Source organism: Antechinus flavipes, chromosome 1, assembly GCF_016432865.1.
Source record: "Antechinus flavipes isolate AdamAnt ecotype Samford, QLD, Australia chromosome 1, AdamAnt_v2, whole genome shotgun sequence".
Lineage (NCBI taxonomy): Eukaryota > Metazoa > Chordata > Mammalia > Dasyuromorphia > Dasyuridae > Antechinus > Antechinus flavipes.
Window position 1 is genome coordinate 60,368,505 of NC_067398.1, and position 72,089 is coordinate 60,440,593.

General features: G+C 38.4%; 1 protein-coding gene across 1 annotated transcript; it reads left to right on the forward strand.

Moving 5' to 3' along the window:
* The first annotated feature begins 9,666 nt into the window (after positions 1 to 9,666).
* On the forward strand, positions 9,667 to 52,964 carry HDAC11 (histone deacetylase 11). The gene is made up of 10 exons (XM_051983778.1): positions 9,667 to 9,774; positions 12,440 to 12,588; positions 13,851 to 13,951; positions 35,666 to 35,782; positions 38,098 to 38,140; positions 44,287 to 44,363; positions 45,161 to 45,223; positions 45,990 to 46,086; positions 47,986 to 48,164; positions 49,722 to 52,964. Coding segments are annotated over exons 1-10 (996 nt in total). The 5' UTR covers positions 9,667 to 9,772; the 3' UTR covers positions 49,890 to 52,964.
* The last annotated feature ends 19,125 nt before the right edge of the window (positions 52,965 to 72,089 follow it).

Sequence of the window (72,089 nt, forward strand, 5' to 3'; positions counted from 1 at the left end):
GGCCTTTCTGAAATCAGCCTGATGATTGTTTCTTATAGAACAAAAACATTCCATAATATTCAGATACCATAATTTATTCAGCTATTCACCAACTGGTAGGCATCCACTCAGTATTCAGTTGCCACTTCAAAAAAGACTGCTACAAACATTTGGATCCTTTCCCCTTTTTTATGATCTCTTTGGGATACAGGCCCATTTGAGATACTGCTGGATCAAAGAGTATGCTCAGTTTAATAGCCCTATGGGCATAGTTCCAAATTTTTCTCTGGAATGGTTGAATTAGTTCATAGTTCCACCAACAATGTATTAATGTGCCAGTTTTCTCACATCTCTTCCAACAGTCACCATTATCTTTTCCTGTCATTTTAGCCAATCTGAGTTACTCTTATACCTCAGAGTTATCTTAATTTCCATTTCTTTGATCAATAGTGATTTAGAGCATTTTTTCATATGACTAGAAATGGTTTTAATTTCTTCATTTGGAAATTATCTGTTCAAATCCTTTGACCATTTATCATGGAAAACAGCTTATATTCTTAAAAATTTGAGTCAATTCTCTATATTTTCTTTTGTTTTCAAAGGTGACATGAAAAAGTTGGAAAGGAGGAAAAAATAATTTTTTTGCTCAAATCCTGCCTTAATTAATAAACAAAAATACTACAATCCAGAAACAAAACTTAAATATAGAGAGGTAGTATGGTATAATGGATAAAGTGGTTGATTTGGAATTAGAGGACCTATATTCAAATTCCTTTTCAGACATTCACTAGTTACGCAACAATAGACAAGCTCTTTCATCCTCAGTTTCCTCACCTATAAAATGTGGATGATAGCTTTTACCTTCACAGTTATTGTGATGATCAAATGAGATAATACATTATGTACTATGCAAATCTTAAAATACTATAAAATATTACTAATTGGCAGCAGCAACAGCAGCATGAAGGGATTAACTGGAAATCAATTTTCTTCAAATTCTGTCTTGGCTATCAAAGGCACTCCAATTCTAAGTAGGAGGATCATTCAGAAAGAATGGGAAGGGATAAATGAAGAATAAGGAGGTGTGTACAGGTATAAGAGGCTGACACAGAATGCAGACTGTGGCCTCACACATGTGTACAGAAAGCCAAGCTAATTAAGAGGAAATGTCAGAGGACTGCTATGTTATCTCTGGGCAATGTCTTCATGTTGCTAAGGAACTCTAGCTTGCCACTGAGGCATCTGTCACAATGAACTGCCAAATCCAAGCCCAAATATTAATTTCTGAAAGGGGAGATTAGACTGCTAGACTCATAATTTTAGGGCTGAAAGATACTTCAGAGATCATTTAGTCATAATATCATAGCATTTAGAGCTGGGACTTTAAATATAATTTAGTTGATGCTTTCCCTCACTATATTGATAATGAAATTGAAGTCCAGACAGAGCCAGTAACTTATCTAATGTCATTTAGGGAGGTAGCAAGTAGTAAGTAGATTTGGATTCTGGTAAGTTCAATGCAAGAAACTTGTGGCATAATGGCTAATATGCTAGACACAGAGTCGGGAAAACCTGTCAAACTCTGTCTCTGATACTTACTAGCTATTTAAACTTGGTTAAGTCATTTAATCTCTGAAATTCAATTTCCTAACCTGTAAAATTTGGGTAACACTTATAATACCTATTTAATGTTTGTAAATTTTGAATTAATGTATGTAAATGGATAAATGCATAGTATTGTAGTACCCAGTTCCAAATATATCAGCTTATTATCTATAAGATAATAGACTCAGAAAAATAAAGACTCTGACCAAAGGCCATACAGCGAGTTAGAAGAAGTTATTACTTCTAATCATGAGTCACCACACAACGCTAATCTAGTATATCATGCTATCTCTCTTCTTCAGTGAGAACTGGAGGGTAATAGGACCATTTTGAGCTTGAGAGTCAGGTATTCAGGTGAGTACATTGAAATTATTTCATTAGTGAACTTTTCCAAGAGAAGTACAATGGAGAGCATGGACAACACCATCAGTAATTCACCTTTGGAAGTGTTTTGAGTGGGGCTAATCTTTCTCAGAGATATAGTCTTATGTGGGCACTTTTCTACATTAAATGATCTGTGGCTTTTATTTATTGTCACTGAGAAAGCTTCCCTAATTAAAGCATCTCTTCATTTTTTAAATAACTTTTTATTGACAGAATCCATGCCAGGGTAATTTTTTACATTATCTCTTGCACTCACTTCTGTTCCGATTTTTCCCCTCCTTCCCTCCCCCCCTCCCCGATGGCAAGCAGTCCTATACATATTAAATAGGTTATAGTATATCCTAGATACAATATATGTTTGCAGAACTGAACAGTTCTCTTGTTGCACAGGAAGAATTGGATTCAGAAGATATAAATAACCCAGGAAGAAAAACAAAAATGCAAGCAGTTTACATTCATTTCCCAGTGTCCTTTCTTTGGGTGTAGCTGCTTCTGTCCATCCTTGATCAACTGAAACTGAGTTAGATCTCTTTGTCGAAGAAATCTACTTCCATTAGACTACATCCTCATACAATATCGTTGTTGAAGTGTATAATGATCTCTTGGTTCTGCTCATTTCACTTAGCATCAGTTCATGTAAGTCTCACCAAGCCTCTCTGTATTCATCCTGCTGGTCATTTCTTACAGAACAATAATATTCCATAACATTCATATACCACAATTTACTAAACCATTCTCCAATTGATGGGCATCCATTCATTTTCTAGTTTCTGGCCACTACAAACAGGGCTGCCACAAACATTTTGGCACATACAGGTCCCTTTCCTTTAGTATCTCTTTGGGGTATAAGCCCAGTAGTAGCACTGCTGGATCAAAGAGTATGCACAATTTGATAGCTTTTTGAGCATAGTTCCAAATTGCTCTCCAGAATGGCTGGATGTGTTCACAATTCCACCAACAATGTATCAGTGTCCCTGTTCTCCCACATCCCCTCCAATATTCCGCATTATCTTTCCCTATCATTCTAGGCAATCTGACAGATGTGTCATCTCTTCATTTTTATGCCCTTTGTTTTTCAGTTGTTTTCATGACTATTTGTGATCCCACTTAGGATTTTCTTTGCAAAGATACTAGAATAGTTTGCCATTTCCTTCTCTGGCTCATTTTACAGTTGAGGAAACTGAAACAAATAGGATGAAGTGACTTGCCCAGCATCATATAGCTATCAAATATCTGAGATCAGATTTGAACTTAAGATGAATGAGTTTTCCTGACACCAGGCTCATTACTCTATCTACTGTACTACCTAGTACATCTGAGGGCCTAGAATTTTCACAATACTTATTAATTTTAGATAAAGCACTGTCACTGTTCCATGACCCTAAGTTAGTAGATTATTGACAACTTTCTCAAGAGTTCTTTTCATTTACCCTCTTTTCTACATCTTCAACTCATTCTTAATAACCTTCCTAGAATTATCTTCTTTATATATAGAATGAGAGGTATGAAAGACTTTAAAAATATATGGTCCCATATCCTGGTTTTATAGATGTGAAAACTGATGTTTGAGGAAATTAAGTGATTTGAAGTTAGTAAGCTCTTAGTAAATACTTATTCATTATAAGCAGTGTAGTTTAGTGGATAAAGCACTGGGATTTGAATCAGAGGGATCTGGGTTCAAATTCTGCCTTATACACTTATCAGTTGTGTCATCTTTAGGCAGTAATTATAAAAATGAGAATTTATATAGTGCTTTTAGATTTTCAAAGAATTTTACCATATTCTTACTTTATCTTCACAACTTGCTAGGATGTAGATGTTATTATCCTTATTTTATAAATTAGGAAAATAAGTCAGACAGAGGTTAAATGACTTGCCTAAAATGACACAGCTTAGTGTCAAAAACTGTATTTGAACTGTTCTTCCTGATTCAAGGTCTACCATTCTGTGCTACTAGTCACTTTCTGTGGGCTTCAGCTTCCAAGTCTGTAAAATGGGAAATTGATTTTGATCTTCCATGCATGAATCTATGTTCATAATTGCCTTGTGAGTTCACAGTCTCATTTTATTCTTCTGGTCAAAATTCATAAGTGATTCCCTATTAACACCCAGAGTAATAACCAAACTTTCAAAGCATTCCACAATCTGACACTTCACATCTCTTGAGCTTTTCTTCATTCTACTAACTCATACATATCTTATATTTCAACCAAACAAGACAACTTAGCTTTATGCTGTACCTTTGCTTATTATGTTTTCAGTACATGCCTGGATGTTATTATCCCCATGTCTCTCTGCCTATTGAATTTTTATTCATATTTTAAAGCCCTTTTATATTTCAAGTTTAAGTGTAAACTCCTTCAGGAAGTTTCCCTGATCTTTCTGGTCATTAATGACTTTGCTTTTTAGACCTCACACTACTTTACTTATGTTTTTTTTTTTGTATTATTTTTGTTTTTAGCCTTTTAATTTGCATTTCTTTTGGCATTATTTTGAATTCTAGACTTTAATTTGTAATTCTTTTGTATTCTTTTGATTTATATCTTTTTAATTTGTATTTCTTTTGTGATTTTGAATTCTAGCCTTCTCATTTGTATTTCTTTTGAATTGTTTTGATTTTCAGCCCTTTAATTTGCATTTTGAATTCTAGCTTTTTAATTTGTATTTCTTTTCATATTATTTTGAATTCTGGCTTTTTGTAACTATTGTATACTTCTACTAGGCCATAAACTCCATGAGTAGGAATTTTGTCTTATGTAATTTTGTATTTCACTCAAGTCCTAACAAAATGGTCTGCATGTGATAAGTTCTCGATACATGTTTGTTGAATGGATTTTAAAGATTGTGCTATTAAATAATTAGCAGACCTAATTTTGTTGCATGTCTAATAGAGCACTAGATGTAGAAAAAATGGGACACATGTAAGTTTTGATGTATGAAGGAAAAGAGGTTGGGGAACAATTGGAACATGGGCCTCTTGAAATATTCTAATGTTTAGATCTCTATAGATATTGATGTTCCCATACAAACACTCAAGGTATACACATACATATTACATAGAGCCTTTATTCACCCTATAGAAAATTTATCACAGCTTTCTATGCCAAAAATCCTCCAAAATCAAAACCAAATAAACCCAGAGGCATCACAGTGATGCATAAAGACTTGGTAGAATTATGAAAATATGTTTAAAAGGATTGCATATATTTAACTTATATCAGAATGATTGCTTTGAGAGAGGAGGGAGATAAGGGAAGGAGGGAGAGAGAAAAATGTGGAATGCAAAATCTTACAAAAATGAATGTTGAAAACTATCTTTACATGCATTTGGAAGAAAAAAAAAAACTTGTTACAATTCTCTTTCCTCTGCTAAATTCAATCTTCCTCATAATCCTAAATGGTTCCTCAGGTTCATAACATGATCCTTTGCATCCCTTGGAAGGGAAATGAATTTAAGATTTCTAGAAGGATAACTCTTAAAGATTCTGATGAATTTCCCTTGTACCACTAAGAGATATGCAAGCCTCCATTAATTATGGTATTATATTATTTTCCTGAGCTCTGGTATTCACATGGAAGGAAATCTAGCAATTTCTTAGGATTGCTAGAAAGGGAACTCCCCATTAGACCAGAAATATTTTAATAATTCACCCTGATGCTAAGAAAGCATTTTAAAAATGCTTACTGACTGAATGATATATACAGTAATATTGTGAAAGATAAAATCTAAGTCTTTTGTTTCCCTATGTTGTAGATCTGGTCCCTTGCTTGTTTTTCAGGTTTAAGAACTATATATAGTTTTACTTTGCTGTAATTTTATTTAAAGTATAGTCCTGCTAAAGCACCCTCTTTTTTCCCTCTACAAAATTAGATCCTGTAACTCTTAAATTTGAAATTGCAAAGTGGAAAACCTAAGAATGGTGATAGTTAGTAATTCTCTTTCTGCATAAGAAAGCTGGGTCCTAAATTCTCTATGAAATGTACATTATCTAGGAAATTCTTCCTTCTGTCTAAAATAATAGAATCCAGGAATTCTTAGCCCTATTGGGTAAGAACACATCCAATATCTATGTACCTTTAGGCTTCAGTGCTTCTAGAGGCTTTCCCCTTTTTCTTCTATCCATCCCGACTTACAGACCCAGAACAAAAAAAGACATGACTCTTATTCACAATACCCAAATAAGCCTTAAACTATGATATCCCTACTGTGAGATACCATGAAGTACATCCCAATAAATAACCCAAATCTCTAAAAAGACATATACACAGCATCCAAAAGAAATGTCATCAAAAGATCCAACTAAACGTTCACATCCTTATAACCCTATTGAACAAGTTAGAAACATACCCTGAATGCCTAAATAAGCAGCCTTCTGACACCATCTCTCTATTCTTCTGTAAATTGGTTGGCTGTCACCAAGGGACTCCTTTCTAGGAAGTAATTTCATTCTCTATGTGACCCAGGATCATGTCCCAGGACAAATTCCATCAATGTGATTGATGTCTATTTTAATTCTTTATACTTAATATACCCAGACTTCTGGTTTCAAGGAAAGATCAATGAAATTATCGTTTATTTGATATAATTTGCCAGGATGCACTATTATGAAGACCAAAAGATACCAACTTTAAGAGAAAGACAAGTAAAAGAAGCATGTCCATAAGAGGATCGATTATAAGAAGGATCCAAAGACTACGGAGATCATTTTGTTCAAGAATCCCCAGAGAATATCTAATCCAGTCCTCTCTTTTTACAGATGAGGAACTGAGTCCTGAAGAGGGTAAGTTACTCAAAATTACATAGGTGGTAAATGGTGGAATCATGGTCCTTGAATTCTAAATCTAGTTTACCCATTCTACTGCACTCTATTAGAAATTGATAGGTGGTACCATTGATAGAGTCTGGGATTGATTGCCTCAATTTTCTTCACTGTAAAATGGAATGATAGCATTTATACCCCAAGGTAGTTGTTAGGCTCAAAGGAGATAATATTTGTAAAGTGCCTGGCACTATATAAACGCTCATTTCCTTCCTCTCTAGTTTTGTTACCATTCAAATGGAGGCAAAGCAAAGACCCAGGGGATCAAGGCTTGGGCCTAATTATCACTTTACTATATTGTTCCTCTAGGTCCAAATATGAAATTCTGTCCTTATTTGATCCCTCTCCCCCTCTCCTCCCACATAGCTAACTCCTATGATCGATCTCCTTCATCTATTTTACCTCCTCTTTCCTGTTTCTGATTCTCTTCCATAACGGCCTCAAGATAGTGCCACAATCTGCAAAAGCTACTTCTTCACTCTGAGTGGTTTAACCTTCCCTCCTCCTTTCCCCTATCAGCAATCCTGCTCTCCAGCCCCCTTCTCTTCCCTCCTTCTAAAACTCAGGACCATCTACTAAGCATGAAAGAAAAGAGCTCAGATGAGGAGGGACATGGAGTTCTCCCCTTGACAGGACTCTGTGGGCACCACTGTAAAGAAGTATTGAATTGGGAGTGAGAAAACCTGAGCACCAACAATCCCTGCAGGGATCCACTACAAGTTCACTGAGTTACTGCAAAGGAGTCAAATCAGTTCACTTCCCTAATACTGATACTTAGTTTCTTCATCTTTTAAAAAAAGAAGAATAATTTATTTTTTTTTGAAAATTTAATTTTATTTAATAATAACTTTGTATTGACAGAATCCATGCCAGGATAATTTTTACACAGCATTATCCCTTGCAATCACTTATGTTTCGTTTTTTCCCCTCCCTCCCTTCCCCCCCCCCAAGATGGCAAGCAGTCCTATATATGTTAAATATGTTGCAGTATATCCTAGATACAATACATATTTGCAGAACCAAACAGTTCTCCCGCTGCACAAGGAGAATTGGATTCAGAAGGTAAAAATAACTCAGGAAGAAAATCAAAAATCAAATAGTTCACATTCATTTCCCAGTGTTCCTTCTTTGGGTGTAGCTGTTTCTGTCCATCATTTATCCAATGAAACTCAGTTAAGTCTCTTTGTCAGAGAAATCCACTTCCATTAGAATACATCCTCATACAATATCGTTGTCGAAGTGTATAATGATCTCCTGGTTCTGCTCATCTCACTTAGCATCAGTCCGTGTAGGTCTCTCCAAGCCTCTCTGTATTCATCCTGCTGGTCATTCCTTACAGAGCAATAATATTCCATAACATTCATATACCACAATTTACCCAGCCATTCTCCAATTGATGGGCATCCATTCATTTTCCAGTTTCTAGCCACTACAAACAGGGCTGCTACAAACATTTTGGCACATACAGGTCCCTTTCCCTTTTTTAGTATCTCTTTGGGGTATAAGCCCAATAGAAACACTGCTGGATCAAAGGGTATGCACAGTTTGATAACTTTTTGGGCATAATTCCAGATTGCTCTCCAGAATGGCTGGATTCGTTCACAACTCCACCAACAATGCATCAGTGTCCCTGTTTTCCCGCATCCCCTCCAACATTCATCATTATTTTTTCCTGTCATCTTAGCCAATCTGACAGGTGTGTAGTGATATCTCAGAGTTGTCTTAATTTGCATTTCTCTGATCAATAGTGATTTGGAACACTAAAAGAATAATAATTTAAAAACTTTATTTTGTATATGTGTGTGTAGTATTTTGTTTTTTGGTCCATATTTTCTTTCATAACATAAAATATGGGAATATGTTTTGCATGAATGCACATGTATAATCTATCAAATTGCTTTCCTTTTCAAGAGAAAAGAAAAGGGAAGGAGTGAAAGAAATCAGAACTCAAAATCTTAAAAAAAGAATGTTAAAATTGTTATTACATATAATTGGAAACAATAAAATATGAAATGTTTCACTTAAAAAATAAAAAGAGGGATCTAAATTAAGTTAACTCTACAGTCTGAAACAGCTCTAACATTCCGTGACTCAAGTTTTAAATTAGCAGAGTGTGTACTAGATTTGAAGTAGAAAAAACGGATTTGAATTTCTCCCTCCCTCTGCTGTCACCACTGTTCTTGTCTCTCTAGTTATTTTGGCCTCAGTTGTCTCATCTGTAGATCCAGAGGTAGATGTTTCCTCAATTCTAATCCATTTCCAGATCATTTGATCCATTTTTAGATAGAGATTTCCAAAACTTTAGAGGCTGATGCTTTTCTGGGGCCAGAAGCTGCGAACACTGAAAGGCTGTCCCACCCATCCGAGGTTGGTTTCTGCTGTGGGTGTCTTTAACCCCACCGGGAGTTTTGCCCCATCATACTTAAGACCAATTAAATCGGCTTAAAAAGGCCAAGATCTCCCATTGCATCTTGGGCCATCTTCAGTCATCCTGATCTGTGGCTGGTCACTGGACCCAGACGGCTCTGGAGGGGAAAGTGAGGCAGGCGACCTTGCACAGCCTCCCTCACTTCAATCCAGCTCTCTTGCACATCACAGCATCACCTCCCCAGATGGCATGATCGTCTTCAAAGACGAAGGAGAAACTACAGCAACAACCCCACTAAGAAACCTTCAGGCTGTGGATTTCTCGCGGTGGGCGAGGACCTCCTTGTAGTCCCTCCTCCTGGAATTGAGAAGGGGAGGAGAACTTGAGGGAGGTGGGGCCGTATCTCAGCACTGGGCGTGACTTGGGCTTTCAGCCTTCTGTGATGCAGCCTTGCGGAGGGGCCGACAGCTCTCTCAAGCCCCGGCCCCGGTGACGTAAGGGGGCGTGTCCCCCCTGCTGCCCCCGCCCGCGCTCGCCCCACCGGCCTCTGCTTGGCCCAGTGCAAAGTCCGGGCGGTGACTGCAGGTGGCGGGTCTGCCGCAGGCCCGGCGGGGGGATGTGAGTAACGTGCGAGCTGGGCCCGGGCTGGGGCACCGCGGCCCAGGGGAGCGACCCGAGGGTCTGGGGGAGCGGGGAGGCTTTTCGTCCCTTTGCCTGGCAGCTTGACCAAGTACCTGGGCGTTGTGGGCCCCGTTCCCCTTCCCCCCTAACTCCCTACCCACCAGATCGTAGTCGTGGAGCTCGGCTCCGAAAGTGGAAGCTGGATGCCCCCGCCTCCTCCTCCGGGCATGGGAGAGGTGGGGGCCACCACGTGGACTGACAGCTGGTCCAGGGGCGGGGGTCAGGAAGAAGTGACAGGCCTAGGTGACAGGTCCTGGTGTCTGGGTGGGGGCTGACGGATTGTAGATATTGCATCCTCAGGGCTGCCCTCCGCAGAGGCAGGTCTCTTCCCGCCGGCTTTTTTCTCCCTAGGCGCGAGGCTTTCTGGGGAATTAAGTGGCTCTGAGTCCCAGTCTTCTTTCCCACGCACCCCCAACTGCTCCCCTGGGAGGAAAAGCCTGACACAGGCAATAAGGGACTCTGGGAATGTAGGCTCAATCCATGCCTTTTCTGTTCTCTGGGAAGAAAGACAAAAAGGGCAAGGGAGTTGGGCTGGTGGCCCTTGCCAGAGGTTGGCACGGGGATTCTTGGGCCTTTTGCAAAATGACAGCCAGTGACTGGTTCCAAAGATGGGGCAGGAGAGGGAAGAGCAAACACCATGGCCCAGAGCGATTTTTGAGCCCAGGTTAGAGGGGAACATATGGCAGCTATGACCAAGGAGAGAAAATATGAGACTCTCAAGAAGCCTGGGTCTCTGGCTTAGGAATTTGGTAGTTTGAGATCTAGAAGAGAACTTAGGTAGCCTAGCTGAGATCCCAACTTACCTTCCAGAAGAGAAAATAAGAGGTAGATAATTTCCTCAAGGTCACATGTGGTAATAGTTGAAGCCAGAGTTTGAAATGTAGCTTTCCTCCAAATTCATCTTTTTTACTACAAAGAAAACCATCTTTAGGCTGCTTTTCCATCCCCACAGAAATACTCTGAAGCAGTCTTAAAAATCACAATATGGTGCACTGGAAAAAACAGCACCAGGGATGGCTGGCTTCTATTTCTAGCTTTCTTATGAATTTATGATCTTGGGGGAAATCACTTTCTCTTTCTGGGTTTCACTTTTCTCTTTCCTGAGATAAGAAGCTTAGATTGGATGATTTCTAAGTTCCTTCTAGAATTAATCATCTGGTGGCCCATAATAGAGATATTGCTAAGGACTTGGTAAGGATACTGAGGCATCCTTAGCAGGTGGGTTGATCATATGCATGAACCAAATGTGATAATAGAAAGGCTATGATAAATGGCTTCAATCTCTTCATTTATGTAGTTTTAATATTTTAAAGTATCGTGTTTTTTCAAATGCCTCCTTACCTATTTTATTTTCTTTATAACAACCTAATGAGGTAAATAAGGGGGAGGGGGAAGTTGTATTGTCACTATTTTATGATGGCTTTAAACAACATCCTACTCTTATCTCTCAAAGTAGTCTTGTTGAGACTGAATTTTAGAACATTTTAACAGAACAGCGTACGCTTTGGCATCGCTCACAGTGTCGAGCATAAAATCAGAAAAACTTTGGTATCAGTTCTGTCTCAGACGCATACCAACCAGCTAAAGGATTGTGGAGAAATGTCTTCACTTTGTTCAGCCCCAATTTCCTCATCTGTGAAATGGGAATAATAATTCTTGTGGTACCTTCCAGTTATGATGACCAAAAGATTATAGATTTTGTGAAGGAAGGGACTTCAGAAGAGCCCTTAAGTCCAATTCCCTTATTTTTTACAGATGAGGAAACTGAGGCTTACAGTGATCAACTGATTTGCTCACAATCATACAAGTACTAAATACCAAAGGGTGGTTATGAATCTTGGTCCTCTTGATTTCAAAGGCAGTGGACATATGGAACTTGGAAATCTTGACCTCCTTTTGGAAGATTCCAGTTTTAACAGATGCCTTTGCTAGAAAATGGTGAAGCACTTATAGGCTGCCTCTTAGGGATCAGAAGAGTTTAAGGAATTTAGGACCTGACGATATCTGAAGGACCCCTCTATACTTCCCCACTTCTCAAGATTTAGATTCCATGATTTGATAATTGTTCTATAAGAAATGATGAGTAGGATGCTTTCAGGCAAATCTGGAAAGACTTATATGAACTGATACAAAGTAAAATGAGCAGAACGAGGAGAACATGGTACACAATAAAATACATGATGATCAACTGTGGATGGCTTAATTATTCCCGGCAATACAATAATACAAGAAATTTCAAAGGACTTAGAATGAAAAATGCTATCCATCCCCAGGGTAAGATGTGATTGACTCTGAATGCAGATCAAAACATACTTTTAACATTTTTCTTTATTTTTTTGGGAAGGGAAGGGAGTATCAAATATCAAATTACTTGCCTTCTCAATGAGGAGGAAGTGGAGGGAAGCTGGGAGAGAATTTGGAACTCAAAAATTAAAAAAATGAATCTTAAAATTTCATTTCACAAGTAATTGGGGAAAGATAAAATATTAAATAAAAAATTTTAAAATATTACTATTGCTCATCAATAACAAACATAAAGATTCCATATTCTGTGTATTTTGAGTTGATATTTTTCCATTTCTCTTTTTGTCTGTGCCTCAAGGTCTCACGACACCAAGCTATACCAAGAGGTGTCAAAGACCTGCTGGCCCATTATCTACTCACCAAGATATAACATCACGTTCATGGGTTTGGAGAAGCTTCATCCTTTTGATGCTGGGAAATGGGGAAAAGTCGTCCATTTTTTGAAAGGTAAAATCAGAGACTTTCTCCTGGACCTCAAATATAGACATGTTCAGACTAATCCGAAGCAAAACTATAGGAAATTCAGGTGAATCTGTTTTCAGTGATCTCTATCTTTCTTTTCAATGTGTCTTCCTGTTTTTTTTTTTTTTTTAATTCACCCATAATTGAAGTATGATTTTTGCACAACAGGGCATTTAGGTGGTTCAGTGGATAGAATGCTGGGCCTAGAGTCAGGAAAGCTCATCTTTATGAGTTCAGATGCAGCTTCAGATACGTCCTAAATGTGTGACTTAATCTTGTTTGTCTCAGATTCCTCATCTGTAAAATGGGCTGGAGAAGGAAATGGTAAACTACTACAGGATCTTTTCCAAAAAAACCCAAATGGTGTCATAAAGAGTCAGGCAGGAATGAAAATGATGAAACAGCAAAATTTTGCAACAACAAACTTTTATGAAACACCCACTATATACAGAGCACTGCACATTTACCCATTTGCATAATTCCTTTCATCTTTGTCTTCCATCTATTCTATATGTTATTTTCTTTTTCTTTTCTTTTTTATATGTATCTTCTAATTTACAAATTGTTTCCTCCTTTGTACAGTTCCTGGCACATGATAAGTATTTGATAAATATTTATTGACTGACACTAGCCAGATTTATTGCTTAGAATAACCTTCTTTTCTCTAATCACTCATTTATACCCAACTCAAATACCATATCCTCCCCAAAGTATTCTGACCTTTTTTTTTTTTTTAATTGGTGAGAACTTTCCCCCTTAGATTCCATACAACACTTTATTTTGAAATTCTTTAGCTAGAAATTTTATATTTTCCCCAATAAAATGCTCTGCATACAATAGATATTTAAAAAAATATTTGTTGCATTGTGTTATATCACCTCTTTTGTCCCTCCTGCCCAGCACTGAGAACATCAGTGTCTTATTTTTACTTAATGTGATACTATCCTCCAGTAAAAGTAGGACTTAAGGGTAAGGGACTATTTATTTTTGTATTGTATCCTCAGTGCCTAACAAGCACTTGTAGGAGGTTCTTAATAAATACTTTGCATCAATTGAATCTGCAGCCTGTGGACCTAGTCTCTGGACTTCAATTCATGTATATATAATAATAGCTGTTTTAAACTGGGGGCTGATTTGAAGGCCTCCAGGATGTAGCCAGTGGGGTGTTAGACTGCCAAGCCAAGGGCATTTTCCTCTGAGGTTGACTCTTGAAAGAATGTAAAGGTTGTGATTTATCTTGGTTACAGAAGAAAATTTCCTTACTGATGTCATGATTGTGGAAGCTAGAGAAGCTACTGAAGAAGACCTGCGGGTGGTACACACACAAAGATACTTGAATAAGCTGAAGGTAAGGAGGAATGGAGTCCCTTTGGCCATATCTGTTTGGAATGGGTTTCCTGGCATGAATCTCACTTGCTATTTCCTATGTACTTTCTTGACTTTCTTCTCTATTTTCCCATTAGTTTCCAAGGAGATAATTTAGGAAGAAGATAGTTTGAAGGCCTGGAGCCTCTACAATTGGGCATTCCTTTCCTTGGGTATCCAATATGTTGAGACACCATGGGTAGTTACTTTGGATTGAGACCAAAGTTGAAGTGATGATTTTTTTTTTTTTTTTGTCTTTCCTGTATTTTATGCTGTCAGCTATTGTTTGAGGTCCGACTTGAGAAAAGGCAATGTTTCAGGTTCTTTCTTGAGATCTTGGAAAGACCCTAAAGAGTCACAGTGAGTCAAAATCTACTTGAAGATGGAAATGAATGAAGGACAAGGTTCATCCCAGGATGCCCATTAATGTAATCCATTGCATCATCTATTTTAAAGAGATCTCTCTTTAGAAATAACTTATAAGTCACCAAATAGCTGTCAGAGACAGAGACTTCATATTCTTTTACTTCAAGAGAGGCAACCTTCCTTGAATAAGAGCTTCCTTCCCTTTCATCCCCTATTAATTTTCTGTTTGAGCAATCAGTCACCTTTCTTTTATCACACAGAAATCTAGGAGTTCTGGCATGAAGTTTCTGTCAGCCTATTAACAAGATTCAGTTCAATACAGCAGGTTTTTGGAGCGCCTAAAAGGCATAGGTACCTCAGAACACTATCTGGTCACACTCTATAGTAGTATAGTAGTACCTTTGCCCAATAAGGTGACTAAGGACTAGTGGTAAAGGATTTCTGTTTAGGAACTAGTTCAAGATATGTTTCCAGGATATATGATATATGATGAGAGTTCATAGATATATAAGGAAGTGAGTAATTAAGAGGGATTGAGTTTCTAGACCTCCTTCCAATATATGATTTTTATCTACTATGCTAAAGATCTTCCTTCTAGGTCTTTGTACATTCCAAGGGTCCCAGGAGGGTCCTTAGGTCATTTACTATTCCTTATTTTCAACACATGACTGACTCACCTCTTTTTAGAATTATACATTTCTTAGAAGATATTCCTTATGGCACTTCTTGTCTATAAAGTCAGCTCATCATATCTTATTAAGTATTGATTACATGCAGAATCACTGTTACAAATATGCTGAGTACTTATCCCCAAAATACATCTCTTTATTATGCTTATGTCACTCTCAACTTTAGCTCTTTAAATTTTGTGGTATTCTGAATTTTGTAATCTTTGCAAGCTTGATAACCAAGAGAACAACTGTATTTAAAAGATGAGTTTTTGCACTAAAGAGCAGCTTGTGATTGTTAAAAGTACCACACTTCCCCATGTGTCATTTAGCCTGCCTACTTCCTCCTATTCAGTTCTGAAGTCAGATTTTTTATCCTTCTATAGACTTGTTTCAGATGTAGAGACTGATGGATTAACTGGAATTGTATAGATAATAATTTTTTTTATCCTTTTAATTCTTCTATATGGATTAAATCTATATCTTTTGAGTAATTATGGCTCCCAGTGAGGAATTCTCATAATGTTCTGGGACTGGATAACAATCAGGCCAATGTTATCTGCAAACAGTTGCCCTGAAGGACCTTGCTATCTCTAGGAATTTGAACCTTGAATAGGTCATCATCCTCCATGGTAGGACAGACAACCTTGATTATCATTCATTTCTCTTTTTTATGCTTCATTTGATATTTATAAGCAGAAGGCAATTGAACAGTTAGCTCTGTGGTTGGCATTTGCCAAGAACTGTTACATGATTTTAATGTATATTTGAGGACTCCTTGTTACACGAGAGCCTTTAAGTCTCTCTGTGTGTGGGTGGGTGTGCCTGTGCATGTGCTTGTAAGTTAACAAATACAAAAGATAGCAAGATACCTTGTTTTTTCTTTGCCTTTTAGAGAACTGGGTAAGTGTAAAGTTATGAGCTATGTTTTGTAGTATATTACTACTTCTAAAAGTCTGCTGATTCCTTTCTTATATTTTCATAAAGATTATCCTTTATGTATGTATGATGTTTATATGTTTGTAGATTATTCTCCTAGTGATTTTTATAAAGAGAATGTAGTCATATGAGTTGTTAGTTGTCAGGGTTACTTTGACAGCTTCTTTTGGATAGTCAAAGTGTTCACTAATTTTTCCATTGTTTTGATTTTCTTTCCCTCTCTGAAATATCTTGTCAAATGATCCTTGAGGATTTCAAAGTTTTGTTTCTTCTAACATGTCTTAAATGCCATTTCAACTTCCTTGTGTAGTTAAGGACTGAGGGGTTAGGATTTAAATGGAGTCACTGATGATAAAAATAGATCATTATGGAAACATTGGAAGTTTTGTTCCATTTTTTTCCTGTTCATTATTACTCAGCCAGTTTTACCCCTAAGTGCTCTCAGGTTGGTGTGGTTCAGTTGCGGCTCATGCCAAATTTTTGAAGACTTGCTTTTGCTTCTAAGAGGTCATAAATACTAGTTATTTTCCATTACCTTCCTTCCTTGTTTTACAAATGAGTTTATATTCTAACTTCTTGTTACCCTTGGCTTCCATAAGCCCTTTGGCAAAGGCACATATGTTTGCTAACTACATATGTTTAGCAGTTTCTGGGTACCTTTGGCCTCTTCACTTTGGCAACTACTTTACAATTTATAAGCTTTTGTAGAAAATGGTAATAATTAGAGTCAAAATCTTTGTTTTTCTTCATTTACCATTTTTGACTCCATCTTATTTGTAGAGGTCAGGCAATATGTTCTCAAGGCTATCTTCTCATCTTTATCCTTTCTCTTAATTGAATGCTGCTTATCAGTGTCTGAATGTAGATTCAAGATAAAAATTAGACAATCTCACCTCCTGAAATAGCTTTTGAAAATCCAGGGTCATCAGGATGATATAGTAAGGAATCAGAAAAGGATTTTGTAGAAGGAAAAGCCTCCTTTTCTTTGTGTCTGAAAATGAAGCTTGCATTTTCCTGGTACAGATAGAAAAAAACTTTTTGAAAAGAGCCTCCTAGTCCCAACTGATAGTTTCAGGTCAGGCAATGAAATGGAAATTGTGATGATATATGATAGGTAGGTGACTTTGACTTTTCTGAGAGAATCACTCACCTTAACTTGTTAGATTCAGTAGAAGAGAATGTTTGGCAACATTCGTGAAAGTCATCAATTTAATCAACAGAGGGTAACTAGAACCTGGAAAACAGGTATTATTTAATAAAAAAACAATACCTGTTTTCCAGGTTCTAGTTACCCTCTGTTCACTAGAAACACTTTGCATATGTTATTTATTTATTTGTTCATGTTTTGCTTCTTTCCCAATAGAATGTAAAGTTATTTAATGTGCACACTGTCTAATTTTTGACTTGCACCAGCGGTATCTAGCACAGTACCTGGCATATAGTAGGTAGTTTATAAAGGCTTACTGAATGAATGAATGAATGTTCACACCTCTGTGGTGTGGGGGAGGCAGTGGTAGAGGGGTCTTTGTCCTAATATAATTCTGTTTGGGAACTTGGGATCAGTCCTTTCTCTCTCCCACAATAATTTGAGGACAATGGATGACAGAGTATTAGCTGCTAATGAAAGAGAAGAAGGCTGAGGAGGAGGAGAGAAGTGAGAAAGACATGCAAAGGGATTCTTATTCCTTGGCCAATTAATAAAATCTGACCTTTTTGGGCAGCTAGGTGGCGCAGTGGATAGAGCACCAGCCCTGAAATCAGGAGAACCTGAGTTCAAATCTAATCTCAGACACTTAATATTTCTTAGCTGTTTGATCCTGGGCAAGTCACTTAACCCCAATTACCTCAGCAAAAAATAAATAAATTAAAAAAAATAAAATTTGACTTTCTAACATTCTCTTTCTTTTAGTGTTTTCACTACCTTCTTCTTCCTCGAAGATCTTTCCTTTATTTCCCTTCTGTATAGATTACTTAGCTAGGTACTATCTAAAGCTCCAGATCTTTGAAACCTCTAATCAAAACTCCTGGCCTTGTATCCAATCCTCTTAGTTTCCTTATTTCTCTTAAGATTAATCTGATAAGTTTTTCTGTTTCCAAAGTACGACTACTTTATACAAAGTTGCTAATAATAACTTACTGATAATATTTAAGACAAAGTTGCTAATAAAACCTTATGGTACATTATCCTTAATATATGTGTTTAACATGCAGTTTTGCTGCCATAACTCAAAGATGGAAATTTTATTAGTTGGGTTTGGAGAGATATCTCTGGAAGATGAGAAGTAGGGATGCATTTAGGTCTTCTCATCAATCAGTAACATGTATTGGGTCCTGTTTTGTGCCAGGCACTGTGCTAGGTGCTGGAAATACAAATACAAAGGATGAAGCATTTCCTATTCTCGAGGAATTTAACATTCCATTGGAGGAAAATATATGCAGAATAAGTATAAAGAGAAAAAGGTCTGTATAAATACATAAATGCATATATATGTGTATGTGTATATATATATATATATATATATATGTATATACATACATACATATACACCTATATTCGTTTGGAAGGAAGGGAATTTAAGTTGAAGTTGAAAGGCTTCGTGTAGAAACTGGTGTTCAAATTGTACCTTGAAAGAAGAGAGGGATTCATTGGGGCAGAGGTGAAGGAGATGTGCATTCAAACCATGGAGGTAGGATTGGGAGCTACATAAGAGGATCAGCAAGATTGTCAGTTTATTGGATCCTAGAGTTTTATTGTTGAGTTCTTATAGTTGTGTTCAATTCTTCATGCCTCAATTTGGGGTTTTCTTGTCAAGAAACTGGAGTGTTTGACATTTTCTTCTCCAGTTTATTTTATTGATGAGCTGAGGCAAACAGGATTAAGTGACTTGTCTAGGGTCACACAGCTAGTAAGGGTCTGAGGCCAGATTTGAACTTAGAAAGAAAAATTCTTGTCCCAGTATTCTGTCCACTGTCCACTGTGCCCTCTAAATGTCTGTGCTAAAGTTTAAATAAGGAGAAATAAGCAGTGAAACTAAAAATATAGTTAGGTCCAGATCGTAAAAGGCTTTAAAAATTAAACAGAAGAATTTGTGTTATATTCTAGAGTCAATAGAAAGTCATTGGTTTTTATTGATTAGGGGAGTTAAGTGGTTAGATCTTCATTTAAAGAAGCTATGGCATCTATGGGTATGAAAGAGGAGAAACTTGAATCAGAGAGAAAAATAAGGAAATCTTTGCATTAATATAGCTGAGAAGCAATGAGGATCTACTTAAACTCTTGTGCCTTAGTTTCCTCCCCTGTATAATGAAGCAACATTAGTACTTCCTTATCAAGGTTGGGAAGAAAAAAGCGATAATATTTGTAAAGTGATTTGGTGAAGCTTAAATTACCAAAAATGCTAGTTATTTTGTTGTTGCTGCTGCTGCTGTCATTATAGTGGTGGCTGTGTGACCACAAAAGAGATCATATGTGACATATTTTGGAGGTAGAAATGATAAAGTTTGGCAGTTGGTTGAATCTGGAGGGTGAGGGAGAGTGAGGATAATGTCAGTGTTGTAAATCTGAGAAACTGGATGAAAGATGGGGATTAGAGGGAAGATAATGAGTTGCATTTCTTTCATGTTGAGAATGATATGCTTCTGGAAAATCCAGCTTGAAATTGTCCAAAAGACAGTTGGTGACACTGGATAGCAGTTCAAGCACAAAAAATTACTCTAGTTGTATAGATCTGTGAATTATCTGAACAAAAAATGATAATTAAACCCATGGAAGCTATAGATATTATCAGGAGAGAGAAGAAATGAGAACTCTATTGTCATTGAAGTTTTTTGAGTAAGGTAGTAACCTGATGATAATGTAGAAAAAAAGAAAAAAATATGATGTTTAGGAAAGATTTCTCTGGTAGTAATATCTAGAGTAGATTGGAGGAAAGATGAGGGAGATAAGGATCCTAAGAGGCTATGGAATTAAGAAAAATGTGACAGATGGGAGAGACATTCTGCAGAAGTAAAATCAGAGTGGTACAATAAGAAGTTGAATTTGTCCTTTTAGTGGTTTTCAGAAAATGGTTTACCAAGTTATGGTTGGGAGGAGATGATGCAGAAAAAATCTAGAGTAGAGGAAAAAGAGATCTCATATCCTGTCCAGGAGTACTGTTATCATTTATTCTTTATAATGTCCTGGACAATTCCAATAGACTTGTGATAAAGAGAGCCACCCAGATAGCATCCAAAGAGAGGACTATGGGGACTGACTGTGGATCACAAAATAGCATTTTCATATTTTTTGTTTTTATTTGCTTGCTTTTATCTTTTTCTTTTTTTCATTTTTGATCTGATTTTTCATGTGCAGCATGATAGATGTGAAAATATGTTTATAAGAATTGTACATGTTTGACCTATATTGGAATTCTTGCTGTTGAGGGGAAGGGGAAGGTGAGGAAGGAGGTAGAAAAATTTGGAACACAAGGTTTTGCAAGGGTGAATATTGAAAACTATTTTTGTACGTATTTTTTAAGTTAAAAAGCTATTATTTAAAAATAATGTTCTGGCCAGCCTTGACTAATGCTTCTATTAGAGCTTCCAAAAGAGGTTAAGCCCCGTATATTCCCTTGGTAGCCTGATCCTGGAGTGGGAATGGAGTTTTTCCTTTAACAAGAAAAATATTTAAACTTGAATTCTGAATTATCTGTGGCTCAGTTTACAAAAGGGCCAATTTCTCCAATGAGACCAACTGGTACATAGATACGTGGAACTGTAATTCTGTTCCTAGGAGAAGAACTAGGAAGTGCAAGAACTCAGTCTCTCTCTCTCTCTCTCTCTCTCTCTCTCTCTCTCTCTCTCTCTCTCTCTCTCTCTCTTTCACAGTACTTTTGATGACTTTCTATTTCACATAAAATGAAAGGCTTCGGGATAACAAATATAATATATTGGTCAGAGTTGGGATACTGGAGTTCAGTCAAAAGAAATATGATGTGGAATATTTAGAAATATTTATAGCATTCCCAGCTCTATGTCAGGTTTCTGTTGTCTAGTTTCCTGGTGGCAGCAACTAGTTTCCTTTGTTGGCCAGTAGCTGTGAGAATTCTAGATGGGCCAACTACAGTGAAAACTCATTAAAAATGAAAGAGAAGAGACTAAAGCTTAGTTCTTGAAAAAGACCTGCAACTCTTTGGCTGGCAGCCTGGTATTTGGCTGAAATGGCACATGACAAGAATTCCATGTGCAGAGAAAGAAGGCAGGCTAGGAAAACCTGCCAGGTTAATGAAAACCAATGTGCACATGTGGAGAGAATTTAACTTATAATATTACTGGGAATACAAAGGCAGAAAGTGCAGTGACACTCAAAAGAATGACTCCCATTTCTGTGTGTCTCAGCAAGGTGTCATAATATCTGATCTCCTTAATTAAATAATTGTCAATTTAGAACATGATATTTTTACCTTTTCCAGATTTTTGAATGTCTTTTTCTTTTACTTTTTTCTCTCCTTTGGTGGAACTCATAACTCTATCCTGAGAGTTCTCTGGAAGTACCCCCATGATTGAAATTGTCTCTATTCTGTACATCCTCTTCCCTTTGGGGAATACAAATTAAGCTGCTGTCACAATCCCATGCAGGCCACTGAGCTCTCTCTCTCTCTCTCTCTCTCTCTCTCTCTCTCTCTCTGTCTCTCTCTCTCTCTGTCTGTCTCTCTGTCTCTCTCCCCCCAACTCTTTTTGTCTCTCTCTCTGTCTCTCTGTCTTTGTCTTTGTGTGTGTGTGTGTGTGTGTGTGTGTGTGTGTGTGAGAGAGAGAGACAGAGACAGAGACAGAGACAGAGACAGAGATAGACAGACAGACTGAGAGATAGACAGAGAGAGAGAGAGAGAGAGAGAGACAGAGAGAGAGACAGAGAGAGAGACAGAGAAAAAGACAGAGAGAGAGACAGAGAGAGACAGAGATAGAGAGAGACAGAGAGTCAGAGAGAGAGAGAGAAGAGAGAGAGAGACAGAGAGAGAGACAGAGAGAGAGACAGAGAAAAAGACAGAGAGAGAGAGACAGAGAGAGACAGAGAGAGAGACAGAGAGTCAGAGAGAGAGAGAGAGAGAGTGTGTGTGTTAGAGAGAGTTGGCTGTTCTTCATCTCGTGAGTCTCTCAGCTTGGTAGCAGTTAGCTCCCCTGGGTTTTTCCCTGCATGGCTGTTTTGTTTGTGATGTGAATTGGTGTTGTATTCAGAGCTTAAATAACAATCATAATAGAAGAATTAATAAAAGCCTAGTTGATAGTGGAATTTGCCTGTGAGAAGGCAATCCTACAGTGCTAATTTGATTTGGATATTGGTTGATAAGTAAAGTTTAATATATTTACTGCTATGGGTGATTACATGCAGTTTGGGGGAAAAGGAACTTGAATTTGGTGTTATTAAATCCGGGAAAGAGAGGGTAAAAACTTGAGGGAAGGTGAGAGGAAGGGGGCTCATTGTAATGAGTCCAGTGCTCTCACCTGGACCAAGGTTTTTTTTGTTTTTTTTTAAAGTTTCTTTTGATTCCAAGTCCTGGTGAAGATAGGTTTCCTTGATATAAAGATTTAGATGCTATAACAATGATTTCCACCAAATCACTACCTATATTCTTTAGTGGGACTGTAATATAATGGAATAAGCTATGGCTTGTGATATAAGTTGGGGCTGGGCAATGTTTAGGTAACCTAGAATCTGGTATTCTTTTAGACTTTTGAACTTTTCTAGGGTGATTATAGAGAAAGGGTGTTGATAGATATTGGCGCAACCACACTTAAATAGTGCCTTTTTCAGAGTTAGTTTGAAAAATCCCAGCAGAACCACAGAATTTCAAAATATTTGAAACAGATCCCAGTAGACATCTAACCTAACTTAGCTTATATCCAAATTTTAAAAAAAATGCTATTGTTTACTTGACAAGTAAATCATCCAACCTTTGCTTAAAGAACTTCACTGAGGAGAAACTTCCTTCTACAACATACCTCAAAATGGCCATCCATCTTTTACCCTGAAGCACTCCAATCTCTTCTCCCCTCCTCTCTGCTTCCTAGGACAGCTCATTCCACTTTTCGGTACCACTGGTCAGGAAATTTTACCTTATATTAAGCCTAATTTTTTTCTTTTTGTAATTTCTATCCTGTACTTTTTGTAATTCTCTTTGGAGCCAAGTCAACCACGTGACAGCTTTTCAAGGATTTGAAGACTTAGAAAGTCCAGAGAGTTTTGTTGGTTGAAGAAGTCCTGACTCTAAATTCACAGCTTCCCAAAGGCTTTTTCAGCCTCAGGCATTTAGTTTTACTTCTGTCCAAGAATAGCAATCACTATCACCTAAGCATATGTAGGACAAAAACAAAGAATCCAAGTGTTGGGACTAGGAAGACAGAAAATTCTGGACCTAAAAGAAGAGATTTTAGGGGTAAAATTCAGGAGGATAAATGCTGTTAGACTCAGACTTGGAGGTATGTTCTGCATTTCTTTAAGATTCTGGTTCAATGGAAAGAGCATTGGTTTTAGAGTTAGAGGACATGGATTCAAATTTTGCCTCTGGTGATATTACCTGTGTGTCCTTGGAACTATCCTTTTTTGAAGTCTCAGTTTCCTCATTTGTAATATGAGGAGAGGTGTTAAACTAAGTAGTTCCTGAGGCTTCTTTCAGCCAAGGTCCAAGATCCCATCTCCCATCAGAACAAGAACAATTTGTTCTAATTTCTTTTATCCTCCTACTCCCATTTATTACCTCCTAAAACTGTACCCATGGCAGTTTGTCCATTATTTCTATTTCTGTCTATTCCTAACTGTGTACACACATGTACACTCAAACATAAAATGGATGCCAGGTGGATTATGGTGTGCTGGTTTTTCATATCTCTTCACCATTATATTTAATAGAAATCCTACTACCTCAGCACCTGTGAATTAAGAACAATCAAACAAACTCTGGAATGAAACTTTATCAACTACTTGATACTGAGGATATGGCCCTTCTCTATGTTTGCTTTTTAGATTTGTGACAGAATAGAAACATGTTTGATGGTTGAATCCTAATCTCCTAACGCTTTGGACTATACATAGCCTTATCTCCCCAGGTGTCTAAATTTTTTGGAAAAATATTCAGAAGGCTGATGGGTAGCTTACTTAAGGTTTTAGGGGGATGCCTTAGGAAGGAAGGTGACATAAAAGATGAAGGGATCAGATGAATATATCAAAGAAAATCCCAGTAATCATCTCTCTTTCCTGTCCCTGTCAATTAATCAACAAGCCTATTTTGAGTAGGCTCAATCTAGTATAGTTAAGAGAATATATATATATATATCTATATGTGTAGAGATATATATATATATATATGTGTGTGTGTGTGTGTGTGTAGATATATATATATATATATACAGATATATATATATATACATATATATAGATAGATAGATAGATATAGATATAGTATAGTTAAGATCTGGGAATTTTCCACAGTAGAGTTCATCCACTGATACATTTGGAGGTTTGGCTAGGAGCTTTTGAATGTTAAGGTCATAATTGTTAAAAGGTCCACCTGAGGTCATATCCAGCATTCTGAAAAATCTGTCCACAGATGAACTCATAAAATCCCAGAGAATCAAATATAGCAAAGTGATATGACCTACCCAAGATCCCATAAGGATCAAATTTGAATTCCATACCTGTAATTCCAACCTGATTTCCATTTTGCTAATTGTCTTTGTTTTGTTTTATTCAGAATATTTCTATTCTGTCATCTTCCTTTTCTAACATTCCTGAAATAGTGTTATATGCTTAATGTTTATTCATTTAAACTTAATTTCTGGAATCCATTTATTCTTTTGCCAAGGATGTATTGGGAAAATTTGACTTTTCTCCTTAATGTCTAGTTTAGAAGTTAGAGATATTTCCTCAAATATCCAGTTCTCTCTTCCCTGTGCTGATGCATCTTCTTATCACTCATGACTTTATTTCAACCCTTTTTGAAGCTATAACTAACCTCTTGGAGGTAATGTATTCTCTAAATATTCCCATTCTGCATTGTATTTCCTTTTACTGTAAATCTTTAAGGAGATGTTATAATCATTGATGTGGGCGTTCCATCCATAACTGTGGGTCACAATTCCACCTTAACTTAAACAGCTAGTCTTGGAGAGTCACTATTGGAAGAAGAGACGAGAAGAAAGGTAAGATCATTGCAACGAAACCTTGTTGTTGATAAACCTTTGCTAACATAGTTTAAGAAAACAGGCCATCATTGGATTTCCTGCTCTCAGTAGAACTTTCCAGAACTTATACTCCACAGGCATAGCTTTTGAGAGTCCAGACTGGAAATAGAAATTGATAGAAGATTATTTCCTTCTGTTTATTCTAAAACTACTTCCCACTTCCTCTCCAGTAGGGGCCTTCTAGTTTGAATATTCCCTAAATTCACTTCCTATCTATCCCACCTTAGTCATGTTCCTCTCTTAGGATATAAAATATTATCAAGAAAGTTTAGTACCTCTGGTGTAAGGGCTGCTGAGTGCTTTTCAGAGATACTTTCCACCTTTGGTGTCTACCTGATCCACTTCTATCCTGTGACTCCAAGAAGCTGTAGCAAGGCAGCAGTCATACCCCAACATACTATTTCAGCAGATAGACTAAAACAGGTTGAAGGTAACTGAGAGGTTTCAAGATCATCAGTGAGTTAGGGAAGTTTCTACCTCAAACATGTACTTCCCCTAGTGGAATAGGCAGATGAGAAGAATTTGTTCCAGTAGCCATGAAGGCAGCTGAAATAGGTACAGCAGAGCTCTATATGCTTCATTATTCATCATAGATCCCAAGGTCATTCTCTGCATTTTGAGCTATCACTATTTACCTTGACTCTGTCCTGCCACTGATTATGATGCTGAAAAAGAGAGTTGAGATTGATGACTTCATGTAATCCTGCCTCACTTATATTCAATTAATACATGAATCAAAAGATATCACTTATACCACTTTACCATTTTTACCTGTCTCAACATCCTGTGGTAACAGGAAAGTGATGAAACAGCAGCTATGGATACACTGGGAGTTGTATTCACAATTCTTCACTCAGGTGACCCAGATCATGGGGTCATCTTCTCACTGCAAGCAACAGTAGGATTTGGCGGCCTTTCATGTGCCTGAGCACTTTTTAAAGGACTGCACTGCTCACTTCCTGGCATGAGGAAGGAGCTAGAAAAGTTGCCCTAAAATTGTCTGGTTAACCAACTTTGGCCTGTTTATCATAGCAGGCAGGGAATTCCACCCTGTGGTTGAAATACTCCAAAAAAATACCAAGACTTCTGCAAAGAAGTACATGTATATAGGTACACGTAATGTGTCTATACTTACAAGCAACATAAAGTCCAGTATAATTGAAAAGTGAACAGCTTTTGTGAGAGAAATTATCAAAAAATGCATTCAAATAGTAGACAGCCCTGAGTAAAACAAGGCTGATAGATGAAGTCCAGCTTACTGAAGTCAGAGCTGGACACATATTTTTCTTGAGTGGCTACAGTGAAGTGGAGTACCATGAAGCTGCTACAGGTTTTGCAATCAAAACTAATTTAGTCAACAAGCTTGTATGCTTGTCAAAAGGAATGAATGATAGGCTTATGACAATGTGAGTACCACTTCCAGGAAAACAGCATTCTCCCACTGTCAGTGCCTCTGATCCCACCATGACAAACCTTGATGAATTCAAAGAAAAATTATATGAAGACCTAGGGATCCTCATCATCAATATTCTAAAAGAGGACAAACTTATAATTCTGGGTGACTTTAATGCTGGAGTAGGCACAGACTATTAAACATGTCAGGAAATCCTTGGGAGGAATGGAATCAGAAACAACAAAATCAGTGCTCACTCACTATCTAAGACTTGTGTATCTCATGACCTTCGCTATTACCAACACTAGCTTCCATTTACCTAAATGCAATAAAACTTTGCGTTTTATCCTTGCGGCAAACATAAGTATTTAATAAACTATGTGATTATAAGGAGAAGAGACAGACAAGATATGAGAGTGACACAGACAATGTATGGCACAGAGTGCTGGACTGATCATAGATTTATCCTCTGTAAGCTAAATATTCATTTTCAACAAAAGCAGTGACTACAAAGCAAAATAATTACCAGTAGACTCAATGTCAATAGATTAGAACTTCTCTGCTAACTTGAAGGGAAGGTTGTGGAAACAGTGGAGCAGAAAAGGAATGAGAAGCTTTCCACAGATTTGGTGTATGGTGCTGCATTTGTTTATCTGGATCAGAACACTGGCAAACATCAAGACTGGTTTGACGAAAATGATGAAATTCAGAAGCTGCTTAATGAAAAATGAGAATTCCAAAGAAATTACCAGCAGAATAGTTCATCCGTTTCTAAGAAGGCAGTTTTTATCTTTTGTCAAAAGTAAAGTACAAGTGAGACTTAGAAAGATGCGGGATTCTTGGCTCAGTAAGAAGGCAGATGAAATTCAGTTTTATGCTGATAATAACAATCCAAAGTACTTTATGATGCCCTGCAGCCTATTTATGGGTCAAAGATATACAACACATCACAACTATTCAGTGCTGATGGAGCCACATTGATTAATGATAAGGACATGAACTTGGGAAATGGGTTGACACTTCCTTAATGCTCTTAACCAGACCATAATTAAATCAATGCTGAAGCTATTGACCATTCACCTCAGACTGAAGTCAATCTCTCAACAAATTTCCAACTGCAGAAGAAATTTTGAATGCCATTAGGCTCTTCTCCAGTGACAAAGCACCTGGTGATGCTGTTCCAGCTGAGATTTATGAGGATGGCTCATATAAAAGATACTAAAATCTTCTGGGTTATATGGCAAGAGGTTATCCCCAGTGAGCTCAAAGGTGCCTCCACTTTACATCTCTATAAAAGGTAAAAAATAGATTGTCCTATGACAGTCACAAATGGGTCTTTCTCTCAGTCACTGTTGGCAAGATTCTTCCTAGAGTACTCTTTAATAGGCTGATCCTTTAACTGGAAGATGGTTAACTATCTGAGAGCCAGTGAAGCTTCAGAAATGATTAAAGAATGGTCAATACCATGTTTGTTGGCTGACAATTCTAGGAGAAATGCCAGAAGCAAATCATACACAATGTTTGTAGATCTGACAAATGCCCTTGATACTATCAGTCATGAGGGCTTATGGAAAATTGTGACAAAATTTTATTGTTCAAAGAAGTTCATCAGTATTGTGCATTAATTTTCATGATGCTGTGCTTGCCCAGATTGTAGATAATGGATTATATTCTTGCACTTCCCCAGTCACCAAATGGAGTGCTTGCTTTTAGCTTGGCAGCCATATGTCAAACACTTTCAGGGAGAATGAACAGGGCATCATGGTCAGCTATCACACTGGTGGTAAATCATTCAACTTGGAGAAGCTACAAGCCAAGACTAAAGTGAAGGGAGTCTTGATAAATGATTTCTTTGTTTGCAAATGATTGTGCACTTAATGCAGATTCTGAAGCTGAGATGCAACAAAATATGGATTGATTTTTTGCTACTTGTACTAATTTTGACCCAACAATTAACACCAAGAAAACACAGGTGCTCCCCATCAGTTAGCATCACACCTTCCATACGTGGATCCATTGGTGACAGTAAATGGAGAAGTTTTGAATGCTGGATAAGTTTTCCTTGGTAATATACTTTCCGGGAGGAGGGTGTTGCATATTAATAATGAAGTTCATACTTGCACTCTCAAAGCTAGTTCAGTGTTTGAGAAGCTCCAAAGGAATTTTTTTTTTTTTTTTGCTGAGGCAGTTGGGGTTAAGTGACTTGCCCAGGGTCATGATAACCAGGACATGTTAAATGTCTGAGACCAAATTTAAAACTCAGGTCTTCCTGACTGCAGGGCTGGTGCTCTCTCCACTGTGCCACCTAGCTGCCCCTCTGAAGGAAAATGTGAGAGAAAAAAGGTATTAGACTGACTGCTATCTGAAGGTCTTTAGAGATAATGTGTTGACTTCATCGCTGGATGCCTGTGAAATCTGGACCATACACCAGGAAACTGATTTGCTTCCTTTTGAATTATCAGGAAGCTTCTGAAGATGACCTGGCAGGATAAGGCACCAGCTACTGAGGACCTTTCTCAAACTAAACTGCCAAGTATCTAAACTCTTGTAGAGTATAACTCTGATGGGCTGACCATGCTGTTTGGATGCCAAATTTATGTTTGCTTAAAAGACTGTTTTCCTAAAACTCACATGAGACAAGCACTCACATTGTGGTCAGGAAAAAAAAAAGTGATGGACACTCTCCAGGTCTCTCTTAAGAACTCTGGAATAGATTGCATGACATGGGAGACACTGACGCCCAGCATAGCATGCCTTCAATGGACAAGGTGCTATACTCTAGCAACAAAGCAGAATTGAAAAGGCTTCAAAGAAATGCAAGATGTGTAAATTTAGGAAGTTCACCTCAAATGTCCACATGGACTATTTGTGAACCTGTGGTAGAGCATTCTGAGCTTATATTGATCTATCAGCCACAGGCAGACCCACTGTAACTTGATTCTAATATAGTGATTGATGTCATTTTGGTCTTCTTCAAGAATGAAGGATGGCAACCAACATTCACTGTCAGAAATGCTTTCCATTCACAATTTAGGGTATCACTTATGTACTGCTGGTTCCCAAATGTGCAGCATGTTACAAAAGGCTGTAATTGAGCTATTAAAGCTTAAAATGTCAACAAAACTTTTAAGACACCCTATGTATCTATGGCCCTTAATTAAGCTCCCATATTTTATATATCTACAATACTTGTATATTTGGATATCTCACTATTATTTGAAATTTTTAATTCATTTTCCTCCAAACCTTTCACTTTCTCCTTGGTTATCAGTTGTACCACTCCAGTCCCAATCTTTCAAAATGGTAATTACAGGCATTGTTGACTCTTCTCTCTCTTATTCCTATCTAGTCATTCAACTGTGATTTGTGCTTTACTCTCTAGCTCTTTCCACTGTCACTAACCTCTAGATCAAGCCTGAATTGCCCCACAGCTTCTTATGTGGTCACAAAGTAGATTGATACAGTATTTCTATTTAGTGTCCAAGTATCAGATTCTTATCCTGGCTTTGTCACATGCTGTGTGTTCTTGTCCTAGTCCCTTAACTTTTCTGGGACGACTCAGTCCTCAATCTCTCAGTTAAATAGAGGGATTGAGATTAAATGACCATTAAGATAAAAATCTATGATCTTTGCAATTTTTATTTATCCTTTTTTCCCCCTGACTCTAAATAACTACTAGATTAATCCTTTCTAAAATATCAATTTTGTCAATTTTTTTTCTGATCAAGAATCTATAATGGATCCCTATTCTTGCCACATTAAATTCAAGCTCCTTTTATCTGGACATACATGACTTTCATCTCACACAACCTTATGTGTTGTTGTTTTTGAGTCATTTTAAGAAATGTTCAACTCTTCCTGACTCCATTTGAGGTTTTCTTGGCAGAGATACAGGATTGGGTTTTGCCATTTCCTTCTCCAGATGATTTTACAGATGAGGAAACTAAGGCAAACAGAGTTAAGTAACTTCCCCAGGGTCATACAGCTACTAAGTGTCTGAAGCCAGATTTGAATTTAGGAAGATGTCTTCCTCACTTCAGACCTGACATGTTATCCATTGTATTTTTACTTTCTAATATGGACCTTCTGCTGTGGCTAAGACAATTTCTTTTCTCTCTTGAACACACTAAGTTCATGTTACCTCTGTACTTTTGCTCATGCTGTTCCTTCTGCCCATAAAGCCTTCCCTTTCCCCCTAATAATTCAGGTATTTTGCATCTCCTCAATCCTACCTATTCCCATGAAATCTTTGCAAACTTAATTAATCCCCAACCCATAGCAATGTTTCCTCTTATATTGGATTCCTTCCACATTTAGGTATCATATTTATGTAGTTTCTCTTATGATTAAGATGCCTTAAATTTGTTTTCCAACTATTCCATCATCTGAACTTGATGTCTATATATGTGGACTTTAGGGCCACATAGAAATTTGAAGGTGGGCAATGTATCTTTTTTCTACTGCTTTTATACCCTCCTTGTATGGTAGTATAAGCAGTTGATACCAAATGATTTCTTTTGTAAGTTGAAACCACATGATTCAGTAGAAAGAGGGCCAAGAGAAGGGGGACCTACTACAGGCTCCTCCACTATGCAGCCTAAGTTATTTAGGCAAAGTTATTTAATTTCTCTGACCTTCACTTTCCTATTCAATCCTAGGGTCTATTTTAATTCTGCCATTACATGATTTTTAAGTTCATCTTTATACTCCAGGTGTGTGTTGGAGGATTGGCAAGACTTCAATCATGCTCTCTCTTCATAGCTCAAAGAGCTCTGGATAGTGGTTATGGGAGGGAGAGGACTTAGAATAGAATCCTGGATCTGAGCTGTGTCACCTGAGGCTGGTGTTTAACCTCTTTGGACCTCCATCTCATCTTTACACGAGGAAGATTTCTTTAGTCCTTTTCTAGCTCAAATCCTGTGATCTCTTGAGTAAAACATATCTCTTTTATCCATTATCAAATGAAACTCTCCTCTTCCTGTTTCATTAATGATTGGGACTACAAGTGTCCATACCTTAGGAGCCTAGATTTAGAACCGGAGGGTGCCTTAGAACGGATATTGTCTAAACTTGTTATCCTAGAGAAGAGGAAGTTGAGATATGGAGAAGGGAGATGACTATTTCTGAAATATTCCAGGCTTTTCTGCTCCAGTCTTCCTCCTGGTACTTTGTCTTGACATAAAGATGACCTTGAACTTTAGAAGGATATGCTGTCATAAAGAATGCTCTGGTAGGTCCACTACATTGGAAAGTTCAGAGGGCAGCTCTGGTGATCAACTGTGTTGATGGGATCAGCCTACTGCAATGCTGAGAGGCTCATCACCAGAAGATCCACCACCATGATGATTTGTTTTTGACCATAGCAATTCCCGAAGTCTGTCTTATAGCATATGGAATAATTGCACTTTGTGTCAGTGTAAGGAGTGCTCACTGTGATGATGTCCAGGTCTTTCTGAAGGGTTAAAGTAATTATAGATCCTTACCTCTTCCTTTCTATAAATTCTTCATGATAATGTGGACAGGATGGGGGATCCTAAATTGGGCACCCAGGACTGGCTATGTTCATCTTTCTCTTGATTTTCTTGGATAATAACCTATGGCGGTGTCTATGCTAGATCTGAATCCTGATCTTTCTGATTCTAGGCCCAGTGCTGACTCACTTAACCGTTACCTCAAAGGTTATCTGATATCCAGCAACCTCATTTTATACAGGAAACACACCCAGGGACTTCAGTGACTTTCCTGAGGCCATGCAGGTGGAAGTGTAGGTAGTGAGAGTCAAACTCAGGTGTTATGATCCAGTACTCTATTGTGCCACATTAGGTACCAGAGATGATGGAGTGTGGATGGCACTTATGTAGCACAAAATTTAGAGCTGAAAGGGGTTCTAGAAATCATTTATGTCAAACTACCCATCTTATAGATCAAAACTTCTTAAACTATAGGTCACAACCCCAGGTGGAATTGTGTGAATAGAGGGGTCATAAAATTATTGTTTTTATCAGCAAATATTTGATTGGTATAACTATTTTATATACTTATATATCTGGGGTCTTGTAAAACTTTGTAAAAATGATTGAGAGTAGAAAAAGTTTAAGAAGCCCTGGTATAGGTAACACTGAGACTTTTATCTGAAACCTTCCCACTTGTTAGGCCCTTTATCTTCTCTCAACATTATCCCCTTCACTCTCACTTTTGTAGTATGCTGATCTGTACTGTTCTTGGTAAAACTTTGAGGGCTGGAAATTTCTCTACTTTGTTTTTGTATTCCTAAAGTCTTAAATAGTACCTTGCACTAAGTAAATGTGTTTGTTAAATCTGATGAGGTAGGAGGGTTGTACAAAAATGCTGAACCCCAAAATTTATTGGGGTTCTTTGATTTTCCCCATACAGTCCACCAAATGTTGGGGAGCAAGGATTTGAACACACAAAACATATTGGGATTTCAGGCCAATATCATGAGGTGTCTCAAAAGAATTTGTAGGCTTAGACCATTTCCAAATCAAGAGGCAAAGATATTATCTCATTGCTGACAACAAGCTAATTTCCAAAAAAGGAAGTTTTGGAGAGCACAAAGGGAAAGACACAATAGCAAGGTGGAAGATGGTATAACAAGGGGGAAGATGCCATTGAGACAGCTAAATACTAATGAACTCTACCTATAACAAGAGAAGGGACACCATAAGGCAGGTAAAGTTCCTAGAGAATTTGCTGCCAGAACATGGGCAGTTCCTAATGTGCCTGAGATTGTGATGCTTAGTGGTAAGAAAAGCGAGGTACCTATAGGTTCTTTTATAGAAGGAAAATAATCTTAGAGGTTGATATCATAACTTGGCCTTCTGATTGGATAGAGTAACTGTGGGATCATGATAATTTTGTCAATGCCAGGAATTACAAGATAATCCCATCAGTGCTCTTTCCTACTTGCCTTAGGGAATAGCTGTGAGAATTCAGCTAAGTAAGGCCCCCCTGCAACAGAGGTTTATTTAAATTCCATTTAAATTCAAGAAATGCCTTCTCCTATCAGTGTGCTTCTCTAGACACTACCTAGATTCTGGGGTGCTAGCAGAAACATGGCTTTTTGCTGGGGTCTTATTGACCCCATCAAATTCAACTGAATAGATCAGAGGAGAAAGAAGCAAAAGCTTCATGGAGGAGATGGTGTTTGAGCTGGACACACACACACAGATATAGGGGTAAAGTAGACTGGGAGAAGGAAATAGCAGGAGAAAAGATAAGAAAATTAATGCTGCAGTCAGCACATGGTGAGGAGTCCAGTGTGGTAGGAACATGGCGTATCTGTGGGCAACAGTGAGTGATGAGGTTTAAATGTTCAGTTACAGCCAAGCTGGGAAGTATGAGCTTGATTCTTACAGATAATGGGGAGGCATAGAATATATTTGTACAGGAGAGTGACATGATCAAAATGTCACTCCATGTTAAAATGAACTTAGCAACAGGTTTAGAATACATTGGAAAGGAAGAGATTGGAATAGGGAAAACAAGATTAGGAAGTTACTGTAGTTATCTAAGTGAGAACTAATGACAACTTGAACTGAGATGGGAGCAGGGAACAAGGGATGTTGTGAAAATGTAATTTTTAGCATTTGGCCACGATTAGATTAGAGTCAAGAATAAAAGATAATTCCCAGAGTCTGAGGCTGGAAAGTTAGAGATCCCATCTAGAAAAATAGGAAAGTCAGGAAGAAAAACAGATTTGAGGGAGAACATGAAGAGCCTGGTTTTGGATCTGATGAATCTGAAGTACAAGTGGTACTCCTCAGTGAAGATCCCTAGCAGGCATTTAGAAGCGTGGGACTGGATCCTAGGAGAGAATGTATGGCTTCTCTTATAGAACCTGTCCCAGAAGTTCTGTAATGAGGCAGTGAGGTTTGCTAACAATTAATATTTTTAAAGGATCTGGGCCTTTTGTTTTTGTTTGTCTGTTTTGCAGTTAAGCTAATCGAGTCTAATATCAGCTTTGGGGTGTGTGTATGTGTGTGTGTATATCTTGAACATATCATCAGCTCTAATGCCCTTGAGTAACCTAAACAATCTACTTATTCTTGAGTCTGATCAACCCCTGACAACCCCATCCAATCCAACACCTGGAAAAAATGAATTGTGCCTTTCTGGGTCATTGTTATTTGAATGGGGAGAGAATATACTCCCTTCCCACTCCCCAAAGACCCACTTTCCTCCTCGGTGAAATGAGGGACTTGAATTCAATGACTCCTGAAGATCCATATGCACTCTAAATCTTCCGCTTTAAAAATCTATATAAATTCTGTAGCATCAGAAGAGTAGAGTCTTCTCATCTCAGAGCAAAGCCTTGGCCAGATCCAGGCACCCAGAGGTCATTTGGTGAATATTGGAGATGCATTTCTACATGGAAATAGTTGATCTATCAACTCCTTTCCCTCATAATGGGCAATCCTCTTACCTCATATCCTGCTATTTCCTAGGAGGACAATTTGCAAGGAAAAACATTCTTTTGGGATGAGGGAGATGAATTTGGAAGAGAGTCAAGTTTGAATGCTGGTTCTGATATGTGCTATCTCTGTGATCCTGAAATTCTTAGGGTCTCAGTTTTTTCATTTGTCAAATGAGGGGGTTAGGTTCAATGATCTTTGAAGGACACATCTAGCTCTGTAATCATGATCCTATTTCATGGAAGTGAGGCCATTTGGAAAATTTTTGTAACTCTTCCAGAACCTTAGGGGTACATCTAGATGGAACCTCAGAGCCTGAGGAGTGTGGGTAGACCTCACTTTAGAGAATTCTGCCATGTCAAATCAGCAGTTACAAATCAGGTAAATTGAAGGGAGGGAAGGCAATATTTTTATCCCCAAAGGAACCATCCAACTTGCTAAGTAAACATTCTGGATGTGACATCTTTACATAGCCAGTTCTTCCAAAGCATTCGGAGTATAGTTCATTTTATAAAAATTCAATTTACATTTATGCCCATGTGGAGCACTGCTGTTGTAAACCATCCCTTGGCAGTCAGCAGAACTCCTTCCTCACTAGCCTGAATCTGGGGAGAAATTAGCTCACAGTCTATAAGCATTCATCAGGCACTGAGCATGCTCCTTGTTTCTGTCTCTTTCTCCAGTGGTCCTTTGTAGTGGCAACCATCACGGAGATTCCACCTGTCATCTGTCTTCCTAATTTCCTGGTGCAGAGACATGTTCTTAGGCCGCTAAGGACCCAGACAGGAGGAACCATTATGGTAAGATCAATCTGTGCCCTCTCTGCCTTCTCATAGGTGGTAGTGGTGTTGGCTAGGGGCCCAATGATGAGGAGGAAGATGGTGCTGGAAAGAAGAGGCAGATGTCACTTGAACTTTCCTTTTATTTTCAGCTCTTGGGCTACTTGGGACCAAAGCACAGATCCCTTGTTTCCCCAATGTCTGGTATGAAGTCTTGAACCATTTGTCCATGAGGCATGAAGGCAAGCAGATGAGTTCCTGCTGTTCTGTATCAGCAGGTCTGAGCAACTGTGTGAGATCATTTTTGGCCCATTGAGAAGAAAGATAGATACCCAACAGGAAACAACTAGAATTTCGAAAGTATTAGAACCTGGAAACTCCTTAAGGAGTAAATGACCATACTGATCATCTTTTTGAGTGTAAGAGGAGAGCCAAAAGCCCATTGTCAATTATACTAAAGTTGAATGGGCTTCTTCAGAAGGTAATGAGTTCCTTGTCTCTGGAAATCTCTTCAACAGTAGGCTGAAGAACAAACTGTGAGGGATATGATAGGAATTCCTGCTGTAGGTTTGGATTGGATTAGATGACCAGCGGTGGTACACTGGAAAGTCTCTATAGTCAGAGAACCTAGAATCATATCTCCCCTCTGGCACTTGTGAGTCACCTCTGTGAATCTGGACAAATCTCTGAACCTCTTAGTCTCAGTTTTCTCACCTATAACAGAAATAAAACCAAATGATCTTTGAGGTCCTTTCCAGTCTATATCTGTGAGCCTATAAGTCTTTTTGGTCTAGATCCTAACTTTTTAAATAGGGGGCCAATTCACTGTCCCTCAGACTGTTGGAGAGCCCTACTATAATAAAAACAAAAACAAAAATTTTGTTTTGTGGGCCTTTAAATAAAGAAACTTCATAGTCCTGGGTGAGGGGATAATCATCCTCAGCTGCTGCATCTGACCCATGGGCAGTAGTTTGAGGACCCCTGGTCTAGAGATTCTAGAATTGTGAGATTCTGGATATGGGTTCTTGGCTCTCTCTGAATTTGTGGCCATCTCAGAAAGTATTTTGGATACCTGAAAAAGTATGTCTTCCTTTTGGGACAGACAGATTTGTCAAGCACTTGTTGAACACCTACTCCCTCCTCAGCCTTATGTTCATGGGAAGACACATTGCTTATTCTCAAAAAACTTAGAGGGGAGATAAAGTAAATCTATAAGAAATACTTAGGGAATACAAGTTAAACATGCTTATATAGCACAAACTGATTACTCAGGATAATTATAATACTAACAATTTCCTTAAAAGGAAAGCTAATTCTTTTCATTTATATGATCTCATATAACCTTCCCTATAACCCTGTCGGGTAAGTTGTAGGATCATAGATTTTTGAGTTGGGAAGACCTTTGAGTTCATCTGGTCCAACCCCCTTCTATTACACATCCTCAGAGAAGTCACATTATTTCCTCAAGTTCATACATGAAATAAGTGTTAGAGCCAGGATGTGAGTGCAGGGTCTATATTCTTCCACTGATCCACACAGCCTCCCATGAATTAGGTATTCTCATTTTTCATGAGAGCCATAGATGGGATAGCATAATTTCCAAAGGTTCACCCAGTTGGTTCATCAAAGATAAAAGGTGCCTTATCTCTCCCTACTAGTCTGCAAGCCCTGTTTGGGTTAGGACTATGTTTTATATAGCCTTTTGTCTCTTGTGGTATCTGGCCTAGTACTTGTACTAATAGGTTTTCAATTACTATCAATTTAATTGAATCAGAAAAGGGTAATATAGTTTTCAGGATTAAGTAAATTCAGTAGATTTATCCTAAGGAAAGTGGGGAACAAGGTAGTGCCAATAGAGGCAGATACTAATGAGTAGTCATTTCTCTCTCTTTGAAGGATTTGGAATGAACAATGGTGGCTCCTTTCTTTAGATGGTCTTCTGTTCCTTCCCTCCCTCTCCTCCTTAAAATATTATAATAATTTACCATCATGTTAGGGGTTTGTGGCTTTCAAAGAACTTTCTTCACAGTAATCCTATAAGGAAGGCAATACAAGACAAAGAAAGGAGGCTAATAAGACCAAAACTGATTTGCCCCCAACTCATAGCTAATCAGTAGGAGAGTGAGGTTTGAAAACTAGCTGTTATGATACCTAATCCAGAGCCGCTTCTAGATCTCTTCTTCCTGAACCATTGCTCTCTGCCCAATGGGCCAAGAATGTTTCCCAGGAGGCTTAGAGTATTGCCATTTCTGGATTGTTGGGTAAAGGAGGAGAGGAGCCTGCAGACATAGTAAAATGTCTTGATATTCATTCTTTTTCTGTGCTTCTTCCTAAAGGCTGGGAAACTGGCTATTGAACGAGGCTGGGCCATCAATATAGGTAAGTACAACAGGGAATTCATTGTGGGACTGTGTGTGTGTGTGTGTGTGTGTGTGTGTGTGTGTGTGTGTGTGTGAGAGAGAGAGAGAGAGAGAGAGAGAGAGAGAGAGACAGAGAGAGAGAGAGAAACACACAGAGACAGAGAGACAGAGACACAGAAAAGAGACACAGAGAGACAGAGACAGAGAGAGAGAGGAAGAGAGAGAGAGAGAGAGGAAAAGAGAGAGAGAGAGAGGAAGAGAGAGGAAGAGGAGAAGGAGATGGAGGAGGAGGAGGAGAGAGAGAGGAAGAGAGAGGGAGAGAAAGAGAGAGAGAGAGAGAGAGAGAGAGAGAGAGAGAGAGAGAGAGAGAGAGAGAGAGAATATGTATGAATCTGTCTCTCCTTCAGTCAGTTGACTTTTAGGACTCTAGAGAGGTTACAATTTGGAGCTTTTGGAGTTGTCCCTTTGCAAAAATCCACAGAATCCCAGTACTAGGGGAGGTCTGATCTAACCTGTTCATTTTATAGTTTACAGATCCAGAGAGGTAGGGTCACACAGACCCAGAAATCAGACTGGGGCCCTTTGATTCCAGCCAGGCTTCTTTCCCATAAATAGTATTGTTTCCCAAATGCTCATGGATGACTCTTGTCACTGGGCTTGGCTTCATGAGCCACCACCTAGGTACAATTTGTGGGGCCCAGCAAGATCCCTGTGCCCAAGGTCTCTTCCCCCATTAGTTTGTCATGAAATCTAAAATGCCTCCTCTTACTGTCATTTCTTAAAAGTTTCTGGAGCTAGGATCCTCCCAAAGTTATGCATTCTATTAGGCAGGAGGACACACACACACACACAAGCCATGGCCACACAACCAGGTGGAGAAGGATGAAACGCTCCCTTTCTTAGATTTGAAACCACAATATTCTCCAGTGTGCTGAAGCCCCTCCTGTTCTATCAAGGGTCCTCAATACCATCCTCTTCTCCCTTACACTCAGCTCACATAGCTCATCATTTCCACCCTCACAACATCTCACAACATCGCCTTCTCGTCAGCTCCAGAGCCACCACCCTGCTGCAGGCCCTCACTCTCTCCTGGCTGACCCCTTGTAATAGTTACAGCAGCCTGCTGCTTGCTCTCTCTGCTTGAAGTCTGGTTTGACCATGTTATCTTTTCTCTGTTCCCTTTCAATAAACTCATGTGGTTCCCTACTACTTCTAGATTCAAATATAATATGTATAATTAAATTTGACTTTTAAACCTCTTTACAACCTGGACCCCTCCTATTCTTCAGTCTTCTCATACCTTCCTCTCCACATACTGAATAGTTCAGCAATATTGAGCTGATATAGGTATGACCCCATGCCTTTTCATTGGCTGCCCCCCATGCCTAGAATGCACCCCTTCCTCACCTCCAGTTCCTCACTTCATTCAAAACTCATCTCATTTTGTAGGAGCCTTTCCCAGCCTTCATCTCTTCCCTCTAACATGACCTTCCAACTTATACAATATATCTAGTATATAAATAGTTATTTTCATGTCTCTACAATGCTTGTTAATATGTTGCCTGGCATATTAAGTAACCACTTAAATACTTAATAATTGTCTGACTTGTGGAAGAGTAGCAGAGACGTTAGGGATGCAGGGAAGGCACACCAACTCCAGAGGGGCAAATGATGCAGGTGGTTGCCAAGGATGCACACATACGTGAGTGCTCTTGGTAGCAGCTGTCACGGAGGCTGCCCTTATTATCAGCTATAGTCTCTCTCCAATGAAGGTCATCATTCCAGCTTGCAGAACCAGCAGCAGCTCTGATGATCTGGTCTGGAGCTTGGGCTGGCCTCTTGTTTTAAGGTCAGTTCTTCGCCACAGGGAAGCTGTACTCATCTGTTGTCACTGACTTATTTGAACTTTCCTTCTTAAGGAGGCTGAAACTCCTGTTTCTTTCTTATTTGGACATTCAGGTTGATCTGTGGCTCTGGCAAGAATTCATCAGGTTGCATAAGCAGGCAGAGAAGATGAATTGTGGGGTCAGGCTAAGCAAACTAATTAATATTGTATCTTGAGAGTGTGTCCTTTAGAGTTCTCTTATCTTTATTTCTCATCAACTGGAACTATATTTGGGGAAGACTCTGTTGTCATCAGTAGGAAACAAGACCTTGGAGAAGATTAAATCCTAACCACATTTCTGGGTTGTTTCTTGAGCTCCCTGCAAAGCTGGGAGGATTTCCCCATATAATCACTGTTATCAACTTCTCTCTGTCTTTGTTTATGTCAGGAGAGATACCTCCTTTTTGTTGCTGTTTTTTTAAGTAGTATTTTATTGTTCCAAAATACAAAGATAGTTTTCAACATTCACCTTTGCAAAATTTTGTGTCCCAAATTTTTCTCCCTCCCTTCCCCATCCCCCCCCCCCCAGTCCCCTCTCCAAGACAGCAAGCATTCTGATATAGGTTAAGCATGTTTAATTCTTCTCAACATTTCCATATTTGTCATTTTGGGCAAAAAAAAAAAATCAAATCAAAGGGGGGAAGACTGAGAAAGAAAAGAAAAAACCAAGTAAACAAACACAAAGGTGAAAATCATATGCTTTGATCCACTTTTGATCTTCATAGTTCTCTTTTTGGATATGGATGGCACTTTCCATGCCAAAACTATTGGCATCTTCTCTTTAGCCTATCTTGAGTCAGTCACTAGAAACAACACATTTTAGGGTAATAAAGAACTTTTTACTATACTCATTTTGAACAAATGAGAAAACTACAGTATTTAAAAAAAAAGTATAGAGTTTAGAGCTAACTTTAATGTGGTAGCACTGCAATAGAATATGAGATTATTAATATAATAAAAATAGCATTTATATAACATTTTAAGGATTGAAAAGTACTTTACATATTTTCTTGTTTGATTCATTATCCCTAATATATATATATATATATAGTCACTGAACCCCGAGAAAAGTTAAGTGACTTTCCCAAAATTGCTATAGCTAATAAGTGAGGCAGGTTTGGAACTTAGGGCTTCTTGAGTCCAAATTCAACACTCTATCTACTAAACCAGTTCCCCAATGTCTGGCTTTGTACTTTGTTTAGGATATGGAGTTTAGATTTGGATCTTAGATAGCAACATCCCCTCATTTACAGATTTTGAAGCTAGGATCTAGAGAGACGGATGTTTCATCTCTTAGCCAAGGGTCATGCAGGAAGCACATAGAAGATAATGAATTGCATTTCACATTTCTGATTTCCACTCAGTGTCTTTTCTACATTTACACTTCACACAGTAATACTAAGTGCTCAAGGAATGCCTTCTTGTGAAATATTCATATAAGCCTTTTCCCCCTTCCCTTTCACCACCCCCACATTGGTACTTTTAAAAATCTGGCTTCAGATACTTACTAGCTCTATGACTGGATAAGTCATTTAATCCTGTTTGCCGCAATTTCCTCATCTGTAAAATGAACTGAAGAAGGAAATGGCAAACCTCTTCAGTTATCTATGCCAAGAAAACCCAAATGGAATCACAGAGTGTCATTCATAGCAATATTTTAAAATCTTGGCAGGTTGACTGGATATATTTTTGCTATTCCCCTCAAGGTGTGTGTAGGGGGATTTCTGTTGATGATTCATCCCATTATTCAGTAATTAAAATGAGGACCCAATGAGTTATCTTTTGTTATCTTTAATATTACTACTACTACGACTACGACTACTACTACTACTACTACTACTACTACTATACTACTACTCTACTATTATTACCTACTACTACTACTACTACTATGACTACTACTACTACTACTACTACTACCACTACTACTACTACTATTAAGCTCAATTTATGTAGCTGTTTACAGGAGTTTTTCCAGTACATGCACTGAACTTACAGTACTTCTATGGAGTTTCTATAGAACACTCCTGTGAGGTAGATGATGCAGATATTACCATTTTACAGGTGCAGAAACCGAGGTTTAGAGAGAGGTGAATGTTTCCACAATGTTTGAGTCTTCACCGACTACTCTTTGTAAATGTGAAGCACCATATAAAAATTATTATTGTTGTTATCATTTGAACTGGGCAAAAGGGAGATGAGGAGGAATGGAGATTTTGGTTGGTTTGATTCTTTTATTCTTGCCTTGGTCAGAAAGTTAGGAAGTGAAGGTGACTCTGGTCTCCTGTGCATGCACAAGCTCCCTTCTAAACTAAATGGTTTGCCATGCTGCTGTAGATTAGTGAGACCACCAGAGGGTGCACTTTGTCTGCCCATTATTGACCTGATTAGGTACTGAGAGCTTGGGCTGCAAACTTGAAATCTGGGATTCACAGCAGCAGTGCTTGAGTGAGAATTCTTCTCCTCCATCCTTGTCACAGTGATTGGGTGGAGGATTTCAGACATGAGGAAATCCCTCTACCTCCAGATGCCAAGATGTCCCCTGGCCCTTCTACTCCAATTATATCAGGGATTGGGCTATCTGCCTCATTAGCTACTCACCCAACAACATTTCTTAAGTACCTACTATATGCTGGATATTGTGTTAGATAATGTGGATCTAAGAATCCAAAGGCAAGGATAAGACAGCCCCTTTTCTTACAGAACTTACAATCAATAGCCTTTATATATATATATAGGCACAAACAAAAATAGATAAAAGGAAAATTTGGAGAAGAAGGCACCAAAAAATGGTGGGATAAAGAAAGGTTTCATTTAGGATATCTTATATTGAATCTTGGAATTCATTTGGAAACTAGAGATTCCAAGAGGTGTTGACGAGGTAGAAGGACATTTTAGGTTTGTAGGAAAGCTAATGCAAAGGCAAGGACATGGGAGTGGGGACTTGATGGTAGCAGGAGTGTCCCGTTTGAGTATCATCAGCAAGGACAATTTGCCCAGATTGTAGGATGTGTAAAGGAGCTCAGTCATAGAAAGAATGATATTTAAGCAAGTGTTTTTGGAGCACTTGCTGGATAGTCAACCTTTTGTTCACCTGTATCATGGGGGATGGAGAAGCCATAAAAACCCTGCCTTTGAAGAGCTTGTCTGTCAGACAGATGAGATCCATAGACAATGCTAGGGCTGGATCACAAGCTATAGGCTATGAATGCGATGGGAAGTAAAGGAAGAGAGAGCTCAGTGGGTACTGGAGTAGTCAGAAAATGCTTGTTGCAGAAAGCACTACTTGAGCTAGGCTTTGAAGAATGGAAGCATGTGAATGACTATGTGACCTTGGTGGGGCACCATCCTTTATCAAGTTACTTATTTGTAATGGGAAGAGTTTGGAATAGATAGTTTCTAAAGCTCCTTCTAGCTTTTAATAAATTCTCCTGTGCCTGCCAGCCCTAACTCTTTATTATATGTGAAATTAGAAATAAGAAATGTTATGAATAGTCACTTGGGGAAAGGGCAAGTGAGGAATAGTGTGCAAAAGGGCGAGAGGTAGAAAAGATGGCATAAGGCGAAAGGCTGGCCTGGATGGGGTAGTCTGCAGTGGAGAACAGCCAGGAGTGACAATTCCCCCCATCCCTAGCCACTGCTTAATGCCTTTTCTTCCTTTGACGTTCCTTTCCATTTGCCCTGTGCATACATACACACACACACACACACACACACACACACACACACACACATATACATGTACACATATGCATATACTCATAATCCATGTCTATTTATATCTCTGTATCTTGCTTGCACATAGTGCATAGTACATAGTTTTGCATTTATCTCACCCCACTTTGAATGTGAACTCCTTGAGAGCTTTTCTTTTGCTTTTCTTTGTGACCTCAATGCTCGCCAGAGTGTTTAGAACACAGCAGGTGCCTAATCAATGCTTATTGACTGACTATTGAGATAACTTAGGGAAACCAGGTTATGAAAGGTCTATTTGTCATGACCTTATTCGAGTTTTCTTCTTCATGGATCATTCATTTCATGAAAGATCGGTCAAGGGAACTTGTCAGTGCCATTTAGAGAACAGAGGATCTTGGAAAGGGGTGAGCATACTGTAAGAGTGTAACTAGAAGAGCCTTTACTCCTTTCCTAGGACCCTTATCTGGAGCTGAGATACTAGGGAGTCAGAGCTGGTAGGAAAGGGAGGGGTGCTTTCTGGCAGCAGGGGACAAGGGCACCAAAGAGAACCATCAATTAAATAGTGTGTTTTTTTTTTCCTGCAGGTGGTGGGTTCCATCACTGCTCCAGTGACAGGGGAGGGGGATTCTGTGCCTATGCTGATATTTCACTTTCTATCAAGGTAAGGCCTGTGGAGACACAATGCCTTTCAATGAAAGCTACAGGGAAGAGGACTATCTGGATTGGAAGATTTAGAACTAAAAGGGACCTAAGCATCTAATCCAACAGTAATTGAAATAGGCCTAGAGGTCATAGTAATTGAGCCAGCATCCAGTTCTCTGACGTATCAGAAGTCAGGCCTTGAGAAATGATGGGCATAAACTGGCTTAGAGGAGATTGGAGCACATTCTCAAGAAGAGATAAAAATACAGGAAAGAGGCTATAAGGAAAATCTGATCTCCCCCCCCAAAAAAAAAGTCTAGAAAGAATGGACTCCTCTTAATTCTTTGAAACTCTGAATTTGATCATAACTTGTGAGATAGAGAACATACCTTTGGGTAAAAAATACTCTCACTGTTATGCTGGGTATAGCTGGAAGCTAATGGGAGCCAAAATTTAGGATCTGAGTCTTCACTAGGTTCTGGGCTAGAGAGGAAAATAATAATAATAGCTGGTATGTATAAAGCACCTGCTATGAACACAAGGCTTTGAAACATTCAACTTTGAATTGTCAGTGAACTATTAGTAAAGGTCTTTCCTCCAAATGCCCTCTCACAGCCTCCAAAGGAAAGCTACTGGCAGATTGAACATTTCACTGAAATTCGATTCTTAGGTAAGAACCTTATAAGGTCAAGGATGTAATGTCCAGAGCGTTCCCTAAACTATTGGGGATTTTAAACGATCATCTACTCAGTTATTTGCCTGGTGAGTGTTTTATTTCTCTGCTTACCCTTTCTCTCCCTCCTCTGTCCTGGGCAGTTTCTATTTGAACGAGTGGAAGCAGTATCGAAAGCCACAATTATTGACCTGGATGCACACCAGGTGGGTCCCCTCTCTCATGTGGGTATCAGTGTCCTGTCTCCACAGTTCATGCTTTCCCATGATCCTTTCTCCCCATCAACATGCACTATCAGGAGAGTATAACTTCCACACAAACACACTCCTATCTACACACCCACACAGTATCAGGAAGCATCAGGTTGGTTATCCAGGGATAAGATATTGCTGAATGTCATAGGGAGAGCTGGAGAAAGGCTTGGGGTCACCATCTTTGGTCACCATCTACATCCAAGGATGGCGTTCACTTCTGACAACAGTCAAGGTCAATGTTGGGTTGAAAGTACCTGTTCATGCCCTATGCCAGGGCTTCTTAACTTTTCTACTCGCAACCCTTTTTCATCCAAGAAATCTTTCAGTCCCAAGTATATAAAATGGGTATATAAGTTAAACATTTACAAATAATAAATCATAATTTCACAACCCCCCCATTCAGTTATATGACTCCACATTAGGTAGTGACCACGGTTTAAGAAATTTTGTCCTATGCCTGTGAAATTGCAGCCCCAATCCCTATACATAATAATAACGATACGATAACAATGATGGTGATAGCTGCTCCTCTTTGAACAGAACTTTAGCATTTGTGAGGTACTTTATACCCATTTTTTCATCTGATTCTCACAACAAACCTAGAATGTTGACACAGTGTACATTTTGGTATTCTTCATTTTGGTCTTGCATTGCTGATTTGTTGACATGGAATTGCTGGCTTCCAGAAGAAGCTCACTAGTGGTGTGTTTTCCCCTAGGGGAATGGCCACGAGAGGGATTTCATGGATGACAGTCGGGTGTACATCATGGATATATATAATCGCAACATTTATCCAGGAGATAGTTTTGCTAAACGTAAGTCCGCTAAATTGTTGAACTAGTGGTCCTGGAGTATCGTGATTTCTTTGTGGATGAGGTGCTGCGGCACTGGCATAAGGTAGCAATATCAAAATGGACTTGGGGAAAAAAGACCAATGTATATTTTTTAAATTCATAAAAACGAATGTACAGGGACCCTTTCCCCTATGCTCCCACAACACATGTACCCAGCTGGGTTGGGTTATGAAAGGTCATTTATAGGCCAGTTGTTTGCAACTTTGAATTCATTTTCCCATGGGAATAATGATGGAGGGGCTATTCAGGTCCCACCTGGTCCCCTAGGGACATTTAGTCCCCACTATAAATGAAATACTTGACTGTTGCTATTAGAACTTCTCATTGTTTCTGTGGGAGAATATATCTTAAGTCCCATTTGGGCATTTGGGAGGCAGGAAGTGTACTTGCCCCCCTCCATTGTAGCTACATCTCAGAAGAAAATCTTTTTCCCATCCCCTGCTCTGGATCATTCCCTTTTCATTTACATGTGAGCATATTGTAGAGAAGCAGTATTTATAAAATAGGTATTTACCTCTTAGGAATGGTCTGTATGTATTATCCAGCCTTAGTTTTTGGATCTTTTATGGCATTTCCCAACTCCCTGATGGGAAAAGGTACTATCACCTCCCCTCCTCCTCATGCTGTGCAGGACATTCTTTTGGGACAGTGAACTGGGAGCAATTCCAGCTGATACAGCTCATATTGGTAGTGCTGGCTGGGCCTGACTTTATAGGTTTACCATCCATGAGGGATATAGGATCTGGAGTTGGGAAGAACCATAGAAATCCTTTAGTTCATTCTCCTCACTTTATAGATGTGCCCGGAGGGAGAAGAGACTTGCCCAGTATCACATGGTAGTAAATAGTAAAGCTGGTATTGGAACCTGGGTCCTCTGATTTAAAATCCAGTGTTCTTTCTGGCACATTTCAACTACATATATTATTGATCTTTATAGCAGCTCTCTGAGGTACGTGCTCTGATTAGCTTCATTTTACATATGAGGAACCTGAGGCAAAAAGGTTAAGTGCCTTGTGCAGGACCACAATAAGTGAGGAAGGATTTGAAGCCAAATTTCCTGACTCCCAAATGTACTTTATCCATTATACTAAGCTGCCTCTCCCCCTTGCTTAGGCAGCTGATGGCATAGTAGTTAGAATGCTGTGCCTGGAGTCAGGAATACCTGACTTCAAATCTTCAGACACTTCTCAATTGTATGACACTTATCCTCTACTTGTCTAAGTTTATTCAACTGTAAAATGGGGATTACAATAGCACTTATCTCCCCAGGATTGTTGGGAAGATCAAATGAGAGCAAATTTGTAAAAAGTGTTTTGCACAGAACCTGGCACAAAATAGGTGCTATATAAATGCTTATTTCCTTCTTATTTTCCCTGTGGCTTTTGACACACAGTATATATCAGGTCTAGGAGAAACCTTAGAGATTATTCAGTCCTTCATTTTAAAGAGAAGGAAAATGAGGCCCTGAAAAGTGCTTAAATGGCCAACCTGAGTCCCCACCTTTAGATACAAATCCAGTTCTGTTTGTACTGTACTAATCCTTCTGACTTCTTGGTGCCTCTTTGGGGCACCCCCTTGCTTCCTTTCCTCTATCAGAAGACAGAGCCCCATGGGAATGGGGGATCAGACAGGTAAGTTTTGCTAAGTGGAAGTGCAAGAAAAGGAAGCATGGGCACCTGGAGTTGAGGTGGGAGGGAAAAAGTGCCAGAGGCACATCTTTCCTACTTGACATTTTGCTGCCAGTGGGATGAAACTGGTCAAGCCCCTGGTTTATTGTGTCTCTGCTAGGAGTCCACCTTGTGGAGATGACTGTGGTCCTGGCCTCTGCTAAAGCTTCTCTTAGCTGTCCTTGATTTTTAGGTGCCATCAAACGGAAGATTGAGCTGGACTGGGGAACAGGGGACAGAGAGTACCTGCAGAAAGTGACTCAACATGTAGAAGAGGCGCTGAAAGAGCACAGGCCTGATGTGGTGATCTACAATGCCGGCACAGACGTCCTGGAGGGTGACCCTCTGGGAGGACTCTCAGTTTCTGCCAGGGTGAGTCCCAGCTCTCAGGGCTTATTCCAGAAGATTTCAGAGGTCTTTGAAAAGCAGTCATATTTCCTCTGAGGATTAGGAGGAAATAACTGACTTAATGCGGCATTCTGGGTTAATTTTAAAGAAGACTTTATTGATAAGGAGAGAGGAATGAATGAATGAATGAATGAAGCATTTGTGAAACACTTAATGTGCTGTTCATTGTACTGAATGATGAGAATACAAGTACAAAAGTAAAAACACTCACTTCCTCAGAGAACTCATGTCCTTCTACATGGTCTGTCCTCTCCTCCATTCAGCTGCCAAAGAGATTGTCCTCAGTCAACTCTAGTGACTTCCTGTTCCTTGCAGGATGAAATTTAAAATCTGTTTGGCTCCAAAAACCCCACTTTTTGAACTTCTTACACATCGCTTCCCTCCAAATTCTTGGCAGTCCAGCTGCCCTGTTCTATTTGCTCTTCCTTGCCAGTGATACGCCATATATTTTCACTTGTGCCCCATAGTAGAATGTTTTCTCTCTTTTCCTCTGACTAATAGCTTTTCCCTGACTCTTTTTCAAGAGCTAGTTCAAATCTTACCTATCCTAAGCAAGCCTTCACCTCTCTAAGACAACTTCCATCCCAGTACTTTCTCTCTGAAAGGACTTTCCCTTTATACTGTATACATATTGTAGATACATAGTTATTTACATGTTGTTTTCTCCTACTTGTTTCCCAGAGAGCAGGAACTATCTTTCACCTCTTTTTGTATCCCTCACACTTAACACAATGTCCAGCACATAGTAGGTGCTTAATAAATGTTGATTGATTGCCTGATTATTGACTGACTGACATTCTTATGGGGGAGACAGCACTATAAGGTCAGGAGAGGTATTTTACTTGGAAAGTTATTGGGGTGGTGAATGAAGCCTGGGAAGAAGTAAATTGACTTTCCGTAAGGGTAACGATAGAGTTGATTTGTATGTGGTTTCAGAATTAGAAAGAGGTGGGGGTAGAGAACATAGTGGCTGGTAAAGAGATGGCCATCTAGTGAAATGTGACTGGATCCAGACCTAGATGGAGTGGGTGACAGAGGCAACCACTAATCAGTATAGGAGACTCCAGAGCAGGAATCCCTAAGGTAAGAGACTTTGACTACTGACAAGGAGATCACTGGGAAGTGAAGGGATATTTATTTCATGCTGGAAAGGGTAGTGTCCTTGGCCCTGAAGGCACTTGGAATGGAGGGTGTATTCTTAGGGAGCCTGTGGCAGTGGAGGCTTTGCCTATATGACTGTAAATCTTAGAACTTCAAAGAAATTTCAGTACCATCTCATCCAACTGCTACCTTTTGCACAAGAAAAATAAACCCAGAGTTAAACAAATGAGACCTCAAAAGAATATTTTGAGGGTCTTTGGTGGGAAAGAAAGGGCAGAGTTCACGATTCTCCTTAGTTGCAATCCAGCTATTTCCAGAATAAGTATTCTCTATCTATCTAATCTTTCTGATCTTTCTCCTAAGTCAAGAGTCCCCTCTCTCAAATAATGTCAGACTTTTCTCCTACCCATCCCCTTCCAGGGCATCGTGAAGAGGGATGAACTGGTGTTCCAGGCTGCCCGAAAGCACAATATCCCTATCCTCATGGTGACCTCAGGAGGCTACCAGAAAGAGTCAGCACGGATCATAGCTGACTCCATCCTCAACCTGTTCAACTTGGGCCTCATTGACCATACTGATGCAGACTGAAAAGCCCAGTGCACTGTGTAAATGACTGTGACCATCTAACAGGCAGCCTTTGCCATCCCTCTCCCGGAAAATTTTTGTTTTCTAAAAATCAGATGCAACAGGCAACACTTTAACCGAGACTGGTGTCAGGGTCAGCTGCAATACAACAGATCTGAAGCCAGGACCCTGTAAGATTCATTTATTTTTTTTTACCACTTTCAAAGACAACAGAAGGGGAAGGACCTGTTCTTGCTGATCTGTTTCCATGTAGATCTCCATCTTGTTCTGGAGAATAGCTTGAGTCTCTGGGGGAGGGACAGGGGAACTCCCAACTTTCTCTTGGCCTGTGGCAAAATCCCTGAGTGATTGCTGCATGAGCTGATTGTGGAGAGAGGGAGGAGATTGTGAGGAGAGGGAAAGTGGAGAGGATAAGACAAAGAGAGCAGGGGCTTTGCCAGAGAATCCTTAAATGGATAATGACAGTGGGGTAAGCTCCCATTTTAGATTTTTGGAAACTACATGAGGGAATAAAGGAAAGGTATGTAGAGGGAACAGTCCAAGATCAGGCTTGCAGATGAATCATGGGTAAGTAGTGAGGAAAGATGTGGAGGTCATGAAGGGCAGGGGCAAAGTGAGATATAGTGAAGTCTGATTGATAACCAAGAATTAGGAGACCACTGGTAGTGGGGAAAAGACCCCCTTCTATCAGTGATCTCCTTCCCTCTCTTCTTTCTGTCTTCCTCCAATCTGCACTTCCTTTTTATTTCTCCTACCTTTTTCTTCCCTCATTTCCTACTTTTTCCTTCTTTGGTTGTCCTTATTTCTTTTTTTCCTTTTCCTTCTCCCAATCCCCATTTTTTGTCTTATCAACTCTTCTGATGAAAGAAGAGAATTAGGGTTTTGTTTTCTTTTGTTTTTCTTTTTTGAGGAAGGAAGGGGTAAAACTGGGGTATTTCCCAATGTAGAGAAGAAGCCAGAAGGTCTCAGTCTCTCCTGTTTTGGATAAGCCTCCCTTCCGTGATTGCAGACATTAGAGAAGGCAAATTGAAGTTATGGGGTCTGGAAACAATCTCAGAACCCCTGGATTTTATGTCCTTTTTTCAGGACTAACATGAGGTTCTAACTGTCCATTGGATACCTGTTTGGGCTGGGACTTTGTTCTTGAATCAAGAGATAGTTGTGAAGACATTGGGCTACCCCCTCCACACCCCCCCCCCCTCTCCTCCCCCCCCCGCAAAGTGAGCCAAAGAGAAGGTTGAAATGTGACTCCTACAAACTTCCTGTTAAATCTTAGGCAAAGCTCAAGGTAAAAACACTCTACAGCCTCATGTATTTAGCTATAGCAGAGATGAAAGAGAAAGAGGACAGAGAGAGAAAGAGAGAGAGAATGTAAAGGCATTACTCTCCAATATACTCTCACCTATCCAAGGTGAGAGGAATGTTTTGTTTTTTTTTTTTTTTTGGGGGGGGGGAAGAATGTGCATTATAGGGTTTGTACCATGGCTAAAAATCTTCTTTCTAAAGACCTGAAAAAGTGGTTCTAGGATAGGGTCTTATCTTTGGGTGTTCTCTGGATGAGAAAGAAGCTCAAGATTAAGGCAACCCTGGACCTCTGATTTCTTACGAGAGTACCAGAGACACATTTATTGGCTATTAAGAAGGGAAAAGGCTCACTGATAGAGAAGTGTTTCCTTTGAAAGGGTCTTGGAAAATGGCTCCTTTCCAATGTGATCATAGGGCATGTACCTATGTACATAGTACATAGGGACTTCATCAAAAACCTTAGAAAGTTTGGGATAGAGGAGAACTTAGAATATAGAATGTCAGAACTAGAAGGGACCTTGGAGATCATCCAGTTGAGTAATCATTTTATATATGGGGAAACTGAGATCCAGAAAAAGGACCCATAGGAGTCCAAAGTCCCATAATCTGTTGTCTTTGATGGGTATTTACTTGAGGAGAATGTAAAAGCTGTTACACTGAGGCAACTAGAAAAGATGAAACTGAACAAACCATGCTGCTTTCCAGGGCCTCAGTTTCCTCAACTGCCAAATGCCAGATGATCACTGAGATTCATTCAAGTTTTAGATTTGTGATACTGTGACCTTCCCTCAACATAAATGAGGGCATTTGAAGACAGATTGGTTATGAAGGGATACTCTAAGTTATCTCCTTATCACCATTCACTGGGGAATTCCCTGAGGCTTTGATTTTGGCAGCTTTTAAGTATGACTTTACCCAGTGAATGGCTGTTGTTTAAATGGAGAGCACATGCTTTGATTTGAGAGACTGCCCATCCTGGGGTAAGGAATACATGGTAGTGGAAATCCAGAGATCTGAGCTCCAGCCCTAACTTGGTCACTGTAGGACTAAATGATCTTGGAAGAGTCATTTCTACTCCCATGACCTCTTCCGTAAAAAGAGAGGGTTGCACTAGTTCTTAAATAAGATTCTGGTGTTGCTGCCTGTTAAGAAATTTGGAAATCTCTGCCACTAATTCACCATGTAACCTTGGGTAATGTACTTAATTCTATTTGAGCCTCAGTTTCCTCATCTGTCAAATGAGGATAATAATACCTGCTCTACTTACTTTATAGGGGTGTCTCAAGAAGCAAATTAAATAGTAATAATATTTAAGAAGCACTTTGAAAAACAAGAAAGCACTATTTAAATGTAAGGTATTATTTTTAATAATATTAATAATAGGGTTACTTAGTTTTTTCTGCTTGTGATGATAGGATCCCTTGTGGACAGCTGGCCAGAAGTGCACCAGGTTCCAGAGACTCCTGCTCCCATCATGCAGGAGGGACTTTGGGCACCACCTGGTACCTGCCCACTCCCTGCTTCCTCACTTCCTCACTCCCCACTTTGGCCACATACAATGCACTTTGAAACCTGTTAACTTGTTTTCTAGATTTGTCAGATTCGTGGTACTTGATGAGTTTTTGTTATTTTTTATAAGATTATTTATATAAAGCTAAAATGCATTGCTAGCACCATCTTGTCTTTCATAGGTGGGGTGGGGACAGTGGGAATTGTCTTTGTGGTTAACTTGTTTCTGTCACTTTTGGAAATCACTAAAACTATTTCAACTGATCCTGGCTGCTTTGTATTATTCTGGGAGGTGGGGTGGAATGATGTTTTGCCTTTTCCTTCCAGATGCCTAATCCTTTCGACATGTCGTCCCCAGATCCCTGCTATTCCATAGAAGTCTAGTATCTGGCACGTAGCTTGTAGACCTTTAGCACCTCTGGCTGGGGAGAAAGGCCATTGGAAGGAATGGGAAGGAGGTAGCAGTTGTGCCCAATTTTTGGTCCTTGGTCCTGTTCTTGGGAATAGTTACCTTATTAGCGTTATTCTTTTCAGCTCCAAAAATCTACCTTCTCAGTGCCAGACATGACTGCTGGGTCCCTTAGGTGAGGTCTAACTTCACCTAAAATTGCAGAGTCAACAAACCGCAGAGATGGGGGGAGTAAAGGGAGGTGTCCCATTTGAGCACACCCTTGCTATTACCTGGAAATTGCCCTTAGTGTTAATCTACATAGCACCATATTTGAGCCAGATGGTCCTATATCTAGTAAAGAGTAAGCTCTTTGAGGGCTGAGACAATGTCACTTCTGTATTTGCATCTCCGGTACCTTTAAGGCATTGAGGTATAGTTTAATAAATGTTTGCTGATTAATTGCTGTGTTCCACATTTAATCTGCATCATGAAATCATTAGATTGGATTCTAGAAAACGGGAAGAACTTTAGAGATACTCTGTAAAGTAATTTTAATGCACCTCTTGCTTCACTAAGTCATTGTAGGGAGAAGGCTTTATAAACTTAGGAATATGAATTATTACTGTCAGGTTCAGGCCTCTCATTTTGTAGAAGAAACCATTGATCCATATCTAAACTATGTGGATCCTATGATCCATGGGGAGCTTGTATCTCAGTCATGTCAGATTCAAATATAAAAGGGTGAGTCACATATTGACTTAGAATACCACAAATTGACATCTATTTTATATTGTATTTTCATTGTATGTTAAATATTTCCTAATTACATTTTAATCTTGTTTGGGCAACACTTGGCCAGCTTGGGCCACTTAGCCATAAGTTTGATAACCTTTGCTGCATTTTATCCATATTAATAGGTGTTATCCCTTGTTATTATTATTACTATTTGATGAGGCAGTTGGAGTTATGTGACTTGCGTATTAGTATAAAGTGTCTGAATCCAAATTTGGACTCAGGTCCTCCTTACTTCAGGGCTAGCATTCTATTCATTGTGCCATCCAACTGCCCCCCCCCCATTTTTCAAATGGGAAAACTGAAGGTCAAAATTTAAATGACTTGATTATGATCTCCTGGGTGGGATTTGAACCTACATTTTCTCACTCAAGTTTCAGTTCACTATTCAAACTCATAGCTGAAAAGGAATGGAAATAGAAATTCTGATTCAAAGATGACTCCACCATTTTTCCTGTAAAGACTTTCAAAGATCCTCTTTACAAAGAGAGATCTGGACAGGATTAAATAGATTTTTTCTTCACATTCACCTTACTCTCTATTCATCCAAATCATGGGATAACCTTCTATCTTCAGGTCTCAACTATAAAGCCAATTCCAGGGTTTCACTGAGCATGCCGTATTGGACTTTCTGGCCCACGGTTGTGAAGTGGTTAGAGAGATGATGTCTGGATCTCAAGAAGATCAGACTGTAGGGGACATGGTATGTTCTGTGCTTTCCCAAAGTTGGTGCTCTTGGCTGAAAGATGTAGCCGGATATGGGAGGAAACAATTCTTGACAAAGGCTGTCTGTGAGAATAATGGCCAGATTTAGGATGGGAGTCCATGGAGGGGAGAGACATTCTTGGTTTGTCTCCAGTGATAAATTTTCTGCAAACGCTATTCTGCGTGATTCACTATTGTCAGCCATGAGTCACTATGGTGGGAAGATGAGTTCAGTAACCTGGGAGTTCATGCATACACAACTCGTCCAGCTGGCCCCCGCTTCAAAGGGAAGGATAGAACTCCCCTGTGCTGACAGAACCATTTCCCAGAGTTTTGTGGTGCTGCCCGTGGTATCTGTGCAAGGACATGTGAAAGGAGTGAAAAGGATGGACTAAAGCCAAGTTATAAAGAGCCTTGAACACTAGATTAAGGAGTGTGGGATTTTCTTCTGTGAGATGAAGAGCACTTGAATATTTTTGAGAAAGGGAGTAACATGACAAGAGTTTTGTTTTATGAAGGCATCTGGAAGGGTGTGTAGGATGAAATAGAAGAAACAAATCATATTTCAAGCTACAACATATGCACACGTGCACACACACATTATAGAGGAGCAAACTGAATTACTAGAAAGCCCAAACAACATGTCCAAGATCATGTCCAAGAAGTTGAACCAGGATTTCAACCCAAATCTTCTGACTACAAGTCCAGTGATATTTTTATAATATACTAGTGGCAGCAAAGTGGTTCAGTGGACAGAGCTCAGTGGTACTTGGAGTTCAAGTCTAGCTCTGGCATTTATTCTTAGCTGTGTGATGTTGGGTAAGTTACTTTGCCTTTGCCTCACTACCTTCACAAAATGGGAATAATAATAGCATCTACCTCCTAGAGTTGCTGTAAGTATAAAATGAGATGGGTAATATTTTTAAAAGACTTTGAAGATCCCAAAGTACTCTATAAATGCTGGTTTTGTTGATATTACATTTGGAAAAGAAAGATGACATCGAAAGTAAGGAGATCAGTTGGAAGCTAGTCACAATAATCTAAGAAGAGGTAAGAAGGGCCTGATTGAGAGCTCTGGCAAAGGGAATGGAAAATATGGAATGGGCGTCAGAGACATTGGAGTGGTAGAATCATCTGGATTGGCCGTGGGATGTGAGGGAAAGAAAACAGCCAAACTATGGTTTTGGCTCTTGAAGAGTGACTGGGTCATTAACAAAAATGAGAAGTCAGAAGGAGGGATTGTTTGACCTGATAAGAGTAGTATAAGTTCATTTGGGACAATGGGTCATCCAAAGCAATGTTTTCTTTTAATTTTTTTCCTTTTTTTGAGGATCTAGCATAATAATTGATTTTTAGTGTTTTAAAGTTTTAAAAAAAACCTTCATATATGTCATCTCCCTTGATCCACACAACAATCCTTACACAATATATTTCAGAAATCTGGTCCTATACTTTTATTACCATGGGGAACTACCTGTGTGGAAATTTTCTCTGTCCATGCAGAAACTTACAATTACAAATTGTCTGTAACTTCCTGTCTAAGAAAACTGACTGGGGGTATTGAGAAGTCAAATGACTTATTCATGTGTCAGAGACTAAATTTGAATCCAAGTCTTTTTGACTCCAAGACTGCCTTTCCATTAGGGATGCAATGTAAATATTTAATCAGCTCTTGAGGTGGGGGGAAACCAAAAGTAGCCACAACATACTTTTAAATTAAATCTGCATTATTAACATTTTATTCATCACTTCCTTAGTCTAGACAATCAACAAAACTAAAAATCAAACCCTTAATTATAATTAAGTATAATAATAAATTAAGTATAATTAAGTAGATAGTATACTATCTACTGATTTCCATGGTGTAGATGCTTACATTGAAAATTTAGCAATTATTTCTTCTTACAGATGGTTCCAATATGCTACAACACTTCCAACTACTGTACACACTGTCTCTCACATGCCATTATTATCCCATTTTATAGATGAGGAAACTCAAGCTCAAGAAAATTTGGTTACTGGATCATAGTCACACAAAGAAAGCATCAGAGATAGGATTTGATCCCCTGTTCAAGACTTTTTCAGTCATGAGTGTGATATGAAAAAAAAATCCAAAATCTTTTGTGCCATAAAAGGGGCTGCCCCTAATCCTGGGGGCAAGGAAAATATCCAAACATCCCAGCTTTTGAGAACTGCAAGAAATGGTCAATATACTTTTAGTACTATTTACAGATATAAAGTCACTTTGTTAGGCTGGAAACATAAAAGTAGATTACTTGTACTTTCTTTTGTTCAGACATGATTATGTTGGCTATAGATCGAAGATGGTAATTATAATTTTATCCATTAAGTGTGCTTGTGAATGTTTTTCATTTGTTGCAAATGGAGCTCAGAGTTCCTCCCCACAAAGGATCAAGACTCTAAGTGTTTGCCAGTTGCTGTGGCATAGCAAAAAACTCAAGATCAGAAGAAGTCATTAGCAGTAAAGGAAAATTATTGAATTCTTTACATCTGGGGGGGGTTTCCACAGTGTCAAATAAATATAGAAATTATTTATTTTCAGAAAAGGAGCTGGAGAAAATGGAAGGGCCTGGAACCCAAGTTCAAGTATCACAGCTTTTGCCACATGGGATCTTTATCTAATCGGGATTCTTACTATCAGCACTTTCTGCTTCTCCAATTCACATTTTTAATCACTTTTTTAAGCTCCTGAAAACTGAAGGTTTTCTGGGATAGACGAGTTTCTCTCAACTTTTCATTTGTTAGTTTATTTCTGGTTTTGGTGTGCTTGATTCCAAACAGAGCTCCAATTTCTTTGATGTGGGCTAGGGACCAACAGTACTAAAATAGCCAGGAAATGAAGAGCCAGAGTCTGACAGAGAGCTCTGTAACCCCAGCACTCAGTACAGTGCCTGACGCATAGTAGGTGCTTAGTAAATATTTATTGACTGGCTGCAGAATAACAAACTGCATAGCTGGATGCCATTTTGGATCTTGCCATTGTGGATCAGTATTCTCATTTTGGATGTGCACTTTTCTATGTTGTTTCAACATGAGAAGTGACAGAATAGAGAAAAGAGGGTAGGACTTGTCATAAGAAGACTCATATTTGAATGCTGGTTCTGCCCCTTACTGGCTATATGATCTTTAGCAATTCGTTTTATGTCCTATGAGTTTGGTTTGTTCATTTTTTCTCTCTCTGAACAATTGGATAATAATATTTGATTTGTCTACTTCAACAGGCCCAAAGTATGAGAAAGTGCTTTCTAATCTTTTAAAGTTATCTATGGATTTGAAAAAGTCTGATGAGTTACTAATCAAATAATTATTCACATGAACATGGGCAGTAGGTCCATTAGCCTGATAAACATTTATAGAATTCTTTTCTATTATTTTCCCCTGACAGAGTAATGAAAGTAGAATTATATATGTATCCTCAAGGAAACTTGAATATAAAGAATAAAGAAATAATATATATTTTTGAGGCAATTGAGGTTAAGTGATTTGCCCAGAATTACACTGAGGACAGCTTCGAATTCAGCCTTCCTGACTTCAGGACAACTGCTCTACCCACTTCACCATCTAGCTGACCCCAAAGAATATAATTTCAAATGAATTTGATCTAACAAAAAAGACATCAGTAAAATTTCTTAAAGTAAACTTTATAAAGGAAATAATGAATTTATTAGTATTGGCAAAGAAGTAATTCATTTACTAGATGGAAATAGGAGTTTCCAAATTAAAAAAAAAAAGAATGTTCATAGTAGAATAAATCATGTGTTACATGGTGGTTGCTGGTGACACTTTCTGATATGTGATTTATCACATCTATTAGATAGCTAATAGATGTGATAAATCCCCAAGCAAGGCAAGAAAAATGAAAAGAAAAGCTCTTGGAGCTATGGCTAAAGAGTTGGAGAATCTTAAGAATTCTTAGTCTGAAGAGAGGTTGGAGAGAGACTCCAACATTCAGAAGACTTAAAGAAAGTTTACACTTAAGTTATTTCAATCCTGTCTTGTTACTTGTGACCCCATTGATGTTTTCTTGGCAGAAACCCTGAAGTGGTTTGCCATTTCCTTTTCCAGCTTATTTTAGAGATTAAGAAACTGAGGCAAACAAGATTAAGTGATTTGCCCAGGATCCCGCAGCTAGTAAATGTCTATGGCCAGATTTGAACTTAGGAAGATGAATTTTCCCTGTTCCAAAACCAGTACTCTACCCACTGCAAAACACCTATTACTATGAAACAAGAATGAACTGTTTGGTGGGGACTATAACTTACAATAGGTGTGGTATTCTATGAATTAATTTTCTTCAGCTGTGAAATCTTCATGGAAAAATGGTTCAGGACAATCCCGTCTTAATGGCTTAAAGATAATTTATCTTTTTTTTTTTTTTAAAGAAATGTTTTATGAGATAGATTTCTACTTATATTTCCTTGGCTTAATTCTGGCACAACAGGGCTGAGCTGACAAGGCCAGTTTAACCATAGAAGTCTATTGATTTTCCCACCTTCCTTTGCTACAGAGTCAGCATAAGAGATCCCTAACCACAGCGGGCACTTGGCTGCTGGTGTTTAGTCATTTGGTGTTGGGTCACAGCAGGTTTGAATTGAACCAAAAGACATTCAAATGGAAAACATTTTTAAACAACTAGTCCCTAAGACCTCCAGATGTAAAACTTTTGGGGTTGGAAATAATGTTAGAAAGAAATAAGACCTTGTTTGGGAAAAATAAATGTGTAATATGGGGAATGATCCCTGACAGCCTGCCAGAAGGGACGATCAAAGGCATATTTTTTTTTCAACTGCTGACTTGTAATGGCTGATTAATAAAGATTAATAAAGATGCCTACATCTCTGCATCTTGGGGATATCAGTGCAAATAGTAACTCAATTGGTGGAAAGTTTTCTTGGTTTAAAGGTTTGTAGTCAGTGATGTTCTGAGGCTGCTGTTTTGTAGATTCTAAAATAGGACTTTTCAGAGACCACTTTTCTCAAGGCTTAATTAAAGTCATTTCTTCCATAAAACTCCTAAGTGTTTGGTCCAAAATCAAATCTCCTATTCTTAGCTCCATGGAACAAGTGTTGCCCAAGGTGCTAATGATAATGGTGATAATTATAGTGGTAACAGCTATGGTAATGATGACAGTGATAATGACAGAAGAAACAGTGATGGCAACAATATGGCAAAATTAATGACATTAATGATGGTAGAGAATTATGGAGAAGATAGTGATAAAATTGGTAGTGACAGTGAAGGTGACCACAGCCAAGGACATTTTTCTGATGAGTATTAACTATGATCAGAGCTAGTCTCATGTGTAAGTGAAATAGTCACCAGCATGGAAACAAAACTATGTGTCCTATAAAATTATCCAAATGTGTGATATTCCCATCATTCAAGATTTCTTCCTTTTAGTTAAAGCATCATGTTTTATGGGACTGGAGTATAGAATGTAGTTCAATGAATGATTATATAACTTCCATTTATTTCAGGTCATTAACAGTTAACACTCAAGTATGAATTAGTTTATAAGGTAGCTTTTTATTTTATTTTATTTTAATAGTATTTCATTTTCTTCCCAGTTCCAAGTTAGAAAAAAATTTTAACATTCATTTTTATCAGATCTTGAGTTTCAGTTTTTCATCTCTCTCCTTTTTCTCCCCTCTTCTGAAGATGTAGACACTTGAATATAGTTTGTATATATCCTATCAAGTAAAACATATTTTCCGTATTAATCACAGTTGTGAAGAAAAAACAGATCAAAAGGGGAAAAAATGAGCAAGAATAAAGTAGGAAAAAAGATATGCTTCAATCTCTATTCAGAGTGAGTCTATCCTTTTTCTGGTTATGGATAACATTTTCCTCTGTGAGTCTTTTATACTTGCCTTGGATCATTGTGTTGTTGAGAAGAGCTGAGTCATCACAATTGATCATCACACAGTATTGCATTATCAAGTAACTGTGTATAATGTTTACCTGGTTCTGCTCCTTTTACTTCGTATTAGTTCATACAAGTCTTTCCAGGTTTTTCTGAAATCTGCCTATACATAATTTCTTATTGCACAATAGCATTCTATTATATTCATATGCCACAGCTTATTCAGTCATTCCTCAATTGATGAATATCCCTCTAATTTCCAATATTTGTCCCATCACAGAAAGGATTGATCTCTTTGGGATACAGACCTATTATTAATATTGTGGGTCAGAGAGTATGCACAGTTTAATTGCCCTTTGGGCATAGTCCCAAATTGCTCTCCAGAATGGTTGGATCATTTCACAACTTCACCACTGCATCAGTGTTCCAATTTTCCCACATCTGCTCCAACATTTATCACTTTCTTTTTTTTTTTGTCAAATTGGACAATCTGTTAGATATGAGATGGAGTTATTTTAATTTGTATTTCCCTGATGAAAAGTATTTTATATTTAGATATAGAACACTTCTATAAGATAGCTTTTTAAAGAAGAAATTAACTGAGAAGCTGACTCACAGGAAAACACACACAGAATTTTGAGATCAAAAAGAACCTCAAAGGCAATCACATCCAACCTTTATTTGAAGAAGAATTCCATCCTTCCTTAACCTCTTTATTAAGGGATCATCCACTTCAAAGCCTGCAGTGAAAGAGAGACCACTATATCTCTGGAAAATTTCTTCCATTTTGGGGTATCAGTAATTGTTAGGAAGTTTTTAGTTTTAGGGTTTTTTTTCTCCTGACATACTCAGGATCTATTTGGAAATATGTTTATATCTATATGGAAATATGTTTCTATACCAGATGTTTTACTCTTCTGCCCTCTGGGGTCAGACAGAACAAATCTTATCCACTTTCCACAAAAAAGCCATGCAACTATTTACAGACACCCTTCACTCTTCTGTTCTCCAAGCTAAACATCAGTTGCTTTGACCAAATCCATATAAGACATATTTCTAGGATTCTCACCATCCTGGCTGTCCTCCAAAACAAAAAAAAAAGCTTCCTAAAATATAGTCACCAGAATTGAACACAATAATCTGAAAATGTTCTTACCATAATAGGTGATGGTGAACCTCTCTTATTCTGGATAGTATGGTTCCCAATGCAAACTAGGACATTCACTTTGTTGAATTCCATGTCATACTGTTGATTCATATTGAGCTCACAGCCCAGGAAAATCCACAGACCTTTTTCTCAGATGAAATATGATCAAAGGACACTACCATCATCTGGTACTTGTGCAATAGCCACTTTTGAAACATAGAGTTTCATGTCATTCTCATTAAATTTTCTCCTTTTAAATTCAATCGGTTGTACTTGCTTGTTGAGCTCCTATTGGATCCTGCCTCCGTCACCCAACTTATTACCTCAAGATTTTGTCCTTTGCATAATTTACAGAACAGGTGAGGTTTTATTGAAAAAGGAAAAAAAGACCTAGTTCAGGTTCCCACCAAAGATGACTCTGGGTGGTCTTTGGGCATTCTTTCTTAGATTCTCTGGTGAGTGTTGGGCAGGACTGGAAGAGAAAATCCTTGCATTATCAAGTAATCATTCCAACCCTTTCAAGCTATTATCCCATATGTTTCACTGACAGACTCCTTGAATCATCTACATTCACTGTCTATCTCCTCACTACCCACTTATTTCCCACTGCTTGCAATCTGGCTCTTGAACCCACTGATCACTGGAAACTTCTGTGGTTCAGTAGAAAGAATTCCAACTTTCCCCACAAGTTTGGCCCCTGGTTCTGTATTGTGGTCTTGGTTTCTTTATCTTAAAAAAATTAGGACATTGGACTAAAAGACTCTTGAAGTCCCAATTTAAAATCTGGCATCCCAAAGCTACCAACCATCTCTTAACTGCTCAACAGCATAGACTTTTCTCATCGTACTTGACTTCTCTGAAAATTCTGATGTTGTTTGTCACTTCCTGGATAGACTCTCCTTTTCTGAATTATTATAATTCTTTTATCCACTTATCAGTGTTTCCCAGAGATTTGTCCTAGCTCTTCTGCCCTTCTCTCCATACACTCTTGAGGATCTCATCAACTCTTGAGTTCTCAATTATCATCTCTATGGATCTAACTCCCTCATCTGTATCTTCAGTTCCAATCTCATTGCAAAACTATTCATGCATTGTGAAATTCCTGCCAGATGTTTCTTCTTTTAGGTCCCGGGAATCTCAAGCTCAGCAATTCCAAAATAGAATGATTATCTTCTACCATAAATCTATCCTTCTTGTCAATTTCACTATTTCTTTTGAGAGTACCACCACCTTTCACTTGGCTACCAAAGTAATTTTCCTTAAGTACAGATCATGGCACTCTCCTATTCAACAATCTGCAATGGTTCGCCATCATTACCAGGATCAAATAGAAAAGCCTTTGTTAAGTGTCCTGTTCTCTCCCACCAACTTCTTTTTTTTATTAAAGCTTTTTATTTTCAAAACATATACATGTATAATTTTCCAACATTGACTTTTACAAAACCGTGTGTTCCAAATTTTGCCCCCTTCCTCCTACCTTCTCCCCTAGATGGCAAGTAATCCAATAAATGCAATTCTTCTCTATATATTTCTACAATTATCGAGCTGCACAGAAAAAATCAGATCAAAAAGGAAAAAATAAGAAATAAATCAAAATGCAAGCAAGCAACAACAAAAAGAGTAAAAATACTATGTTGTGGTCCACATTCAGTTCCCACGATCCTCTCTCTGGGTGTGGATGGGTCTCTCTTCATTACAATTCCATTGCAACTAGCCGGAATCATCTCATTGTTGAAAAGAGCCACATCGATCATCTTATAATCTTGTTGTTGCTGTGTACAATGATCTCCTTCACTTACCTTTAGTTTGCCCCCACCAACTTCTTACATCTTACTTATTTCCACATACGCTGAGATCCAGTGACATCTATGGTCTCACTGCTGTTCCTTACACAAGACACTCCATCTCCCAATTCTGAGCATTTTCTTTATTGCCTCCCATCTGTGGAATGCTCTCCATCTCCATCTCTATCTCCTGGCTTTACTTGTTTCCTTCAAGTTCCAGCTAAAATCTCATCTTCTACAAGAAACCCTTCCCAATTTCCCCTACTGCTAACTCTGTTCCTTTATTAATCTCCAATTTATCCTGTAGAGATCTTATTTGTACGCAATTGTCTGCATATTTTCCCCCTCACTACACTATGAGCCCATTAAGACTAGGGACTCTTGTTTGCCTTTGAATTTCCAGAACGTAGCACATTGCCTTCCTTGCTTATCATCATCATTATCATCATGACTAACATTTAGAAGTGCTTCCTATGTGCCAGGAACTTTCTAAATATTTTATAATTATTATCTCATGTTATTCTCACAACAACACTAAAAGTAGGTGCTATTATTGAAACCATTACCACTCATATGAAAGAGTGTTCCAAATCATCATTGATCAGAGAAATGCAAATTAAGACAACTCTGAGATACCACTACACTAAGATTGGCTAAGATGACAGGAAAAAATGATGAATGTTGGAGGGGATGCGGGAAAACTGGGACACTGATGCATTGTTGGTGGAGTTGTGAACGAATCCAACCATTCTGGAGAGCAATCTGGAATTATGCCCCAAAAGTTATCAAATTGTGTATACCCTTTGATCCAGCAGTGTTTCTATTGGGCTTATATCCCAAAGAAATACTAAAGAAGGGAAAGGGACCTGTATGTGCCAAAATGTTTGTAGCAGCCCTGTTTGTAGTGGCTAGAAACTGGAAATTGAATGGATGCCCATCCATTGGAGAATGGCTGGGTAAATTGTGGTATATGAATGTTATGGAATATTATTGTTCTGTAAGAAATGACCAGCAGGATGAATACAGAGAGTACTGGTGAGACTTACATGAACTGATGCTAAGGGAAATGAGCAGAACCAGGAGATCATTATATACTTCAACAACGATATTGTATGAGGATGTATTCTGATGGAAGTGGATTTCTTTGACAAAGAGACCTAACTGAGTTTCAATGGATAAATGATGGACAAAAGCAGCTACACCCAAAGAAAGAACACTGGGAAACGAATGTGAACTATCTGCATCTTTGTTTTTCTTCCCAGGTTATTTTTACCTTCTGAATCTAATTCTCCCTGTGCAACAAGAGAACTGTTCGGTTCTGCAAACATATATTGTCTCTAGGATATACTGCAACATATCTAACATATATAGGACTGCTTGCCATCTAGGGGAGGGGGTGGAAGGAGGGTGGGGAAAAATCGGAACAGAAATGAGTGCAAGGGATAATGTTGTAAAAAAAATTACCCTGGCATGGATTCTGTCCATATAAAGTTATTATTAAATAAAATTTAAAAAAAAGTAGGTGCTATTATTAGCCTCATTTTAGAGATGGGGAAACTGAGTCAAACATAAGTTAAATGACTTAGTCATGGTTACTTAATTAGTAGGTATCACATAGTGAGTAAACTAGTAAGAGGTCTGCTTTGAACTGAGGTCTTCTTGATTTTAGGCCCAGCACTTTATCAATTGATGCATCTTGACATTGTAGATGTGTATTATATTGTTTTGTTATCTGTCAGTCATGCCCAAGTCTTCATGATCTCATTTTAGTTTTTTTATGGCAGAGAAACTAGAATATTTGCAATTTTCTTCTCCCACCCATTTTACAGGTAAGGCAATTGAGGCAAATAGGGTTAAATGACTTTCTCAGGGTCACACAGTTAGTATGTGTCTGAGACCAGATGTAAACTCAGGATGATGAGTCTTCCTGATTTCAGGCCTGGTACTCTTCATTGACCACTGAACTACTCTTGACTCTTTGTTCTTTTTCATCTTCAGTTCATAACCAAATAATAACTAAATAACTATTGCTTCTACTCTCACAACTGCTCTAGCTTCACTCCACCCCCCTTTCTCCCATCACAGCCTCCAGCTGTGCAGTGAATAGAGCCAAGGTCCTGAGTCAGGAGGACCTGTTTTTACATCCCACTTTAGACACTAGCTGTGTGACTGGAAAGTCACTTTACCTCTGTTTACTTCAGTGTTCTCAACTGTAAATTACAGACAATAACCTCTATCCCTCATGGCATTGTTGTGAGAATTAAAGGAACAAATTTTTGTAAAGCACTTAGCACAGTACCTGGCATATAGTTGTTGTTTGTCCTTCATCTAGAAAAGGACCATGACATCAGGAAGGTGATGCTGTAAAGTGCAAGTAAGTTGGGTTTAAGTGAGGGAGAGGAAGGTGATGCTGTAAAGTGCAAGTAAGTTGGGTTTAAGTGAGGGAGAGCTGTGAAAAGTCACCTGCCTCACTTTTCCCTCCAGAGCCATCTGGGTCCAGTGGCCAGATATAGATCAGGATGACTAGAGATGGCCACAAATGCCTTGGCATTTTTAAGCTAAAATTTTTTATTTGTTTTTTTTTCTTAATAGTATTTTATTTTTCTAAATACATATAAAGACAATTTTCAACATTCACTTTTGTAAAACTTTGTGTTCCAAATTTTCTCTCTCTCTTTCATACCTCCCCTTCCTAAAGACAGAAAACAATCTGATAAATTAACTATATGCTATCTTTTAAAACATAAATGTTTGTCATGTTGTGCAAGAAAAATCAGACCAAAAGCAAAAAAAAAAGAGAGAAAGAAAAAATGGAAAATACCATGCTTTAATCCACATTCAGTCTCCATAATTCTGTCTGGATGTGATTGGCATTTTCAGTCCCAATCTACTGGAATTGTCTTGAATCACCACAATGTTGAGAAGAGCAAAGCCCATCACAGTTGGTCATCACATAATTTTGTTACTGTATACAATGTTTTCCAGCTTCTGCTCACTTCCCTCATTAAGCTAAGGTTTTTAACAAGTCTTAGTTTTTCTGAGGTAATGTTCAATCAGTGATTAAGGCTAAATAAGAAATGAGGAGGAGATTTTTTTCCTGATTGTGGTTTATTATTTTTTATCAAAGTTTTTTTTTTTATTTAGAAAACATATGCATACGTAATTTTTCAACAATTACCTTTGCAAAACCCTGTATTGCAAATTTTCCCTCCTTTCCTCCTACTCCCTCCCCTAGATGGTAAGTAATCTAATACATGTTAAATATGTTTTAAAATATGTTAAATCCACTATATGTATACATATTTATACAGTTATCTTGCTGCACAAGAAAAATTGGATCAATAAAAACTGAGAAAGAAAACAAAATGCAAGTAAACAACAACAGAAAGAATAAAAATGCTATGTTATGGTCCACACTCAGTTCCCACACTCCTCTCTCTGGGTGTAGATGGCTCTCTTCATCACAAGATTATTGGAGAAGCAGAGATTTAAAAAAAATCAATCAAACAAATCAATCAATCTGAGAAGGGAAGACCCTCAAGGTTTCTGGGCACCATAGAAACATTTGCTATTTGTATTTACTCTAAACCAATTGGGGTCTAAACAATACCAAATAGGGCTTGACCTGAAATCTATTGTTGACCAATCAAAGAGAGCCTGATTTGAATTTAGGGCCTGGTCTTAGCCCATAAGCCCTAAGATATCTTGTGAGGTTTCAACAATCAAAATTTATATTCCTTTGGATAGAGCATCTGCAAGTAAGAGTATACTATGTGAACAGAAGGAAAGGATGGGAAGGGAAAGAAGAAAGAAAAGAAGAGAAGAAAAGAGAAGAGAATAGGAAAAAAGAAGAGAAAGGAAAAGAAGAGAGGAGAAGAGAGAAGAGAGAAGAGAATAGGAAAAAGAACAGAAGAACAAAGAAGAAAGGAAAGGAGAGAAAAGAAAGAAGAGAAAAAAGAAGAGAAAAGAAGAATTCCAACTGGGTCTTCAGTGGGGCAGCTCCTGCATCTACTCACTGATGTTGTTTGTCCTTCATTCTCATAGAGAACCATGACATGAGGGAGGTAATGCTATGACATGCAAAAGAAGCTGTTTTCAAAGTTTCCATTTAAGAAAGGGGGTTGGACGATTTCTCCATCTCTCACATGTCTCCAAGTTGTTAGGACTTTATCATACCTTTATTCTTTCAACTATCTTTTTGTGTGTTGTTTTCTCTCATGGGATTGCAAGTTTCTTGAGGGCAGGGACTGTCTTTGCTTTTTGCATAAGTATCCCAGCACTTCAAATAACATGTGGGCATATAAAAGTCTCCATGTTAATTGGCTGGTGATTAAATAGCTCCTAGGATCCCTTCTAACCCTGAATTTTTGGTTCTATAATCCTATATCACCGATTAAATGTTATGCATACAAATCATAGAAGGGAACAACATTAAACTATCCCCCCCCCAAATAAACTACATAAATGTCTAACTTAACATCCAGTTACATAATAATTTTTATTTTATAGCTCAGAACACCTGCCTAAACCAAGCTGAACAAACTTCTCCCACTCACCTTGGGGAGCAGATTTCCAAACAAGTACAGACATTTGTGGGAGTATGGTGTTCTCTAGTGCGTCCACTTCCAGATTCATACTACTAAACCTCACTCCCAATGGTTTTGGGTTTCTTACCCCTTCTCTGGTAGCCAATGACAGCCAAAATTAAAATCCCAAGAGGGAAGTGGATGTCAAAGACCGCTCTTAAAGCAAGTTTCATCAATACCAACTGCTATCTCCAATGACAGGTTCCCACATTAATCAGAAGACTCTGTTGAGTAGAGCCAGGCTTCTTTTGTATTGAAAACATTTGAAGCTGAAAACAATCCATTAATTCCTAGGGATAAGTTGGCATATGTGCCAGGACTGTTAATGGTGGCTTGGGATTCAGAGAAAATATTTTTGTAAAATATTCTTGATCTCCTCTATGCTTCCTTTCCACTTCCAAGTTCAGAGGTGAGCCTATGACAGTGGGATGGTTTTTAGAGTACATGCCCCATATATTCACTTTGATATCTTTGCAAAAACTAGGTTGGGGAGAAGTCAAAACTGGAGGTAAAAAACATTAGTTATTATGTAATAAGTAATAAGTAATAAGTAAAAATAACAGGCAAGAAATGATGGAATCCTGAACTGGGGTGGTAAGCTTCTGAATAGAAGAGATCTGAAATGAGAGAGATTATGGAGGTAGAAATGAGATTTGACAGCTGATTGAATATATGCAGTAAGGGAGAACAAGGAGTTCAGGAAAACATCAAAACTATAAACTTATGTTATTGGAAGGATGGATGCTCCTTTAATAGAAATAGAATCTGTGCAGAGATTTTGGGAGAAAGGTAATGGATCCTGTTTTGAATATGTTAAATTTGAGATGTCGATAATGAGACATTTATGTCTCTTATGAATAAATTTCAAAATGTCTGTTAGGGACATTTGTGATTTGGGTTTGGAATTCAAGAGAGATTTAGGCTGGATATACAGATCTGGTCATCATTTGAATAGAAATGATCATTGAACACCACAGGAGTTGATGTACTCATCAAGTGAGAGTAGGAGAATAGAAAAAGATCTGAAGAAAAGACTTGTGGTGCAGCCATATAGTGAGGGGACATATTTGAGAATAGTATCACATAATCCAAAAGAGATCAAATGCTACAGAGAAGTCAAGAAAGATGAGCGCTGAGAAAAACCACCAGATTTGGTAATTAAGTCAGAGTGAGTTGACAAGGATTAATTAAATACCTATAAAGAGGATGAGAAGCTGTGGAAGACTGGAAAGATGGTGGTGTCCCTGACAAAAAATTAGTAAATTGAGGAGAGGGGAAGGGAGTTTGTAAAAAAGGTAATGCAATTTTGACCAATTTCCGTTTATTAATCTTTGATATTTGCTCTTTTCCATACACACACAAATAAAGGTAGGAAAAGATTAGAATTTACAACGTAGCCCTAGGCTCAGAGGATTAGACTTAGTCATTTTGATGATCGAGGGATAAACTGTGTGTGGGGATATGTAGGATGAAGAAGGAGGGGCCAAAATTTGGTTTATTTTGCTGTCAAATTCAGGGTCTTCTTTAGGAACTTTGGAATGTAATTCTGGCTTAAGTTTCTGTGGAAAAGATAAAGGGGATAAAACTTTCCTGAAAGCATTTAGGTTAATAAGATGCCACATATGGAGTCCTATCCCACAAAAAAAAGGAGGGAAATATTTCCACTAAAAAATCGATACCTTTCTTCCTGTCTGCATCCCTGCTCCCCAAGGAAACTAAATAGTCCTCCAGATTTTTAGTACTACCCTATAGTGGAGGCTTTTCTGAAATGATACCAGATTTAGGATTTATAGAATTGAGGGAATCTGCTAACCATTATGGGTGATATGGTAACATTTATTTATTTACCTTGTTTTGTTTTGTTTTTCAGAAACTTAGGTGTGTTGAAAAACACTGTGAAGTGTCAATGGTTGGGTCTGTCTTCCTAGTGGAAGATTGGTCCTTTTGGTAGAAGAAAAGAGTTTGGCTCTAGTGGGAGAACCTAGGAAATCTGATCACTGTGGATCAAATCCAATATAATTTTCTTCTTAAAATGTATATAGAGGAAGGAGGGAATAGGGCAACATCACCCAGTCTGGTAGCACAGATCCCTTCTTCACATTGATTCTGTTTTTTGTCTATCAACTAATTCATTGACAAACTGTGCTGAGGTTAACCAATGGTTGTTTTTAGAGGAATGTCTGCTCTCAAAATGGGTGAGGGTATGAAGATGGCCTGAGAGGGTTTTGAAGGAGCTATTCTAACACTAGCATCATCGACACTTTCCATCTGAGGGCCCTAAGCTCCAATTAAAACAAGTGCCAACATATGTAGCATAAAATTTTGGTAACTGATACCACAACAGCCCAGACAAAGTTATAAAGTGCGGCATGGAGGCTATTTTTCCTAATACTTTTAAAAGTCTTTTGAAATTCCTGGAGCCATATGGTCTTCATTATACAACAATATAGCTGTCTCTTTAGTTCAAAAAAGAGTGAGCACTTTCATTTTTCATTCCAAAGTGAAGGAATGTACCTTAAACACATAATGGTTGACACTGATTTGGGTCATGAAACCCTTCTCCCCTCCAAAATTTTACTCATTGTTTATTCATTCATTCTCTGAACATTTAATAAGCACTTATTATATGCAGAATATTGTACTAGATAATTGGTGGGGGGAGATATAGAATTTAGATAAGACATGATTCTTTCCTTCAAGGATCTTTACAGTATAATGTGGGAGTAAGATACAAATCCAGGTAATTATGATATATGAAGTTACATAACTGCTAAGAAGGAACAGAACAAAAAGCTACATGAAGATTGAGGCAGAAAATTATAACTGATGGCGAATCAAGGAAGATGGATCAAGTAGAAGGTGACATTAAATTTGGGCTTTAAAGATTAGAGCAGAATTCAACAGGCAAAAAGTAGATGGGCACATCTTCTTTAGACTGTGTATAGGGAATGATAAGAACAAAGACATCGAGGCAAGAAAGTTCAGAGTATGCTTGTTGAGGAGACATATCAATTGGAACAAAGAGATGGAAAAAATTACAAAGATTATGAGGACCCCAATTGTAGAGAGCTTCAAATGGCACACAAAGAAACATGAACTTTTCATAATCTAATCATTCAGTCAACAAGCACTTATTAACTTTTTGCTATTAGACAAGCATTGTAATAGAGATTGAAAATAAAAGGGAAAAGAGTCAAGAATAGAGCATCCATCCAAAGGAATCTACATGGTGATGGATGATGCTGGTAATGAAAGGAAAGAGGGAGCATTAGTGATGAGGGGAAGCATGGGTAGTAAGAAAAGAAGGAAAAAGTCTACATGCTTTGGCCTGTATCTTGAAGAACCTTACAGACACTCTCCAGCTTTGCTGGGAAAAATAGACTGTGCACTATGGCTCCATGGAGATCCACAGGAAATTGAAGACAGAAGAGTGCCCTTCCAGAGTACTCTTCATGTCAGAACAATAAATGACCTGTGAAGGTTTCTAGGTATCTCTATGTTTTGTAGGTTAGTTGCTATTTATTTAATAAAACCTTAATAAGTTAATTAAACATTTATTTAGAATTTTAATAAAACTTTATTTTGTACTATTGTGAGGAATACTGACATTGGTAAACTGGGGGACATCTGGTATACATCATCCTAGATTTTCTGTGTAGGAGTTATGAAAGTCAAAGACCTAACTGTAAGGTATGTTCATATTAAGGGGTTTAGAAGACAATGATAAGAAAGAGTAGATAAAGAGAAAGAAGGAGAATCAAAAGGTAGGGATATGATGATGATAAATGTTAAATAATTAGCTCTCTAAGGAAAAAAATGTAATAACACATTCTGACTGTACTGTTGACATTTTCTCCATCACTGTCTTAAATCTAGGTAATCAACAAAATAATTAATCAAGCTCTGATTTATAACATTTGATGATTTTTTAAAACAATGAGCTCTCTGAAGTCTGCTCTGATTGGCTCCAGCACATTCCTAAAATGAAGCCAAAGGTGGACAGTCTCTAATATAAGAAAGTTGTCGAATTTTAAAATATCAATAGAGAAGACATGAGGAATGAAAGAAGGTCTTTGGATATGTGGATTAGAAAGATAATG

What these genes read in the sequence shown, in the direction of transcription:
- HDAC11 (XM_051983778.1), top strand. An exon ending in GATACTTGAATAAGCTGAAG is followed by an intron (nt 13,952 to 35,665) that starts GTAAGGAGGAAT and finishes CTCTTTCTCCAG; the next exon opens with TGGTCCTTTGTAGTGGCAAC. An exon ending in AGGAGATAGTTTTGCTAAAC is followed by an intron (nt 46,087 to 47,985) that starts GTAAGTCCGCTA and finishes CTTGATTTTTAG; the next exon opens with GTGCCATCAAACGGAAGATT.